Source organism: Topomyia yanbarensis, chromosome 3 (assembly GCF_030247195.1).
Source record: "Topomyia yanbarensis strain Yona2022 chromosome 3, ASM3024719v1, whole genome shotgun sequence".
NCBI lineage: Eukaryota > Metazoa > Arthropoda > Insecta > Diptera > Culicidae > Topomyia > Topomyia yanbarensis.
This window is the reverse complement of record NC_080672.1, coordinates 61,615,248-61,681,962: the sequence shown is the minus strand read 5'-3', so window position 1 is coordinate 61,681,962 and position 66,715 is coordinate 61,615,248. Positions and strand designations below refer to the sequence as shown.

Below are 66,715 nucleotides of genomic sequence, written 5' to 3'. Positions count from 1 at the left end.
TTTGTAAAACTATAATATTTAAAACCTACAATATGTATAAACGTACGCGAACCAAAACTTTAACAGTAAATACAGAAGCAAATCGGTTTTTGTTGTATCCTTACCGTCGCGGAAAGCTTCGCTCGCGAAGCTCATCCCGAGCGACTTGCGCGGAATTCTATGAAATCCTTTATTTCATTTTCATATTCGCACAGAACAATAAATAATTGGAAAATTATCCACCGTTTATTGAATAACCAATAATAATAGATTTTTGAAGTTTCCCACATCGAACAGCTGAGTTGCGAAAAACTACAGTGGATCCAATTCTTTGTAGGGCTTCCAAAAAGCTATCGGCAACGCGCTTTGTCAATAAAAAGACAGTAAAAAAAGGTAGGTAATGTCAGAGACAACCGAAGTGAAGTGAAATACACTTAGGCTGTTAATTCGAATACTGCAATTTTCGCTATCTTCTGCATTAAAATCAGCTATTTCGATATTTGTTATGATGTATTGTGCCTCGTTGTTGTGGTGAATTTTCCCCCCGAACAGGTGCGTTTTGCCCTGTCCATTTTTCAAAGAGCAATTTATAATAATTTTGAAAAATTGAATATTTTTCATGTTCCTGAATATTTTGCAAAGCGATTGTGTTTTTTAAGTACAATGTTGGCTAAATGATATCATTAATTAAATTCCCCCAATTGATGGTCTATAGCTAAGTTATGATTTTATTTTCTTAGGGGTGTATTTTACCCCATCTACCCCTACATACGCTTGCATTACATTCACATAAATCACTTATGACGTGTTTGTGCAAATGGAATCTTGGTCATACCTTGAAAATTCCAAACGTGCACCCGAGACACATGCGTGGCACAATTCAAATGTTAGGTTTGTTCCAAAGTTTCAAGTGGGTGATTACCAACTCGATTATTTTCAAGTGGTTAGTCCTACCTTTACCAGCCACAATACCCACCGGCCCTGATTATTAAATATTTAATTACCCATATATAGTGGGATCAAAATGCATTCGTCTTGCTGAATATGTTTGGAAATTAGCCTTTTAAAGTATGGCATGTACAAATAAAGTAAATTAAGGGCCAAATCTGATAACAAATAGTTGTTGGACTTACAGTAAATTAAACTCACTCTACAGTTAAGAGCCAGTAGAAGGGCATTTGCGCGTGGAATATCAGCATTGGAGAGTTAAGGCGAATGCCCTATACATAATATGTTCAAACCTTCACCAAGCAGGTTTGTTAGCGTGGAGTTTTCGCAATAACCCTGCAATTGCCACGTATGAGAATAACCAACAACGAATGCATTTCACTAGTTTAACTGCGAAATAACTAAAATCATTTAGCTGAACATAAAATAAACCGGTCTTAAAGTGGATGTACAAATTCCGTTATACATGCAGCAGTTATACAATTAAACTGTGTTTATAGCAACATATACACAGATGATATGTAAAAAGTTGTCCCAGTTTGCCCCGAGTATCAAATCAACGGCAGAAACATATTATATCAGTATCCAATAAGCCAACATCATCTCCTTCACACAACACAACAACCAATACTAATCAAATCGTCAATCGCACTACCGCTTACCAAAAGAAAATTACCCAAATGATGAATTTATCTGAGCCCGCCACGCATAATTTAAAGAGCAAGAGAGCGGGGTCTCTCGCACCCAACCACCCCTTCGCACACGCACACTTGCAATCCGTTCATTGAATTCCGAAAAAAGAGCGTTCTGCTTTTTTGCGATGTGTGCTGATCATTGTATGCATAAAACTGGCACGCCTGTGCATCATTGGATGGAATGATGCCTGGCGGCAGTCATTGAATATATTACAACTAGAGATGGTCGGGTTTCAATTTTTTTCGAACCCGAACCCGAAAGCTTGAAAATTTAAAAACCCGAACCCGACCAGAGCCCGATCATTTTAAAATTTAAAAACCCGAACCCGATCCGAGCCCGATCATTTTAAAATTTAAAAACCCGAACCCGACCCGTACCCGAGAATAAAAATTTTGTAAAACCCAGACCCGAACCCGACAATTTTAAAATTTGAAAACCCGAGCCCGACCCGAACCCGAAAATTTAAAATTTGAGAAACCCGATCCAAACCCACCTTACTACGACAGAGAATCAACCAATGACCCCTAAGATTTGGCACCCAAGCGGGATTCTGAGCTCATCTAAGAATAGTAGAGTCACTCGAACCTGAAGTAGCCACACGTCTTGAGTTATATCTGCCTATGGAATTGCTGGCGAATAGAATCCGCATTTATATTTACGATTAATGAATGTCAGATTTTTAATGTTCTGAGAAACATATAAACCGTCGATATCTTAACCGTAAAGTAGGATAAATCGGCGGCTATCTTATGGAGAAATAAAATGCTTAATGGTGACAGTTTCAAACAACCTTGCCCGTCCTATTTAACCAAAATTTCGAATTTTCTTTCAAAAAGTCATTCCTGCAAGGCAGATTTGTATAATTTATTACATGTATTAAATTAAACTATGGCAATTGGCAATTCGTATTCTTACTTGACCTCACCCGCTTTACTGGTTGGTACGGTCAAACTTGTCAAGATTCTCTGACGCATTCTTGATGTCACATCATTAGCGTTAGGACGTCCTGTGATGGGGTATCTAATTTATTTGATGCTTCAGATCATACGGTAAGCGCGCTAGCAGAGATGCTTCGACATCTCCGATTTCAAACATTTAAACATTTTTTAAACGCTTCAACAGAACACACAATATTTTTGCGATCAATTCCTTAAGATCGTGTAAATTCACTTATTTCCATGAAGAAATCCGAATCATGCAAAAGCCCAGCCAATGGACAAACTGACAGAAGGTGCTTGTTTCATATATGTACCACTGATTTGATAGTGGCGCTAGTATACCATCACTATGTTTTCTGTTTAACATCACTATGTTTTCTGTTTAAGACTTGATGAAACAAAAACAATCTATAAAATAAATTTTGCTTAAACTATCTGCTTTAAAAATAAATAATTAAAACAATGTTCTTTTTTAAAATTTGAGCCGCTATGATGCCATTAAAGTCACGCCAAATTTGTGAGTTCAATATATGGGATTTGTACAATTGTACCCGGGCTGCAATGGCCTTTGTAGTCAATGGTTGAAAAGCATCTCGTGGATCGCAACTAAGCCAAGAATATACAAATCGTGCTGCATTTAAATATAATTATCATTTTAATTCATGTTTCTGTTAAAAATATACATAGTTATATCCTAATGGACAATTATAATTCAATATTTAGCTAAAATACTATTCAGATTAAAACGACCAATCAGGTGCGAATTAATAGGTAGTTTCTTATTGTCTCTACTTCCTGTAGATTTCCACTCGCTTTGCTGTACGCTTTAGCCGAGTTTCACACGTTTACTCCGACCGCGGCCTATGTTTTGGTTTTAAAGTATGTCGAAATTTATATTCCATAATGGAAAGTTGAATTAATATTTTCCGATAAATTTCTGTTGATTTGGTTTATTAATGATTATCATGAAAAATAAATCGAAGAGAGATTTTAGATGTGAAACACGTATTGTTGAATGCTCTCTCATGAATGTTCGTTTAAAAAATCAAATAATTCGGGCAGTTTGCCAGTCTGAAGAGAAGAAAGTTTGTACAAGAATGAAAAAATACAATATTTCAGCACCAGAAAATATGACGAATTCTAGCGATTCAAAGGTGCTAACATATAGTATGATCATATGTGTCATCCATTCGTATTACGAAGTATAGTTCATTACTACAAAAAGAGACTGGGTTTTATGTACAGACACAAGCAGCGTTAAGAAATGGTTGGGTTGATTTGTTCAAAACCCGAACCCGACCCGACCTAGAAAATTCCAATTTTGAAAAACCCGAACCCGACCTGAACCCGAAAGTTTAAAATTTCAAAAACGCGGACCCGACCCGAACCCGAGAATTTTAAATTTGAAAACCCGAACCCGATAAGTTTCAATTTACAGAACCCGAACCCGACCCGAAATCCGTCAGAGCTTAAAAACCCGAACCCGACCATCTCTAATTCCAACCGAAGAGTTTGAGCTGATACAAAACGTAACAGCTACTACGGGGTCAGAAATCAAACTGACGATTTTTCTCTTATGTGCCGTTTTTATACCTGGCGAAGTTCATTGGATAACAAAGAGGCAGTCCAAGCCAGCGTTGCCAACATTTTTTTCAAAAAAACTAGAACCTTTCTTGAAAAAAACTGGAAAAAACTGGATGCTTGAAAAACAAATCTACTTTACCCTTGTAATGTTTAAGTCAACGATTCAATGAACGTAATTTTAAGTAAACACGTATGTTCCATATCCTTTACTTTTAAATTTGAGTCGGTTTTTTGATATTGTTGTACAAATTAAAAAATATTAAAGCATTCGAATTTGATGGTAATTGTAATAGTTAGTCGAATTTTACTGTTTTGAAGGTTTCAATGTACACATCCACAAAATCCTAAATTTAACACCAAACTTAAAGTTTTCTTTAGATACCACTATAGCAACTAACTGAGAATTCAACAAATGTTCACCAAAATATTTGACACAATGTACTGCCACCTTTATGTTTGAGTAAAATTCATTTGAAATCGAATCAAAATGTACATTCCCAAACCGTTTTATTCACATGTGGTATAAACAGAGTTCAGGTTACGGTGGATTAAAATCTTATTCTGGGGAACTCGGCATCATTCCATGGCTTCCTTGAAAATTCTATAAATCAAGTTACAATTTGTGACAAAAGAACTAAATAAATGAATGTTTAAAAAAACTGGATAAAACTGGCTCAAATTAAAAAAAAACTGGAAGATTTTTCCGATTTTCTGTTTGACTGGATGTTGATGTTGGAAGAATCCAGTTTAAACTGGACTCGCTGCTTGGTTGAATTGTAAGGAGTAATTACCACCTTTACAATATAAATTATTTTCGTTATCTATAGTAGACGCACATTTTACGACATCAAATACAATGTACGTGCGCATATTTCCGTTCAGATAGTGCAATAATATAGCGATTTCGATCAGTACAACGGAAGTTATTCGCATTTGAAAACTGGGAAAATATCTCGGCAGAAATTTTTGAAAAGGGACCCCCATATTGAAACGATAGAAGTATTCTACTTCAAAATACATTTAATATTTTTTTCATATCTCAAGAAAACCTTCATGAGCTTTGCGAAACTATGTGACAAACATTCACGAGTGAAGTTTCCACACTGCTGTCGGAAGTTCAAGCTGTTTCGTTCGTTTATAGTTTGCACATCTAGTGACCCGCTAAGAAGCTTTTCGAACCAATCAATTAACCTCCCTTTTCTTGACACTAGGTTACTAGTACTATTTACAGAACTTTGTGGACGACTAGAATCGCTCGAATTTTTGTCTAAGTCCAAGTAAACAGTACAAGCGATTGGCGATTTGCGGCAAAACCAAAATTAGTCATGCGACACCTATGATTCAGCTCATGAACTGGTAAAGTGATACAGTTTGCTTTTTTTCACCCGCAAGTGAGTCGTAGCTTACAACAAAAACTTCATTTTCTTCTCGGAAAAAGCTTACCACTGCCAAAATATGAATGAAACGAGTAAGAAATTTAGTTTTATTTGCAATTATTCTGAAATTACAGCCATTTGCAACTATTTGGCTCATACATTTCTTCGAAATGTATTCGGGGTATTATTGTGGTTATCAAAAATCGTTCCATAAATAAAGTTCCAACTTGAAACCGAGACCCAATCAGTACCAATGTCAAACTCCTTCATATTTTGGACTACGTAGGAGATTCAGTGAAGACTATCAGAGAGAAGGATCGGCTGTGTATGATACAAAGCTGACACTTTCCTATTAACCAGATATATTCTTTCCTCGCGTGATCCGGAGAGTTGCATGAATTTACACCATCTCATGAAGGTTTAGCTTAACTTAGGAGGAACTGGAAATGATGTTGCGGCGGCTACGATGCTCAACAAATTACATTTTGGAACAGCACACATATAGCTCTGAGATCAATATTAGAAACCACTATGTTTTACAACCTTTTCGCAAGATGTTTATTCATCATCTTATAAAATGATGGTTTTCCGTCATTTTCATAAACAATTATCAACAAATTGATCGGTGATTTGGTGTTTAAAAGTTATTTTTTACCAATGTTTACAGAAAATATATGCACTATGACAGAACAGAATCAAATCAGTAACACTTTGCTTCCAGCGCTATCTGTGAGCAGTTTCAACGTAGAATCGCCAATTGAATCACCCGTGTTCATTTGTGATCGTCACTGTATTCAATTGAGTTCTACAAGTTGACGACACGAATGAGCTCATGATGAATAAAGTTCATGTTTGACAATTCTCGGTGGTTTGTTTACTTTGTTAGTTGCGGAAGTGCGAGTGCAATGGGTGCTCTTCTGTTACATTCGAACTCACGTAACTCCCATGTAAACAAACCACCGAGACTTGTCAAACGAAGGTGTTTAGTGTGCTTCTAATGTTAATTACTTAATCAATTTCAAAAGTCAATTTTTTGGACAGAATATTCTTGAAATTGGCAAAATATAATACCTTCCGGCCATGACAATGGATCATCGCGATTCGTTTTCAATCTTTGTCCGCCGGCTTCTCATAGGTTGCAACGAATACGACATTCTCCTCTATTTGTTTCGATCCGGATTGGCATTCAGTCGCTTTTTGGGCCATATCGGGTCCACGGCCGTTTCGCAGATCGGAAAGATTCGATTGGAGGCCAACGCATGGTTATTGGTGTTCGTGTTGGCACAGGTAGATTCGATTTGAACATTTGTTTTAGTTCCGTCTGTAAACTGTTTATTGCATACGTGAGTGACGTCAGCGGCGATTTTTCATCAGCATTTTTCGTTAAAGATCGAAGACGCGAGTTCTCAATCAGCTCAGCACACTTATCGCACATCCAGAACAAGTTGTTTCTGTGTGTAGTGAAATAACCCAAACGAGCTCGCGAAACGCCCGCCACGACAAACCACAGAATCAATAGCCACGACAAATCACAGAATCAATAACGGAATTGCACAGTTCACACCAAATCGAACTGCACAGTTTGAAAGTGTGATGAGTCAAAAGTGTGATTAAAAGTGTCCTTTGACCTGACAGATTTTTGACATTGAAAAGTGTCAAAAACAGACTTCTTCTTACGTTTACTAGCTGTTAGGTTTGCATGGCTGCCAGTCTCGCGGTTTTCATAATATATTTGATCGAAAAAGTTAATTTTTTGTAGATTTCGTATCATTTCATTTGGCAACCGTGGAAAAACTGTGATAGCGAAGTGCATCAAAAATCCAACTTTCAAAGCAATTAACAATAATTGCCACGTTGCACTTTGCACAATTTTTTCGCCGATAACATCAAATCGCCTTCACGTAGGCAACACGCAACAAAACTTCAGAATAGCAGCGGAAGCGTTTTTGTACATATACGGTAGATATACGGTAGATGGTCTCACTATGTTTTTGAACAACTTTAAAACAAGCTATTTTACCTATAACTTTCTCAGAATAAAGTATCAGGGTACTGTTTCTTAAACATCTATATACTGCTCATTTAGCAGAATTGTCTCTATTTTCAGCATAAATGAAAATAAATGTTTTATTCTGTGCATCTATTCTCGCCTCAGCGATCCAACTATCGCCTCCTGGTCGTACCAATTTTCACCTCACCAAAAAACAATCTAATCTACACTTCATTTGCGTCGATTCTGACTAGGTATCCAGATGATGGACGCCAACGCGTGATTTGTAAAACGAATCATTCTGCTTTTTTCAGCCGATCAAAACAAACGTAAACATCACGCACATGAAACAACCTCACATCAGCTGTTAGTAGAAGAGCGCCCAGAATTGCGCTCGCAGGAAATAACCATGCAAAGGTTAACAACTAGCATGACAAGTTTCACATCACACATTGCTTTGTCCCGATCTGAACTGTATGCCATGATGAAAACAAAATCTCTGCAATCAACAATTAGTTGAAAAACTTGAAAAAATTGATTGCCTATACCTGAAATTGCGTTACAATATATTTTCAAGTTCGTGTTTTAGTTTGGCCGCACTGGCCATTCTTTTCTGTATGCTAGATGCAAAAAGTTTGTTTTGATTGTGGTAGTGGATCGGACAAAACATGGCGATAATGTGAACCCCCATATTTAATAGCAACCTATTGTAACACTAGGCCTATCCTAGTGTTTAAAAAGTGCTTTTAAAGTGAAATAACCGTGAAAAAGTTCTCCAGCTAAAATAAAGGCATGTATCAGTGCAATTTTTAATATATTTGTACCGAAATAACGAGATATGAGACGATAAATTCTGGCTCGTAGGAGTTTATTTTACTGAGCGCCGCACAGTGGAACGAAATCAAAAAAAGCCTGACATTGATATTTGAGACGAAACTTTTAGTTATAGCACTTCGTTATCTTCAGAAAGGTTTCTTTATTTTTTAAGCACTTTAATATAATGGTAGCAAATTTTTATATTTAAGGGGGTATATACTCGAATGAAAAAAATAAATCTTTGCATTTATTGTTTAATTGGTAAGGTGTCTATGGGAAGTTTGTAGAGTTCTCTTTAGAAAAATGTCAAGATTTGAGTTCGGAGTGATAACTCAGGGCCCCAAGAATCCTGTGCTGGAATGACCGTTCCTGAGTGCAATCATCATGAGATGCAGTGTTCTAAGGCAGTTCCAAGAGGATTTACACCCATGTTGCTAGTATTCCGCATTTAAATTCACAAATAGTGTGTCTCAGTACTCGAAAACGACTCTATAGTGTATCAGTACTGGAAAATGACTTCGCAAATCTGGATTCGCAAGAGCCAAATGAATTCATTCTGCATCTTTTCACAGAGTGTAAACGAGAAATACAAAACGTCCAAACGTGTCCAAGTCGAAAAAAAGATGCGTGGGTAATCTCATGGACATAACCGAAGTGAAGTAGAATACATTTTAGGCTGATAATAAGAATGCTGCAATTTTTACTACCGTCTGAAAGGTTGTATTAAAACCAGTTGTTTCGGTATTTCTAATGATCCGGTATTTTAATAATCTAATTATAATTGTCGGACTTTTGAGAAATTCGGAAAAATCAGTAACAAAACTAGCAATATCTGATCACGGACTATTTATTACGTTCCCGGATTCCTCACACATATAAACCGAAAGATGGGTTGATGAAAGTTTGCTGAGAAAATTTGTGGCTGCTGTATTTCAACCTATCAAAACGACTGCCAAGCTGTTCGGATTACCATTGATGACGGGTAAACGCTATGCAAGGAAAATGGAGTCATCGGATAAGTTGATCCTGTACGGACCCAACTACGGGTCGTCATCGAGAGCCTTCACTGACGAAGGGGAGAAAATGCTGGTGGATAGTAGGATTTCAAGGCAGTGGCAGTGTTAGAAAAAATAATGAATTTCTGCACTTGGATTGAACCATAAATTTTAAAATCGTTGACTATTTTTTGAAAACCCGTAGCTAGTTACCGTCTTCGACAAAGATGTTAACCAAGGTTTTAACTATAGTTTTATAAAACTGGTTTTTCATATTGTGTGAAATAGCGATATTTATTACGTAAATCCAAACTAACTGATTTCCCCATATAAAATCCCAGACAAACTTTGAATGCAATGCGCAAACCCGGAAAACAACCAACCGCTACCAAATTTTGCACAAGCGTTTGGGACCACAAAAGGAACTCAAATGTACAGCTATCGAAATTCGTCATTCCACCGTTTATTACCTTTGCGGTAATATGGAGTTCATACCGCAATGCGCAATTGCGTGATCTGTTACCGAGAAGACAATAGAATCTTACCCAAAAGTAATAGAAACGTACCCGTCGGATTGAGGGTGTACTCATTTTTTCAGCTTTCAAGTATTTTTAAACCGGTGTAACAGACTTTTGGCTTGTGATATTAAAAAAATGATTTAGTTGTTACAATACAAATGTTTTATTCATGGAAACGACAATACATATAATTTCAATAATTTTGTTATAAATTTTCCCAAATATTTTTATTGGATTGTGCAATATTCTTGCCGATCGAAATTTATAGTTATAGTTGTGAAGTAAATGAAAAATGTAAAATATATATATTAAGTGTTGAGCTTATTTGAAAGGCGTGTCAAAGTGTATCTGTCGACGATGCTAGGTGTTATAAAGAGGACAGATTAATACTACGTTCACACTACGAGTTAAAACGTGTTTTAACGCTATCTTGATGACGTTTTTCTTGTAGCCAATTATTATAACATGTTTAACTCTGTAGTGTGAACATAGTATAAGAAAGAGATTTGGTACTTGCAACACGAATAAAAACATGGATTATAAAGTTTGGCATACACATTTAGATATTAAAGGTCTGATATATGTAACAAGCAACATTCTCGATGTGTTAGGTATAGGGTAAACGGAAAAATAAAACAACCCACAGAATAAGTTATTTTAACTTAAATTTGGTAGTTTTGAGTTTTGCGTCGCTTTCGCACTTATTAGTGTTATCAAAAACAAAGAGAAAGATTCGACTCAGTCGAGATCTTTCATGGAATAAGGTACTTTTGAGTTGGTTACTCAAAATTAGGTAGATTAAACTTAAATTTAAGCATATAGCACTCAAGGTTGAGTATAAAAAATTTGTCAATGAGTTGTGATTTTTGCTGTAGCTAAAGGGAAACTACCTTCAACACGGTTTACCTAATTTTACGTTATTCCACGATACCCCGAGATTGAGTCAAAAGAGCTCAACTTTTGGTAATTTTTCGTATCCGTGTAGTTTATAATAAATCCCACGAATTCTCCTGTCATTAAGTGTTCGCCTAAGTAGAGTAATACCACAATAGATCTAAATACTGGTCGCAGTGGTTCGAGTCCTACAAAAAGTATAGTAAAGAGCATATTTTCACCCTATTTCTATTGTCACCTATTTTAAGCCGTTGGTTAGAGTACCGTCTGCCATATTTGTTCAACACCTTGATTCAAATGGTAGGTTAATCTTTCCTTCGTAGGCCACCTAACCAATAAAATAGTTGGGCCCGCCCCAATAAAGCGAAAATGGACTATCTTAAGTTACAACACTTTTAAACAATTGACATTTCGCAGGATTACTCAAATGTGTGGGCTCTTCCGTAAATGTGCACTCAAAACTAGACACAGATTCAGTTTCGACGAATTGGGGTCATTTATTATTCATAATACGTATGGTGACCGCCACGACCGTTACCGCGTCTCCTCAAATTAGTTGAAAATCTCAGATTGTTTAATCGAAGATTATTTTGCTGAAAACTGCGATTGTAATTATTATTGTAGGATCCACGACCATATCTATTTCGCTCAAAGTGATTTCTATTTTGACCAATTTGCCAATATCCCCCATTATCTCTGCCACCATGCCATCCAAAATAATTGTTCCTGTCGGCATTCCAATACATAGGTTCATTAGCAGAAGACGTTTGTTTGTACATTTCAATTTCTTGCATTTTCTGTATGGCATCGCTGACTGAAGCGAAAGTGTCGTTTTGCAGAATGTATCTTGTTTCGGAATTTTGTAGCCCGTTTATAAGTGCATTTATTCCACTACGTGTGGCCATTCGATATGCCACTGTCGCTGGAACCCCAATATTGACATAAGTCGCACTTAGCTGTCCCGTTAGCTTTTCGATCTCGATTCCAAAGGATTCGGAAGTATCGGTTTGCCGTGTACTATTTAACACAGCCAGGAAATAATCCGGCGTCCATTTGGTGTTACACTGTCTTTTAAGGGTATCCATTACTTGATCTAATGTATCTTCCGTTGTCAAAACATTTCTTGCCGTACCCCATAAACGGGTTTTCACAAAAAGCAATACGATTGCCTGTGCAGCTTGTTTCACTGCATCTGTAGCTTCTGCATTTTTGGCATCCACTGCTTCGGCGAATAAAGCGATTGATTCTAGAAACGGAACTAACTTTTCTGGTTCACCGCTGTAAGTTTTAATCAGCAAGTTCCCTAGTTCAAAATCAACTTTCGCCATTTTTTATACTTTTTAGCCTGTAAATTGTTTAGGGCTTTTAAATTATCGCTTCAAATAGTTTATAGCCTATGAAAAAATGATCTTGGCGCTTCGACCTAAAAAAATTGTTTTTGAAAACTCCCGTTACGATTAAATCAGTATGTCATTCTTAGAGCAGGTAAATTTGATGAACTAATGGACACATTTTACGAAAGGCACAGCCACATGTTTTGCACCTCACCACGTTTTCTGCTCGTATTTATCTCATACACAAATAACTTGTGGTAGACAGATAAATTTTCACTACATTAATCAGTTTCTAATGCACTTTTAATGAAAAAATCAGTTTTTTTATAAAACTCGTTACTCTGATAAAGTTTTATCAGCCATACCACCAACGCTGGGCTTTTTGATAAAGTTTAACGATCAAAGTCGTATCGTCTTCTGTACTGGTCACAGGGTGTTATATTGTGTTGGCTAATCAACGAGATAACAGGAAGAACCAACCGCTTGCTTCGTTTGTCACCATTTGAATGGTTTCTTTCATGGAGACATTCAGACCTCTAGCTCATAGTCGTTGAATATGGCTCCTCGATCGGGTCTTACGCATTCGTATGCGTAACCGGGTAATGACGCCATCGAATGAAACCTAGAACAATTTTTCTTAACATGCCATTTGTAAGAATGTATGTACTGCTGAATTCTTCCTAAAGCAAACATGTGAAGCCTGGGTAGAAGTGTACGCTGTATGTAGGCGAAAATAATGCATCGGGTGGCAGAATTGTTGGCTAGCAACATGTGCGCACCGATCGTCGATGACGATCGGCGAACTAATTTATGTAAGCCGCCTGAAAATGATGACGTGCTGGTACGTAACGTATGTTAGACCACCAGTCGAGTCTCTTGAAAAATCTGTTTATTGATGATGTTCACGCGAGGAGTCGAGGATTGCGCTACAGCACTTGAGAAACAAAGAAACATATTGTTCCACTTAGAATACAAATTCCATTAGCCTTTACTCCAGGCAAAGGGACTGGCAAACATTAATACATAATTTAATTATTTCTGTTTCGTTTATGTTGTTCAAACCTTGAAAATAATTCATTTTCTAGGGGCAAGTTGACGGTGTTACTTTGGGGGCAGAAAGCGACGAACGAACATTACAGCATTTGAATATTTGAATATCAATTATCAAATGGAAGGGCCTTATTCAAGACCAAAAAAAATAATCATGCACCTAACAAAATGTTCCAAATTTCACTCAGTGCTTCATAACATCAACATTTTTCATCCATTTTCTATGATTTTATGCTAAAAAATTAGGTTAATTCTTTAACTGTCACATGAGATTATTTCTGAAACATTTTAATTAACTAAAGTATTTTTTCAAAATGATCAGAAATTTTACTTTTGGACGTTGGACCCAGTTGGAGTTTACTAGGAGGTTGATAACAGTCTATTATCTTTCTCCGGACAAAACCAGCCTATAGGCCGTATGGCATCCGGTGGGTTGAAGTTTCTCAACCAAGAGTTGATCCACTGGGTTCCTGCTTCCATGTCGTAAGCAGGGCCGTCGGGAGCCGCGTCGGGCCCCAAGGCTTGTATTACTGCCGGGCCCTTTTAAACCTAAGCCCTCTAGTTCAGTATGAGTTAGTACCTCTTCTGCCATGAGAAACTCGTGAGTCCGTGGTTTCTATTAGTCTCCGGTTGACTCATATTGCCACATTCACAGATAGCGTGCCAGACAGGTGAATTTCGACAGCTTCCTATTCCTATTAGCTACGTTTTTAGCTAGTTTTTCAATTTTCGGGTACTCAAGAATCAGAAATCAGTAGCATCTAGCTCAAATGGCACGTTCCCCGTGTTGATCAGAGATTTTTGCCTTGCCATGAATCGTCTTTCCATGATTTTCCTGATGGGAAGGATTGGGGAAGAGGTAAAGTTAGGGGTAAGGAATATACCCAAGAGACCACGAAGCATTATTTAATGGCTTTAGATTTGTTCTATATTCGCATGCAAAACATATTCTTTACGGCTTCATAGTTCTATAGAGATCATTAAAGCACATTTAGTGTCGGAAAAGACGAATGTGTCAGAATAGAGCTAGTTCAGAAGCACTTTAATGGCTGTCAGCAATGTTAACATATAGCTGTGTTTTTTTAATAACTTCCCTTCTTTATCGACACAGCAAAAGAAAAAATTACCTTTCGATAACGTACCCACCCTTCGTCTCTTCTATTGTTTGACATGACTCTAAGTTAGCATTCCTATTGCTAACTAGCCGTATACAAGTATTTTTAATGTTTCAATGCACCAAAATTTGAAGCATTAAATCTAGCACTATATCGACATACAGAACAAACGCATCGTACTAAAAAGCTTTTAAAGATAAATGCTATGAAGCTTTTATAGAAGACTCTATGTGCAAGGGCCCTATTCTCACAGTCACGTCACCTAGTGACTAGAGTAAATTTTGTTCTAGTCACTAGGTGACGTGACTGTGAGAATAGGGCCCCAAATATATAATCTTCTTGTAGTGCTTTGTGACACCGAACAATAACAAATATACATATGTGTTCCAATAATCACCTAAACTCGTATGCCTTCCTGTAATCAATGATGATGGAATAAACGTAAAATCAAAATGTGGATTGAACCCCATTTCTAAATCGTCAATTTAAACAGTCGGAACGTCAAACGAAAAAAGAGCGAAAGGGTGAGTGTGTTATCGAAAGTTTATTTTTTTCTTTTGCTGTATCCATAAAGAAGAAAAAGTTATTTTTAAACGGCTCTATATTAACATTGCTGACAGCCATTAAGGTGCTTCTGAACTAGCTCTATTCTGGCACACTAAGTGTGCTTTAATGATCTCTATAGAACTATGAAGCCGTAAAGCATATGTTCTGTATGCAAATATAGAATATATCTAAAGCCATTAAATAATGCTTCGAGGTTACGGTTGGGCGAGGCCCAAAATCACCGTTCTTTCTCAATACAATGCACTTTTAGAAGAAAAATTACTTGAATGTGCTATAAAAATAAAAAAATACAAAAAAATCTATACTAATCACCGGTTAATTAAGGTCAGTCTACCTTCTCATCTCGCCAAGAGTAGAAAGTAAAAATCGTTCCGCTATATATACACGGCAAACACGACTGCAGACGAATAGTGTTGATATTGATTTTTGGAAATGTCCTGTAAGACAAGCTGCTCGGAAAGTGAACCAATTACTAAATGTGCAGATTGTGCTCAGTCCGGGAGAAGGTAATGCCCTGCAAATGCACCATTTCAAACATCAAGGGTCACAGTCGTATGTTTCGCGAAACAACGTACAGCACACCAACGAAAGCTACCACGTTACCAACATCATCCCCATATATATAGGCAAGGACTCTAAAAAGATGTGCTTAGACGAATTATCTCCACACGCGCCGGACATCGTGATTAACAAATTTATGTCAAGATACGGAGAAGTGGTTTCCATAAGAGCTGTAACTTTACATTTTCCCGGGTGTCCCTAATGTTGTTCTTGTGGTGAGAATACTCCCGGAAAATCCAACTTTTTCATACGTAACCATTTTATGCGGATCAACCGAAAAAGGGATGTTTCATCAGACAATACTGGTCAGGCAACCATTGTAGATTCCTATACGTGAATTCTACAAAATGACGTTGCACCACGGAAAACTTCGTGCAAAAGCAGCTAAGAACAACTCACTATAACGGCTATATGGATCAACCTGGTCTGTGCCAAAAAGAGAAAAAAACCCACTATAACCGTAAATGGCACACAGTTATCTTACGCCAAATCTACGGATCTGGCAGGAACAAATATTCACTCAAAAACAATCACGACCAGTCTCTCCAAGCCAACAACCGGCACCAGCAGCAAAGAAGCTAACGTAGAAAAGAACGGATGCGTTTGTCCTTGCGCTCGCATTTTTGTTTGACGCTCTATGCTTTCTTCGAGAATACTTTGAATTGACTTCTCTATATTTTGTAGTGTATTCCGTCGATTCAAGCAATAAAACTCGTTTTTTAACTTGTACACAAAGTAGGCAACTCCGTTAAGAAAGTTTGTTTTAACAAATTTCAACTATCAACTAAAGTTTGCAATTTTTTATACTTTTATCATGTAACAATTTAATAAAGCAAATGATTACAAAGAAATTGCTATTACTATTTTTATTGCTCTTCTGTGAATACCGGTCGTGTTCGTCCATCTTCCGGGTAAAAACGCGGGCCCCCAAATACGACCCTGGCCAGGGTAATTGCCCTGGCTGCCTCCCCCTCTCATCGGGCCTGCGTAAGAGGCGACTTAAAACAGGTGTCCTCAAGTCAAGGTTTCTCCGTGCCGAGTACTAAATATCTGGCCAGTCGCACACGGACTGTCGTAAGTCTTACCCTTACTGTGTTAAGCGAATCTCTGACCCAGTGGACGTTTGTTTCTTCACAAATCGTGGAATTCAAATGGTTGTCATGTCCCTAATACCCGTTTCGGGGTTCTCTATAGACGATTATAAGCCAACGTGTTTGGTATCTTCTAGCTGCCGTACAACAAGTGCTTGAGATGAAATGTGTAGTGCTGCGATCGAGTATGGTAAGGGTAGTACAAATTAATCTTCAGCATAAACGTACAGCAACTATGAATCTATCCCGCCTCGTGCAGGAAGGAAAAGCTTCTATAGCTTTAGTTCAAGAACCGTACATCCTTAAAGGAAACTTCTATGTTAGAAAGCTACTTAACCCAGTCTTCGTAGCTTTCAGCAAAAATGGCATGACAAATCCACGTGAAATGCCTCGTGCATGTATACTTGCGAATAGTGCTATTGACGCATGTCTTATTTCCGAACTCACAACTCGCGATATTTGTGTTCTCACATCAATATGACTGTCGATAACATAAACAAGAAAAACGTATATTGTTCGGCATATATGCCGCATAATGAACCATCACCTTCTGATCACTTCAATAGGGTTGTATCATACTGTGGCAGAAATGTGTTTCCCCTCATAATCGGCAGTGATGCAAATGCCAACCACAAAATTAAGCAGTACAAATCTGCACATACTTAATGTAGGATTTTTTTTTTCCTTTTTTATTTCGACTATGTTAGTCACATTTTCTTTTTTACATTAGCTAGAGATTACTGGGTAGGGAAAGTTATGAAAATTAGAACCATAGTACTCAAGTAAGAGCAAGTATGTAAAGTATACAGATCGGAAAACTAGAAGTGGCAGTGTCATTAGAACAGGCTTAATATCCTACGGGCTTAACGGCACGGTCATTAGAATGGGCTTAATATCACTCGAGTGATTCGTAGTTATGCTGCCTAAGCTCGACCCTCATCAGCAGAAGACAAAAGGTAAGCCCGTAGGATATTAAGCCTGTTCTAATGACCCTGCCACTTCTAGTTTTCCGATCTGTATACTTCACATCCTTGCTCTTACTTAAGTACTATGGCTCTAATTTTCATAACTTTCCCTACCCAGTAATCTCTAGCTAAGTGAATGTTGTTAAAACTTAATGTAGGAAATCGCCCAACAGTTGCATGAGCTGTCAGAGAAGAGGTGTTAGATGTAACGCTCTTGCCTGACAGTATTACACATGAGGTGGCAAACTGGATCGTACCAAACGAGCTCGACGCGTCGTTGTCTGATCATAAGCACATTGTTGACTAGGTTTCATGGGTATCTTCCGACGATTGAATCTCCAAGTGACTTGGATGAGTAGTAGCAGCGTACAAAGAGGCTTACCCGCTTTGAGTTATGCGTGCTTCTAGAGGAACACCTTGGTGGAATACGGAACTTGTTCGAATCAAAAAGTTATGTAGAAAAGCTTGGAATCGCAGATGCTGGAGCTGGTCGCAGGCATTTAAGTTGGCCCGCAAAGCATACAGAAATGCCCTTCGATTCTCTGAGCGAAGTGGTTGCAAAAGTTTCTGCACAAATGTCTCAAGTCTCAACGAGACTAGTAGATTAAATAAGTTACTTTCGACATCAAAAGACTTTCATGTCAGTTCAATTAGAACTAATTATGGCGAATACTGGTCTGACGAAGATGTAGTACTCAATTGTCTTTTTGACAACCATTTTCTAGGCTGTACGGAGCCATCACTAATGACTGCCCCTGGGTTCTTTTCAGGTAGTTCTGATTCTTGGGCATTTGCTCGTAGAATTGTGACAACCGAACTGATCAAATGGCCGATTTAAAGTTTTGCTCCGTATAAGTCTCCGGGAAAGGATGGAATCATTCCAGTTCTACTAGAAAAAGGATATGAACACTTCAAGCATATTGTGAAAAAGGTTATTACTTGTAATCTTGCAACAGGATACATTCCATTAGTGCGGCGGGAAATAACTGTCAAATTCATTCCCAAATGTGGCCGCGTCACTTATGAGGAGGAAACGAGCTTTGGACCGATCAGTCTGACCTGCTTCCTTCTCAAAAATCAGTGGAACGTTTAATCGGCCACTACATTCGAGATGTTAGCTTGGGCGAGCATCCGCTGCATGCAATGCAACATGCATATCAGCAGGGGAAGCCTACCACCCTGTTACATAACATTGAAAAACATTTTAGGATTTCTCCTCGATATTGAAGATACTTTTGACGCATCTTTCGAAGCCATTTTAAAAGCAGCATGAGTTCATAGAGTATCTTCATATATAATGATCCATGTACACGCAATGCTTAGCAACCGACATCTGTGCTCATCGTTAAAACAAGTAGAGATAAGGAAACTGAATGTCTGCGGATGTCCTCAAGGTGGTGTGCTGTCACCACCTGTCACCTTGTCGCCGATGGCTTGTTTAGGAAACTTAATGAACTTGGGTTTCCGACGAATGGTTTCGCCGATGATTATCATATAATGACTACTGGTGGTATCTGCATTAACACACTTTTAGATTTGATGCAACAAGTCATAAGTGTTGTGGAGAAATGATGTCTTCATGTCGGACTATCAGTTAATCCAAATGAAACAACAAAGGTGCTCTTCACGCAACGGTGAATTACAACCGGTGCCCGTCGATCGCTGTTTTTTGACTCTGTAATTACTGTCGCAGGTCAAGGTAAGTGCGTTGGGCTAAATCTTGACTCTTAACTTGATTGGAAAGCTCACATCGATTTCAGGATCCAGAAAATATGCATAGCCTTCGGCCAATGTAGACGAGCTTCCGGCAAATCTTGGGGATTCTAACCCAAGTACATTCACTGGATCTACACAACAATTTTTAGGCCAATACTGGCTTACGGGTGCCTTGTTTGGTGGTAGAAGAGAGAAATTATGACAATCCAATCAAAGCTAAACCGTCTTTAGAGGATGGTTTTGATGGTGCGTTCTCGACAACACCTACTGCTGCTCTAGAGGCACTCTTGAACATACAACTACATAAACACACCGTCTAAAGGTTACTGGGCTCTGGACAAGACTGTGGCCCCAAATGCTTACTTGGGATGAGCATACACTTGCTCCCACCCCACCTTGACCCTACACTCACATACTGTTTCCCGTTTAAACCCCCAATGTGAGAATTCCTCCTCGCGAGAAATGGTTGTCTGGCTGAATGGAGTGACAACTTGTAGAATACGTAGTGTGTTATAGGTACTGATTGTTCTTTGTTGGAGAGCCGGTACTGGTGTCTATTGTCGTGAAATGAGATTAAACCAATCTCATTCGCTTGGTAGACACTGTACCGCATTCGAAGCAGAAATCTTCGCGATTCTGTATAGCGTACAATCGACATTTCAACAGTGAATTTGCGGTAAAAGAATCTATTTTTGCACTGACAGTCAGGCTGCCCTGAAAGCACTTAGTTCAGCAGATTCGAGATCGAAATTAGTAATTTCATGTCGAACTAAAATCAAAGAGCTTAGCATTTCAAATACTATCTACCTTCTATGGATACTAGGTCATTCCGGTATTACTGGAAATGAATGGGCGGACGAATTGGCCAGAGCGGGCGCTGCGACTGACTTGGATGGTCCAAAACCTGTTCTACCATTTTCGATAAGTTGGATAAAGTAGAAGATTCGCTCTTGGGCTACATCCGAACATGCCAACCATTGGTGTAGCTTGCAAACTTGCATTCAAACAAAGAATTTTCTGCCGGATGTGAGTCCGAAAATGTCAAAAAATTTGTTGCATTTTTCTAAACACAACTGCAGTATTCTAGTCAGGGCACTGACTGGACATTGCAAACTCAATTATCACATGACTACTATTCAGTGCGCTGAGTATTATTCGTGTGATCTTTGTGAATCCGATAAGGGAGCATACTATTACCGCACGTGAAAGAAGGCGATTTAGATTTGGCGAAGTTCTTTTTGATAATTATTGAAAGTGTGTGAATTACTAATTAAAACTAATTGAATAATAAAACTATTCTCGCTGGGCGTATAAGTTCGGTATAGGATATCGAACGGCAAGAGGGATAGTTCGAGAACCGTTATATACTGGCGTCTAACCTCAAATACTTACCTCTAGATAAGCGAGGCCTCATTCGGACAAATTGGCAGAAACGGGGTCTACTTGCGTAGGGAATACAAATGTAAGATATTTGAACTATGTACGAGGGTTATTATACTGAATTTAATTATATTCTAGCTTTGAGCTGTCGCTACAATTTGCGCTGCTGTCTTGATTTACCCCCCATCCGAACAATATCATTTGGTATGCAATTGCCCTGTAGTAATGGAATTGCGCGTCCGGATTTTTGGTTCTCCGTACATAAATGAACCTATGTACAGAAAGCTAAAACTCAAGGATATGCTATTGTCTCTAACCCAGTGTGGTAAAGAGCAATAGTTTAAGCCGTATTTGAATTACAATATCTCATCGGGGGTGTTTTCGTTCTGTTATCTCAATATCCCTTCGAGTGTGTTGATATATCCGCTCACTGCTTAAATAAAAATTTTAAATACCTGCGGGGGTTGGAAGTTTTATTCCGGCTATTGCTATTGTAAAGCGTTCTGCATCCAGAATGCTCTGTTTTAATTGTTCTGTGTCGTTACTTTCATTACCTTACCTTAGCTTACCACGTCCCCAATCCTTCCCATCAGGGAAATGATGAAAAGACGATTCGTGGCACGGCACAAATCTCCGATCCACAGGAAGAACGTGCCATTTGAGGCAGACGCTACTGATTCCTGATCCTAGAAAATGCTAACACGCCATATTTATATTTTGGAACCATCATTGTAGTATGCAATGGGTGATTTATGGTATAAATCAATCATTTTGTTTTCAAGGGACCTTACTATGGTATATTAATTAAATTTGATGGTGCATTATGGGGTTGATTAACTGTAGCGAACCTTAGTGTGGTCTCTATATGGTCCCATATGGTGTCTCGGACCATGCGCAATTGTTTGGGCTTATATTTATTCCCGTTTACGACAGTAAAATCAAATGGGCTTACTATTCGTTCAAATCGCTTTCGAACAAATCTCGCATTCATCGTAAACAAGAATAAGGCTGTAATGCTGAAAATCGTATGATTTTCGAAGATGCCGTATCTTCAGAGCGAACAAAACCAAGCTATCAGATTACTGGCGCACTCTTCCAGAATCATTTCAAGACAATATCTAAAAACCTAAAAATGTAAAAACCTATAATTTGACTTATTAATTCATTCTTCGTTTGTCTTTAATCTGATCACCTATTCTGGGTATCGGAGGAAGGGTGATTCGTTGAAAGACAGCACTTTTTTGTCGTAGAGGTTCAGTTCAAAATCGCTATATATTTGTTCGAAAACATGGTGCCTTGTACACATTACAGCGAACCTTAAACAATCTTAATTTAACCCAAAGACGACGTAAAATTTTATACCCACGCACTTGCCATGTATGATTTTCCACATCAGTGATTATTTGGTCATTAGAAAGTATACGACAATGTAATTCTATATAAAATGAATGATATGTAGAAAACCCTACTAAGTCAATCGTAGGAAGTTACAGTGCAAAGTGCTACTTCATTCATCATTCTCTATGTGATCATAATTACACAGCATGCTTCACTCTACATCGAAAAGACACAATACCTCGATAGTGCTTGCGCTAAGTATAATGGCTATTTTGAACAGCTTGTTCGATCCAGCAACCGCACAAGGGCAGCGGTTCTGCGGAAAATTTTTGGTAAGCACACTGTCAATGTTGTGCGAGGAATTTCCTACACTGCCTCCGCCCGACTACAATAAGCGGAATAGCAGAAGCAAGTCCTATGAACATAAAACAACAAAGCAGACCAATCAAGTATTTGAATTTTTACAGATATCTTCGAGGCACCCAATTTCGATGCGGCTTGGACGTATATAGTTGATGGCCTGGCAATGAACAGAATTGACAAAATTGAGCAACTAAAGCGAATCATATTTACAAATTATCTAATCAATGTTGTAAAAAGCGAGGCAATCCCGCTACGTTTTCAAATGGCGAAACGAGGTATTATCGAGGAATGCTGTCTGAGGCCATGTACAGAAAATCAACTAAGAACATTTTGTTCTAAATACTGAGTGCTGAAAAAACTAGTACAAATACATTACACAACTTTCTAATGAGCACTATAAGTACAATGATTTCATTAAGCGTCGAACGCAGACACGTTTTATGATTACCTATTAACAATAATCAAACAATAGAAATGAATAATATATGCAAAACCAGATGTTTGCTTCTATCATTTATTTAAGTTTAACACGAACACCTAAATCCTATATAACGGCGAATGCAATATTTGGCCCGAATCTCCCCTACCAAACGAATCTACTCACATCCCCGACTGCCCTTTCTGAATCGTCTGTGCAAATCGGTTTGCAATTAACAGCGAGGTATCAATAAACCGGTTGACGCAGTTATTCAAACAGGATTCTGTTCGGCTATCCAACTTGCTTCCCGGCTTTTCAACGCATTTGTCCCAGCAAATGTCGTTGAACTCGTGAATCTGTTTAATGAAAATTTATCGTGTTACTACCGTATGCGATGCAGCCAAGATAAGTGAACCAACCTGAGCACTCAGCTGAGCCTTCTGCTTCTCCGCCATCAGGAAGTCCTGCAGCTCGGGATCAACAGAACTCTTGGAAGTATCGAAGTCGGCCATTCTCAGGGATGTTTTTGTAATGTATTAGCTACAGCTGCACAAGAAACGCGAGCGTTTTTTTCTTAAAATTTCGTCTGATGCAATGCAGAACTTACCGAAACCGAAATTCACAACTGAGAATCATTCAACACAAACACGCGTGTGTGACGGTTGCGTAACAGAGCTGTCAAAACTTATCGTTTTTACTGGGTGGAACGAGGGAAATATACACCAAAAATAGAATTACCATTTTCATGATTCGATTTCAATGGTGTAAGATTATGGTAAAAACGTCGACTGATTACTATCCGCACTGGCGGGTAAGTATGAGTGTCTACTACAATGTCTACTACAATTGAGATATCTGACGTTTAAAATACTCACACTGATATCTCGTATTTTTTATACTACCGCCCTCCCCGTAAACCCAGAAACGGCTTATTTTCCTCCCAATTCACCGTGCAATCGATTTGTTTTCCTCCCAATTCAAACGTCAAAACGGCACAATACCAACGCAGCTGGATAAGTCTATAACACTAAACGATAACATTATATTTAGACACTTTCGCAGCGGTCGTTTGTAAAATACATAATTAATATTTTCTGGCAGAATCAAGTCAAAAATATTCATTTCATAGGAAGAGGTATGCGGAGACGCCATGGCCATTTTGATCCCAGTAAACAAAATGGCGGACAGGCAGGTTAAACTAGATGCTGGCGATTGGTAGGCTATTGAAACGTTGTTCTAGGCTATCCGCCGTAACTTGCCGTTTACTGTAAGGGGCCGTACACAAATGACGTAGCTTTTTTTCAGCTATTTTTGACCCCTCCCTCCCCCCTCGTAGCATTTGGTCACAAAATTCTAACCTCCCCCTCGTAAATAACGTAGCATTTACCTACCCCCTCCCTCTCGTCCCATGCACAGCACCCGGGTGATGAAAAAAAAATTATATGCTTTTCAATTATTTTAAATACATGTCCTTTCGAAATGTTTGACGACTTTTATCAACAATTTCATTATAATAGCAAATTACGTGCAAAATGAGCCCATTTCATCATAAATATAGTGTTGATAGTTTTGTTTTGAATTTTATATGTCAAGGGGAGCATGAAGAGAAGTTTTCTCAATCCTGTAGCTGCCAATGATTCTAAGAAGCATACGTTCATCTAAATCACTAAATTTAGTTTGGTTGATTCCGAAGTGAAAATTTAATCCAGCTTCCAAACTAAGTCTACTAGTTAGCAACATTACCTAACTAATGTAGCAAGTTAAATCCGCATACAAAATCTTTTCGTATTTTTGCGAACTTGAAATTGAAATTCTGCGAATCGTAAAATTTACCTCGTGAAAAACCGCATCAAAAGTAACTTGTTTGAATTTAAATTCATTTCTCTTGGGAATGGAGGATCATCAAATTGTTTTCTCTAAACAATGGGTTTTAAACATAATGCTACGTCGCACAACTTCTGACCATACCCTCCCCCTCGTCACACTTCGTCACAAATTTGGTATACCCTCCCTACCCCCCAAAATGCTACGTCATTTATGCATGGCCCCTAAAAGTAATGTGGGATCCAGCGAAACTGTTAAATTTTTGAGCCACCCAATACAAACCAGCCTTTATTTGGTAGCACTGCTAGCTTTTAACAATTGACCTTTCTATTCCCGTTAAAAAAGAAACGGTACCGAATTATTTCGTGTTGAAAACAAAACATTTTGCACTGCAAAAACCGGCAAACAAACCATAATCTTTTGGCGGTACGTTACATCTTTGGTTGTAAATCAGCTGTCAGAAACGTTAATGCAATGAAAGGTTCCCAATTTGTCTGATTTTTCCTCCGCCACCTATGACTATGAGGATGACTAGTCAAACACAAGTATGGTTTACAGTCGTGATTCACTTTTTAGTTGGACCATTGTCAATTAAAAGGCATCTGAACGCCAAAATTTACTATTACAGTCCATCTGACACTATTTAGAGATGTGAACAGATGCGTTTAGACCTCGGCCCAACTAGCAAAACCAGCTCGTTAGTTCGACAAAGGGTATGTCCCAACCAGCGAATCACGACTGCATAATATTTGTTATTGAAGACGAATTTCGCGCCAACTCGAACAAATGTTGGCAGCACCCTCTCAAATTTTAGTGAAACTTTCTGTACATGAGAACTTTGTCACAAAAAGCCACTTTGCATACTTTGTTTTTCCAAAAATGATCTAGACTGTCTTTTGAAAAGGGCCAAACTTTTTTTTACCATTTTTTTTTCAAATCGCTCTAGTCTATAAATGACAAGTCCTACAAAAAATGTTGTGGGAGTGATTTTCACAAAATTAGTCAAATTTTGGAATAAAAATATTGAAAAAATTCTTCATTAACTCCTACACTGAAAAAAATCGATTTTTTTTATTTAGATGAAATTTTGCTCCAAGATAGGTAATTATGATCCCTACCTACCGTCAAAATTTAAGTTGGGCACTTTCAAGGAAAAAGAGTTAAATGAAAAAAACTTTTCCTTGTCCAAACTGAACTTTTTTCTCAGTGTATTTTTATCGAAAACTAAACCAATGAAAGTCATAAGCGGCACTTCCACGTTCAATATTTTTGTCAATACTATAGTATTGTTGAAAGTATTGTACGTGTAATGGAAAAAAGTTGTATTGACGATGTGGATTTCAAATGGGACTGAAATATTGCAACAATATCATCAATACTGGTATTGACAAAAATATTGAACGTGTAAGGGCCGCTATAATCATCTCAGGATCCATTTTCCCAGTTGCTAGTTGCCTGATACACGCATAAAGTATCAGTAAAGAATTTGGTGTATATTCATAACAAACTTGAATGAAGACTGGAAGATCGGAAGATTGGAAGACTGGAAAACCGGAAGACTAAAAGACTGCAGTTCATTTCTTCCTCTCAAAACTGATAATTTTTATGAAACAATTGACAAACTTTTCTAAAATTTGTCTTATGTCTTATGGAGCAGCAGCACAATACAAAAATAAGCAAAACTTCGCAAGCTTGTGTAGATTCCAGTCAAAGTATGAGTTTAGCGCAGGAAGGTACATAGTTCTAAATGCAAATGTTCTCAAAGTACTTATGATTTCAATAGTATAACAAATTGCCGAGAAAAAGTACGTTCCGGGAAATGGTATTCTGGGAAATGGTATTCCGGGAATTGGCACATTCCGGGAAATATTTTCCTTTTTTATTAACGACTTATAGTGAGTCAATCTTTTTCCTGTTTGTTTGTTTATTTGGGCTTTAACCCCAAGGGTCATTCGCCTTAATATCTTTTTCCTTTTTTATATTGTAACGACATATAATTAGCAAGGGACTGGAAGGTGAAGTATTTTTCAAATATTAAGAGCCATAGTACTCAAGGGAGAGCAAGGATTTGAAGTAAGAAAGTTTAGAAAAGCGTGGAGTAGGGTCAATGAACAAGCTTAGAGTTTCCCGGTTACTTAGCTTTTTGTATTCTGCAGCGCAGGAGTCAGGATCTTTTGGCATTAAATGTAAAATAGTATTCCGGGAAATGGTACATTCCGGGAAACGATATTCCGGGAAATGGGACGTTCCGGGAAATGATATTCCGGGAAATAGTACATTCCGGGAAATGGCATTCCGGAAAATGGTATTCCGGGAAACGACATGCAATCTCCGTAATCATATGTTTGTCGAGAATTGATCAATAAAATGGTGACAAGGTCGGGCGATTGTGCCGACGCAAACCGATGTAGTCGATGGGAAAATCGGAAGGATTTTCTCTTGGGTTTGTTTTGAAATACACTCATTTTGATTCTGTCCACTCTTCCCCGGTCAAACCATTCGGAATTTGATTCGGAATCCTTAATGGAGTCAGCATGGATTCCAAATCAAATGCAACAACCGATTCTGAGTCGGAATCGGTTGTTGCATTTGATTTGGAATCCATAATGATTCCATTCAGAAATCCGAACCGGTTCCGGAATGAGTTTAACTGGGTCCCAGAGCACTCTAGCCCATGTTAACCCATTCCGGAACCGGTTCGGATTTCTGAATGAAGTCAGTATGGATTCCAAATCAAATGCAATAACCGATTCCGACTCAGAATCGTTTGTTACATTTGATTTGGAAACCATACTGACTCCATTCAGGATTCCGAATCAAATTCCGAATGGTTTGGCCGGGAGATTTCAATACATCGTCTCAGAACGTTATTTTTCAATGTTCCCTACATGGCAGCGATGCCACATGTTTTTATGAAATGTCTGTAGAAGAATAACTAAAATGTCTGTAAAAGTCTGTAGATGGTTGTGTAAATTCTAGTTACACTAAAAATTTACTTTAAAAATAGATTGAAAGTAGAATTCTATTGTGAAGGAATCACTCGTATTCGAAAACAGTTATTCTAGTTCAATTTTACTAAACACTATTACCCTTTTAAAAGTCTGTAGATCTCTGGCTACGTCTGTAGGAGGCATCAAAAGTCTGTAAAATGCAGACATGTCTGTAAATCTGGCATCGCTGCTACATGGACAAACGATAAAAAATTGAGTTCTACAAGATGACGACACGAATGAACTCATAATGAATGAAGTTCATGTTTGACAATTCTCGGTGGTTTGTTTACTTTGTCAGATGCGTGAGTGCGAGCGCAACGGGTGCTCATCTGTTTCATTCGAACTCACGTAACTTCCATGTAAACAAACCACTGAGAATTGCCAAAAGAAGTTCATCCGGCTCGTTTTGTGGGGTTATGTCGGTTGGTGTAAAACCTAATTAAATTAGGTTTTACACCAACCGACATAACCCCACAAAACGAGCCGGATGAACTCAAATTTTCAAATCAAATTTTGATCGTCTTTGTCATTTTTTTCCCTTTCAGTCAGGGATGCCAGATTTGCAGACGATATGTCTGCAAATTCGCAGACTTAATTTCAGCTACAGATTTTTTCGATGACGCAGATATTTGCAGATTTTTTAATTTGGTTGCAGATATTTGCAGTATTTTAGTTTGATTGCAGATATTTACAGATTTTTGAAAATAAAGGCTTTTGGTTACACTAGTTTCAAATTACAGCTTTATCTATTTTAGGCATCTTTGGTACTACCCAGGCTTTAATATTATTTGCAAACATTTGAAAAAAGTAACTAGCATCTCTTCCGTGCATAACAACAGATTTTGTTTACAAACATTCGCTACAACTCAGCCGATCCGTTCAGTTCCTTGAAAATATTGATCCAAACTGAAGTGGTATGGCCTTTTACTAGTGAAAAATAATCAAGTGACCATTTGTAGCTTCTCCAGCACAATCTAATCATGTCCAATAGCATTATTATTAGCAGATTAAAAAAGCAACCTTCATCACTGTATAATACGTGAGTATTTTTGGTATGAATGACTTCTGCATTGGTCTACGTGACATTTCCCCTTTGCTGCGTAGGTGCGTTCGTTATGTGGCCCGTAACCTGAAGCGATACAAACACGAATATCTAGGCATGTTACCGCCGATGATTAAAAATGCAATTATAGTCAATGTGACCCGTGTCCAGCGGGGATTTCACAACGATGAATTGCTGGAGATGCTAACGAATCGGGCTCTTACTCGGATTAACCTATCCAGTTCGACCATTACGAACCGGACGCTGATTTCGCTGGCGGAAAAGTGTCCCAAACTTAATAGCCTTACGCTTTCCAAGGGCGAGTATCGTTTCACTCTAGTCGGACTGGAAGCGGTGGCCCGAAATCTACTTCAGCTGCAGCAGATTTCGGTGAAAAACTGCCCTTTCGTAAATGACGCCTTAATTGAACTGCTGGCTCAAAACTGTCCCAGGCTGGACCTAATGGACTTTGAAGCTTGCCCGAACGTAACGGACCGCTCGGCGGAATCGATTAAAAGACTAAAGCTGACCAAGCTAAATCTCTCCCGGACGAATATTTCCGACGTGTTTCTGAAGGCAATAGCCGAGGAGCAGTGCGGTCGCACACTGGAAGATCTGAACGTTGGGCACTGCAAGGTTACCGGTTCCGGACTGGTTCGGTTGCCCTGGGATACCATCAAGTACATCGGATTCGAGGGCTGCGATATTGAAGGTGAGTTTTATGCGGTTGTGTTTGTTGCGAAATTCAAGTAACATTACTAGTAATATGGTAAGAGGTGGAATTTTTTGGTAAGACCTTGGAATAGTTCTTGCGCTCAGTTGTATTCCAATCCTTTATTTATCATCTGCTCTTCGGGAATGAAGGTTTTTAGCTAGTGTACAATAATGCATCCGGTATTGGATTTTTACGATCCCTGCAACAACCAATAATTTAGTTAACTAATGCTATGTTGCATTTTCCCATCCTCTAGATCTCGAGTTCATCGAAATGAGCAAAAACCTCAAATACATCCAGTGGACCATATCCAACTGATGGTTATTCCGCCATGCAGAGTGGTCATGCAATATTTAACCAACTGCAGCTAAGGCGCGTACTAAATAGATTTTATTTACAATATGTAGCAACCGTCTGAGACGATTCTGACATACGGTACTTTTATAGATAATCGTATTTTTTAGAAGTAACTTCCTACTACACCAACGATACACGAGCAAATTTCTAAGCAATTACTATAATACTATTTTTTAGTAAAGAGTATTTGTGTGACAGGATTTAATCGTGGTTTTGTTAGCTTTTGCAAATTACGCGACCAGTGAATTTACTTAATGCTTAGCAATATTTACATATATTTTTTTGTATCGAAATTGACCATCGAAAAATGTTAACGGAACTCTAAACGACGAAACAAAGCAGTGGCTTTTGCGAGGACCAAAACTTAAGCTTGACCATGTTTGCCAACAAGTTTTAGGTAGCTCCAAATATCTAATTTTCTTTCCAGTATGCTTTGTCCGTTCTAATTTTGAAAAAAAATGAATGCATGTTTTAAAAATTTGAACATAACGAGAGCAAGTCACAGAACCTAGTATCACATGTTGCCCTTTTTTATACAATGTAATAAATATGTTACAGAATAATGCCACAGTTAAAAGCAAACTGAAGAGGTGCGGCCAGTTTTTTACCCAAACCAACCAGTATAATGTCTAAATAACAGTTTAAAACTATACGGACCAGTTTCGAGGCGCATTAGCGTCCTAACACTAGCTAACTAATTCACCACTTAGCCGATAAGCAAAAAGAAACACATACCTTAGGCGTACAAAAGTGATAAATTCAGTAAAACGTTTAACTAAAGTTTTAATTCACTATATTTGTATACTCTATAGAATGTGAATGATTAACCATTCAAGATACCGCACAAGCAAATTTGAATTAGATTACTTCTATAAAGCATTATAGTGAAACCCATATACTAAATTTTCCGTTGTAGATGTTTGCTCATACTCTCTGGTAGATAGTTAAGCAACCAATAATACATTGTGATGTTTAAGCTAGAACTTTGGAACAACTCTGTACTATTACCCTTTTACTGCTAAGTACTAAAAATTATAAACAAAGTAAAATGAAACACCATAAGAGTTAGAAGTGAACTACAACATTTCTTGAGTGTATTTTGGATGGTAGTATTCGAGTATTTGCAGTAACAGTTGTACTCATAGATTTTTGATTATATTCATTCTCTTTCGGTTGGTAAGGAAGGGAAGGATAAAAAAACAATCCATCCATCCTACCAGCAATGCTCACTTCCAACACGAGATGAGATGCGATAACAAGAAGGAAGCAGCTAGAGCGGCCGGTTCCAACGGACAACAATGTTGCTATGAACAGACTGAAGAATGAATGGTAGACTGAAGAACTCTTTATCAGTTGAACAATGGACAAAAACAATATCGATCACATTTTGATCGATGGAAAATTCTTCAGAAATTACAAACGTGCGCTAAAAATATTGACGCTATGCAATAGGCGCATTCGTTCCAGGCATTACAACTATAACAAAAAACCTGTGTGATGTGACTTGTCTTGTAGATTATCGGAAGAACCAGAAGAACGACCTGTGTCCTACTGAGGTCTGGGTCAGTTGGCATTAGGTCATTTAGCGTAACGGACATTTGGCAAAATTTTGGAAGATGATCACACTGAAGGTCATTCGGCATAAAATAACATTTCGCATAATATATTTTATCTCTAGGATGACGGTCATTCGGCATAATTTCTAATTCTGCGTAAAGTGAGGGTCATTTGGCATAATTTTGAGAAGTGATCCAACTGGAGCTCATTTGCCATTTTTTTATCTACAGGGAAACAGACATTACTTTAGGCTGTTCGAGAAGTAAATTAATTCGGCATACTTTTGAGTCGTGCTACTGCTGAAAGTCCAAAATTAGTTTATTCTTTACAAATCAATTAATAACATTAGCACCTAATGTGAGCGTAGTCACATAGCTTCTCGCGTGCTGTCCGACATCGCTGTCCCTATGTTTGAGTAATTCGGGTAAACGAGTGGATTAGAGATGGGCAATCCGATTCAGTTTAGTGAGCCAATCGTGTCCGGTTCACTCGAAAAAAAAAAGAATCGACATTTGATGGATTCAGTGATTTATTTGGGAAAATTAAAGAAATATCTGTTTGATTTTGATCTGAAGTAGATATTTTGATAATATATATATACAAATAAGTGTGCATGTACATTGCGTGTATTTATGTATTTTTATGTGATTCATGTCCACAGCCAACTCAATCCATTTGCTAGTATCTTTTTAGGATCATCATGCTTCATTAGTTCGATGTAGCGTATTCATTCAGTTATTTTCGGTTCAAATTAAATTTCAGTTTCAAACTGTATTTTGTTTCTGTTCTGGCTCTGAGTGGGATTTTCGAGCAAAAATGCATCAGACAATGATTACGTAGTTCACTTATGTGTGTATGTGTACAATCCATTTCCCACTGTCCGGCAGTGCTTTTATGGAAGAAACTTGTCTGCATCCATGTAATGATATATTTGTTTTCATCGATAGATGTACACATGTTTGGCCCTGGAAATGAAAAGCGATAGTTCTATTGTACATCCAACGACCCATTTCAAGAATGCCTGTTCCTACACGTACATTCTGAGGCCGCCTTCATATACAATAAACCCCGCGCGAATACATCCAATACATCAATTCTCGACAAACATATGACTACTAGGGTGGGACAAAAAATAGATTCCAGCTCCGAGCAACTTTTTGGGTACCATTTGGGTCCTAGAACATCTGTGCAAATTCTTAGCTTGATCCCTGAAACTATATTTTCGCGCCCACTATTTAAAGTTTACATGGGATTTTATATGGGAAAATTCACTTTCACAAAATAATTCCTCCAGGAGTCGCCCATTGCTTTTTAAAAATAAACCGTTATGTGGCTTTTGTAGGAAATTTAACACAGAAACAAAGTCTCGAAAACTACGAAACGATCTGACGCTTGAGAAAAAAGTTATTAAGCTGAAACCAATTGATGCTCTGACGATTGATAAACTATTCATTGTTTCTAGCATCACTGTTGTTGGTTGTCCAATTATATGCAATTTTGTTTTGATCTTCTCTTAATGTCTCCAAATCATTTTTCTATACCGTCTGGCCACTTCGCAAGAGTTTTCAGGGATAAATTGAGTCTTCTTTTGTACATAATAAGAGAAAATTAAAGATTTTGTATATAATTCGACCGTCAGCAGCAGTGATGCTATGAAAAGTAAAATTTTCATTAACCTTCAGGGCATCAATCGGTTTTTGCTTAATAACTTTTTCCACAAGCATCAGATCGTTTCGTGGTCTTCTAGACTTTGTTTCCTTGACAAATTTCCTATAAAAATCATACATCTATTTATTTTTAGGAGGTAACGGGTGACTCTTGGAAGAATTAATTTGCAAAAGACGTTTTACCCATACGAAATCCCATGTAAACTTTAAACAGTGGGCAGAGTTGTTCTGGGAGCTAAATGGGACCCAAAAAGTTACTCGGAGCGAAATTTTATTTTTTTTTTTCATATAACCATGTCCCACTCTAATGACTACGGTCTAAAAGCCAACTGTCAAAATCCACTTTGAATGGAAATGCCGGACAAACCGTTACATGCCAATCACAGATGGTGGTAGTAAACGAAAGAGAAAAGTTTTCTCTTTCATAAACTGTTGTGAACTGTGTTCAGCTAGTAACGGTTTGTTCGGAATTTCCGTTAAAAGTAGATTTTGACAGTTGGCTTTTAGGCCGTAATCATATGTTTGTCGAGAATAGGATATTTGCAATATATTCGCACTTCCAGAATGAAAAATATGTTTGATTCTGGCACGTATTTACAAAAAGAAAAATATTTATGAAGGTAGACAAGCATTGAAAAATGACATGAAACGATCTCACCAGCTCTGAATAAATAAATTCATCAGATTTCTGTGAAGAATTCTCCTCCATCCGTGAAATTGTTGCATCAGCTACTCAGGTCCAGGCGGCGCTGCAGGCGCTAAGCGGAACGGACGGGCGTATTTTTTCGTGTCTGCTTCACATACTTCAATGTCGAAGCTGTGACGACAATTTTTATGCAAACTCACGCATTTCTCGCGATATTTCAACCTACTAACACGTAACTCAGCAGGAAAAACTATCTACTAAACGATTGACTTCATTTTCCTGTTGAATATATTGTATATCACTGAAAAACTTTGAAAAATATTGGACGCTAACGACAACACGTCCGGGCGATTCGCCAGTGCTGCCACTTCCCATGATTACGTACACTGAAAAAAATCCAAACGTTAATTCTATTTGCTTCAAACCGCTTAAAATTCATATGAAGAAGAAATGCTATTGTTATCACGCGCACACATAGCTTCAATGTGTCAACTGTATAAACTATGTATGCACACACATAAGTTATATGTGCATATTGTTATAGAGTGGGGTTTTATGTGTCTAATAGTTATGAAATGTGAATGTAAGATTAATATTTCTTGTAAATACACACATTAGGTTTATGTGCCAGCAAATAGTGTCTATATGCCTCCGTTAATTGCAAAAATCTATGTGTAAAATCAATAGGCATAACGTTTACTTTTTTTTGAGTGTAGTTCACTCATGCTCTAAAATTGAAAGGATGTCACATTCTGCCTTTACATATAACAAATGAATGCTTTTGCTTGTGAACTAATTTATCTTTCCTCTGAACTGAGGGCATACTTTTACAAAAATTATTCCGTTCCAAATGTTGTAATTTTACATATCCCTAAGTCGCTCAAAAGCAGATTTTTTTAAACAATCGCAATTTTTTAACTTTTTCAATGGCGCACTCATTCTTTTCGAGAGTAAATTCCTTTTATCCATTCGCGATTCCCTCGTCCATCTCTAGAGTGGATCACAGGTTTGCTTGCGGCCAATTACACTGGCTTCGCCCCTAGTACTAGAGCAGTGTATTTATTTATTTATCACGCACATCAACAGGCCGTACTCGGCCCCAATGATGGAAACATAAACTAATTACATCTAAAAAACTACAGGAATCGATTTCTTAATGATATCCGAGACAAATGAAAGTCGAACAGGTGCGACACACGATTGAAGAGGCGTTGTAGTCCCGTGATAGCGGCATTAGCTGTTTGAATAGTTCGTCGAAACGGCACTCTCAGAAGAACGTTTCCGCGTAACGTTCTGGACCTTGCTTGGATGTTAACTCGCTCTAGTAAATCTGGAGAATCGATGCGTCCTGACAGAAGATCAGAGATGAATAAGGCTCTTGCAGTTTCTCTACGACGCTGGAGAGTATCGAGCTGGATGAGTTGACACCGACTCTCGTAGCTTGGTAGACGAACAGGATCGCGCCAAGGCAGGCGTTGAAGAGCATACCGTATAAATTTTCGTTGAACGCCTTCAATTCGATCGCTGCTGTTCATGAAATTCGGGTTCCAGACCGCCGAACAATACTCCAGCGTGGAGCGCACTAAAGAGCAGTATAGGCTTTTGAGACAATAAATGTCTGTAAAGGATTTAGCCGTACGGAAAATGAAGCCCAGGCTTCGCGATGCTTTACCAACAACATACGAAATGTGATTCTTAAATGTAAGTTTCGAATCTAACAGCACTCCAAGATCCTTAACGCAGCTCAACCGGGAAACAAGAGCTCCAGACAAGTTATATTCAAACTCAATGGGATCTTTTTTTCTGGAGAACGATATCACAGAACATTTCGCCGGATTCAGAATCATTCGGTTGATTTCACACCATCTGCTGAAAGTGTCGAATTGTTGCTGCAAATATTGTGCGTCCGTTCGGCTCCTAATTCTGTTCAAAATTTTTAGATCATCTGCATACGACAACCGTGGTCCTTTCAGCTGATAGTTTACATCGTTGAAATAGAGAGTGAATATAAATGGTCCGAGATGACTTCCTTGCGGAATACCAGACGTTGCGGAGAACAGTTTGGAGTATGCATCACCTATGTTCACACTGAGTTGACGGCCAACGAGATAGGATTGAAATCATCGCAGGAGTGATCCACTGAAGCCAAGATTTTCCAATTTAGCGACTGCGATTAATTTTGTCGAAAGCTGCAGATAAGTCAGTATATATAACATCAGTTTGTATATTCGCATCGAACCCTTCGGACACAAAAGAGGTTAGAGGTAGTAGATTCGTCGACGTAGATCGATTCGGCATGAATCCGTGTTGGTCTTTAGAAATATATTCCTTACAGTGAAAAAACACTGACTCCACCACGACTAACTCAAAGAGCTTGGAAATGGCACAGAGCGCAAAAATTCCTCGATAATTGTCAATGTTTCTCTTATCACCTTTTTTGTGGGCAGGAAAGATGAAAGCTGCTTTCTACAATTGAGGAAAAAATCGCGGTTGTCAGTGACATTTTGAATAGTTGAACAGAGTGGTTCCACCAAACCAGATATACACTTTTTCAAAAACACAGCAGGGACACCATCTGGCCCAGGAGATGACGATGCTTTAAGCTTGGATGCTGCTGAAACAATATCCGAGTGCTCAACACGAATCTCACTCACTTACCGTTCGAGTTGGGCCACGCATCTAGCTGCAACGTCAATCTGCTGCGAGGACAGAGTCTCACTGACGAACACACTCGCAAATTTAGAGGCGATCAGTTTGCATATGGCTTGTGAATCATGCCCAACTTCACCATTCAAAAACATTGTAGAAGGTAAGCCGGTTTCTTTCCACTGCTCATTGACGTATCTCCAAAACGATTTAGGATCCGACCTAAGCTTACGTTGCATTTTTCGTTGATAGTTTGAAAACCAACCGATGTAACAACCGATGGTTCAATATATGTAAATTCATTCAATAAATCATCGTTTGCAAAACTTGGCAATATCCCGAAATGATAAAGTTAACTCGTCTGGATCGAACGAAGCTTAAACTCACTGACGACCATAATAATGATAACCAAAACAAAATATTGCAGTTCTAATGCGCTGCATCACCAAAATCATGTAAAATCTACATACATTATGCTACAACGTAATCCATAGACAAACAATCTATAATTGCAAAAATGAACAACCACAAGAAAAGCGAAACTCAAAAGATCTGCTCATATTCAAAATCAGATATAAAGTGTATTCACTCGAAATATAATCAATATCAGGTAATGGAAACAACACATTATTATTAATGCTTAGTGCAGCTTTAACCTTATGCGTGCGCTGATAAACTATACACATTCGTCTGTTAGTCCTAAACACCTTCAGTGAGATCACTTAGCAAAATTATGCCAAATGTCCGTTATGACAAATGACCGTTTTCCAGAAGTTCACAATAATTATGCCAAATGACCTACAGGTTGCTCACTTCTCAAAATTATGCCAAATATTCGTTATACTAAACGTCCATTATGCCAAATGGTCCGCTCCCGTATTACTAAGGGTGCTTTCAGAGTGGCGGCGAGAAGCTGAGCTGGGGCTGGTACTGACATTAGAGTGCGAGATGCGAGAAACCTGCTTGGGTTCGGGCAAAATACTGTGAGGTGCGCTCTGGTGCCCCACAGGCTCTGTGCGTGCTTGTTATTTGTCATCACTTTGAATCCCAATCCTACGTAGTTTTACATAGGGCTGGGCTTCGAAATGTTCAACCAACCCCTCACCATTCACCCCCCTGCACGGGTTACGTCACACCTTGGATTGGGGTATAAATTTCACGTTACGGGTTTTGGGCCCCGCCCGATGGCATCCTCTCATTCCGCTGCTAAAGCAGAAGGCTAATAGTACCCAGTCGACGCCGGTCTAACAACTAAATGTCACCAATAGGACTCACGTGGAGGCATGAGATAGGAAACTTGTGAGTACTATGTTTGCTCACCATTTGACAGCACAGCTGTTGTAAGTCGCCTCTTACGACATGGGAACAGAAACCCTGTGGGTCAATTCACAGCTGAAATACTGCGAGAGATTTCAGTTGCGGGATACCGAAACCAAGAAAGGGCTAGATATAAAATTTAGCATAGAAAAAATAAAATAGGTGAAGGTGCTATGTTCCATTAAACTGCACATCCTCAAATACTACCATCAAGCAAACGACGGGAAATTTAAAAGTAGATATCACTTCTATTTTAAGACACATATTCTAGGAAACTAAAATTGGTACTCGAAAATAAATCGCAAACTAAACTCTAGAAAAGGTACTAGTTCCGGCTTTTGAACTTAGAGAAGCAATACAATATATTAAAATTGATGACTATAACAAGCTATAACTTATGAAAAATCATCTTAACACTAACACCTCCGGTATCAATTTCTCACCAATTTAAAATTTCAATAATATATGTGAATAGCACTGTTCAGGTTTATAAATCAACACCAGTTTATCGTTAATATTTACATTTTTTCTTTGTCATCACAGTGTGTTTCCAATTACCACCCACCAAGTAGTTTAGAAATATACCTATCGTCACAGTTTTACGTTAATGTTTTTGCACTTTGTTGGAATCTGCAATCTCTTTTCGGAGTTTTGAAATAAAAACTAATACCTCCGATAGGTCAAAGATTTATACTGAAAAAAAAACAAAATAAAACAATAAAACACCATTTTATATGTAGCGTAGTTCAGTATTATCAAACATCATTCGAAATTAATACAATGAAAGCGAAGAGCGGTTTAAGACATGTAAAATTTTACTCGAATAAATGTCATTTTTAGATTTTGAACTTATTAGCTGAAACATCTAGTACCAGTGCATTAATAAAATTTTAGGTGGTCGACTTTTTCATAATCGTACACATAAATTAGATAGTAAGGCAAGCAAGGATGGGTTAGGATTGCATTAAAATCTACTAGACACAGATCGTGATATTTTTCAAAGTAGATTCACCAGATTAATATTTCTCAACACTAAAGTTTATTTTGTTTTCTCTGTCGCATATAGAGTTTTTTCATATACACTTTATTAGCATTTAGTTACAACTAGCGATGCGTCTACCGGTATTTATTACGCTTACGTCAGCAATTAGGGTACCTACTTTCAAACATTTTGCTTTATTTAAATAACTCCTCCGAACAGTTTTCCTCTCACAGAAGAAAAAACAAGTCCAAACTTATTGAGCCAGTAAATACACCCGGTCCAATGAAATTATGAATAAACAAATCCACTGATGGTATAGAATAAATTTCATAGGTACAAGTATTTTTTAATCGAATGACGAAAATAAGGAATGCTGAAGTGTGTTATGAATACAGAAGCCGAGAAAATGCAGCATGATATTTATCTACCTTCATACTCTAGTGATTCATAGGAGCAATTTTATTGAGTAACGTAAAATAAAATCGATATTGCAGCAAAAATATATAATGTACATTATATTCGATCCAAATAATCAAAACAATTGAAACCGTTCTCGAGCAAAAATTTAGTGTTTTAGCAGGTACTAATCGAAAACTGATACTACAATAATCAATAATAAAGTTTTCAAGTAGAGCAAAGCAAACATCATCCGAGTTTTAGACTATTTATATCATTCGCCTATATCTTATAACTTCTACCGTCTTCCAGAGCGATAAACTTTCTAGTTGATGTTGTTGTATAACTGTATACGATTCCGTCGAGGTCACCCGAAGTTCCTAATTAAACCTTCTTGTTGGTAGAGATCGGATTTTGCTTCAGCTGTAGAATAATCGATCGCATCCGCGAGATGTCCTTGCTGGATTTGTTCGTCTTCGGGTTAAAATCGCACAGCTTGGCGATGCGTTCCCACTCGGTGCCCGGTTCGATTTCGTCCGTTTCGGCCACAAACTGCTTCTCGGCGTTTCTGCGATGATCGTCGATCCGGTGGTTAGTGGGCGAGGAAAGAAAAATGGAAAATCGTTAGAAAACATTTGACACATACACGAAATACATGAGCACCGGTCGGTCTGTCCGCGAGCTATCAAACTTTCAACTACATACAGCTGATATTAAGGCGCCGACGTTTATTTGGAAAACGTAAGAAGGTCTATCCAATCGCTACAGAAGCTTTCATGCAGTAGAAAAAAAATGAAATGGAATATTTGGTAATGACTAGACTACAACCGATAAGACGAAAACGTTTAAATGCTTCCTAAAAATAACTTATATTTCAAAGTTCTGAGGTAAAATACAGGATTGGGTACAGCATCTAAGGGGCACTATATAAGACGAAAAATCTTCGTACGAAGTTTGAATTCTCATTTCCTGAAAGTTTTGTGATGATTTAGTAAGCTATTTGCAGTTATGTCCTACATCGATCTACAACAAATATCGAAAGAAACAAATCCTACCATTCATGCATAAGAACAACTCTAGTGTGAAAGATACGTACACACATCACTTCTCAGCGATCATTGACAAAGCAAATCGTCTACTGAGTATGTTCAAAATTTCCTACAAATTTCTGTATACCCTCCCCTAGGTTAGCGGGTTTGACGGTATGTTGCAGACACCGTCAAGCATATTCAGTTTTAACACTTATTTTTGGAAAAACTTCTATGCAGCTAATTGTGTTTTAGATTTTACCTACTTTAGAATATGAAAAGTTGTTTGAAAATATTTTTAAATTTTTTTATCTTTGGTTGTTATAGTGTTAAAAAAACAACAGCGACAAGATTGAAAAACTGTCATTTTAAAGATTTAATCTTCTCGATTCCGCGATGTTAGGAACATTTATTTAAATTGATCGTTATATCTTGCCAATTTGTGTTTGGCGTATTTAAATTGTTAGGCCAAATACAAATTATTTGTATTTGGTTAGGCTTAGTCATCTGAGTTGATGACCAAGACAAAGTACATGGACGCAGGTAAAGACAGGGGCAGGTCTAGTGGTGTTGGTTCCGTGGTAGTGGTGACGTGTTTGAAGTGGTCGAAGAATTCGTTTATCTTGGTACACCTGTGACTTGCGACAACGATGTTTCCAGTGAGGTAAAAAGAAGGCATATTGCAGCTGACAGCAGGACCTATTACGTAACGTCTACGTAACCAGCTTAAATCTCGCAACCTGCAAACGTCAACAAAATTCGCCTTATACAAGACACTGATCCTCCCTGTCGCTCTTTATGACCACGAAGCGTGGACGTTGAGCGAGGCAGATAGGACAGCATTTGGAGTCTTCGAGCGTAAAGTGCTGCGGACAATACTCGGCGGGATATGCGAAAATGGAGTGTGGCGCAGACGCATGAATCATGAGTTGTACCAGGTTTATAAAACTGCACATATTGTTAAACAGATCATATACGGTACGTGGTACGAATGCCGGAAAAAAGAATTGCAAAGACAATATTCAGCAGGGAGTCAGAAAGAGGACGCCGACTTCGTGGGAGAATGTTGGCTATACGCAGTGTAAAAGGACCTGAGATCTCTGAACGTGCGGGGGAATTGGAAGGAAGCCGCCCAAAATCGGCAAAGATTGAACTCTACGATACGCTCGGCATTGGCGAGATGGCGCTGTAGCTAACAAGGTATCAAGGTAAGGTGGGTAAATGTAGCAGCTTGTTAGTAGTTGGGATGCATGAATTCCATATTAACTTTTGAAAAGGATCTGTAAGATCTGTAAACAAACTTTTATTTTGCAGATTTCTCTAATTCCAACGCAGAAAACATTTGAAATTGCTTCTACGGAAGGTAAAGAGTGGATTAATGTGCATTTCTCATGAAATTCAACTCGGCATCGGAATAATGAGCGAAACGTGTTTGTTTACAAAAAGCTATTTAACGTTTTTAAATAATTTATAATGAATTGTATTATTTATTACTAGTGTGCACTTGATATATTCTAGTTGTATGTGTATCTGTGTATGTGCGACCCCTCGCGAGCAAACCTGTAATCCACTCGTTTTCCCGGATTACTCAAACATAGGGGCTATGAATTCGTTTAAGTCCGACGGAGCCATAATTTGTAAAGAAGAATAAACTAGACCTTACTTCTCGCAGTCTGAAATTATATCTGTTTCCCCGAGGGGAACGACACTCCTTGATTTGTTGATTAAATGAACATAAAATTTATATTTCTGAACGGATTAATAAAGATTAACATTAGTTAGTTCGAAATGGATTCGCATTTTCAACATTGCCAAAAAAAGTTTCAAATGGCCGAAGATGATTTAAAATGTGTCATGAAAAACAAAATGAAATGCTCGAAATTCACGTTTTGACAGCTTCAGTGCTCGATGAAACCAAAACAAAACATTACCAGCAGCATAACTGCATGACCAAATCAAAACAAAAACATAAATTTTGTTGCCAGAATTGTTGAAAGATTCAAACATTGAGTATACAGAATTGCCAGTTCCATCAAAATCGTCTAAATTCGAGCAAAATTTGCTTGAGATTGGATAGATTTTTTGTAATTCCTTCGATTTTTCTTACCAATGCTCGATTTGTTAGAACATTGTCGAAATTTTCTAAAATTACCGGAAAAAGTACGAATTCGTGTAAAACTTAACGGAATAAAACAATCATTCTGAAGTGACGTTCCCCTCGTGTTTCCCTGTAGATAAAAAATGACAAGGAAGGCAATGGAGGTTTCCAATCCGATCGCTTCACAAAATTATGCCAAATGACCCTCACTTTTTGCATAATTATAAATTATGCCAAATAACCGTTATGTCAAATGACCTTATGCCACATGACGTTACGCAATGCGACCCAAACCCTCAATTTATATCGTTCTACATAATTCCTTTTTTCCTTATTCGACATGTTATTGTTCCTTTTATTACTATATCTTATATAAGATTGATACTAACACTCACCAACACATTAAAGTGTATATTTTCTCATATACACTCACAATTTCTCCCATTCCAAACGTACAAATCCTCGTGGCCTTCGCGATAACACAAACCTGCTCACAAACGTGAACATGCAATTGCAATCATCCACACGTACTTACGCCCGCGATTTCGCCAACACCACAGCACCCCAGTAATTAACCCTCCGCTGCTCAAATTTTTGTTTTGCTTAAAAAAGGTATTGTAGATTATTTTTGTAATGAGAAAGCCGAACAATATATTGCCAGCTCACGAAAGCTACGGATTTTTAATTTAACCTTCAAAATGTTCAACATGACTATTATTCAAGTCAAGATTTTATTGCTAATAACTTTTATTTCATAACGTTCACAACATAATTTCACAGCTACAGAGCAATACAGTCGTGATTCGCTGGTTGGACACTTTTTAACTGGACGGCTTTTTAGTTGGACCTGCGCTAGTTGGACCACTGTCCAACTAAAAAGCATCTGAACGCCAAAACCTCATGTCTATTTTACTTTGACAATCAAACTGACAATATTAAGAGATGTGAACAGATGCATTTACACTGCCAACATCTTCTTTGGAGTTTTTGACATTTTGTCAGTCGGTCCAACTAGCGAATCAAATTCGTTAGTTGGACAAGGCTGTGGCCCAACCAGCGAATCACAGCTGTACTGGAAGCTAGCAACTTAGTTTTTAATATTTTCTCCAAAAATTTAAAAAGGCATAAACATTTTTAACTAAATTACACTGCCATACACAAAATAGTTTTTTTCTAGATTTTTTTCAAATTTCCCACTTTCAACGTTGAATGTATTCAACATAGTGCTTTCAAAATGCAAACAATGTATTTTTATGATTAATGGGAATGTTGTGAAGAAGTTTTCATAGTGGTGACAACATAAATCGTGTTTTGGCGGTAAGTTGGCTAGTAGAGGGTTAAGTGAAGCATTAACCCACCACTCGCGTAATCATGAATCAGTCACGTCCGGAAGTCTCTACCCTCGATTCTAGCAGACTAGACTCGTACCGTCAGTTGGATAAATTAAAAAAAAATGACGCTCGTATTCACTAGACAACACGTTTAATGACGACATAACCGGGAACACTAGTGAAATGAGAGAACTCGCTCTTTTCTAGCGCGCGATCATTCAAGAACATGCGAATGGCCACACGATTATAGAAAATAATTTATATATGCAAAGTTACATATACGCCAGCACACGCGACAATAACGTTAACATACAAACGCTCGAGTCCTTCGCGATAATCCACGCACACCTACTCCCGCGATCTCACAAGCAGGATAACACACCAGTGACTTAGTGAAGGTTTTAGTAATCATAAATTCACGAACGCGGTCTTAGGGGTGAATCTATAAAGACATGTGTTCGCGCGATCATGAACCGGTTACACCCGGAAGTCCCTATCTTCGGCCCTAGTAGCATAGGTCCAATGCCTTCAGGTGGACCAAACAAAAAAATGACGCTCATATAAACTAAACACCACGTTCCGTGGAGACATGACCGGAAACTCTAGTGATATGGAAGAACTCATTTCTAGCATCTAAAACGTACACCGAAATTGAGTATCAGATTCACGTTTCGCGCGATCATCCAAGAACACACGCGAATTTTCGAAAGGCGTTTGCCTTGGGTAGTATAGGTGGGTAAAATAGAATTTATACACGCGAAGATACATACATGTTCGCACACGCGTTCGAACACGTTAACGTACAAACGCTCGAGACCTTCGCGATGATACACACGATCGTGAAGTCCTTATACCCGCACATATCTGAACTGAACATTGAATATCACTTTCAGAATCACGGTTCGCTGCAATTGTGACGTAGAGACCTTCCGAGAACCTAGCTCTAAAGCTGCAGTAGAACTCTCGAAAAAAATCCAACAAATTCCGAGATACTTTGTCTTTCAAGTTGGAATTCACAAACATCGTCCGGTGCCTTTACTATGCAACTTGGGAGTCAAATAATTGAAGCTGTCCAATGCAGATTCACGCGACAGTTCTGCACGGTTTGAAATCGTTTATGGCCACTTTAAGTTAATCACGTTTAGCTTAGTTCATTAGACATTAGACTCAATGTCGGTTAGACTTCAATTGTTTAAATAAAAATACATTCCTCGCAATCCTGGCAGTTCCATGAAACGTTACACACATCATCTGTAGGTTCTACAATATTCACCCGAATGGCATTCGCCCGAACGCCATTTAGCCGAATGGACGATTTACCCGAATGTCATTAACCAGAATGAATCCTTTACCTGAATGCCATGAATCCGAGTGAACCACTTGGCCGAATGTCATTAATTCGAATACTGCATTCATACACAAACATAATATAAAAGCAAACGCAACGGATGCTTATAAGGCCATTTACTATTGTTTCAATTCCAACAAAACTAGTAGCTTGCAAACAAGCATGATTCTACAGCCATTATCTCAGTTTTCTGTTGCTTCGATCAGTTCATTCGGATAGTGAATTGATTTTTTGGGGTTCTACAAGCGATGCATTGCATATCGAACCGTCCGGCATATATCAGAGCCATCAAAAACCAAACATGTTCACCTTGAGTAATATCAATGCCATCGTTGCGAGTTCAGAAACACGTCATCATCATCATCTCCTTCGTTAAACCATCGCCAGTTTGTTGTCCAGAAAACAGTGTTGAGTTTTGAGCATTCCTTCGTCATAATCATTGATGCATCATTCCCATCAACACACATCATCATCATAACCGGAGTCTGCTGTGACTTCCTGGTTGTTGTCGACTGAGAGTAAAAGTGGAAACCACCGGCTCTGTCGTCTATGGAACAACATTTGTCCACACCATCGACATCAACAACCGTTTGCCATAAACATAAGGGTTGATTTCTTCTTTCTATCATGAGATGTTTTTTGAATTTGTATACTAAACAACCCACGCAAGTAAACTGGTGATCCACTAGTTTGCTCAGTTTACTCAAACTTGGTGGTTGATTCCTTCTTTCAAACATGAGCAGCTCTTTGAATCTGGATGCCAAATAAGTTCACGAGCAAAGTGTAGATCCACTCGTTTCCCCGATCTACTCCAACATAAAAATTTGTGGGAAGCGTCCATATGAAATTAAATGACCGAACAGTATTCGAAGCGCAAAACGAATGGCAATTTATATTTTCTACTTGTCCTTACATGTTTCGCGCCTCCACATAACCCCTCTACAATTACACCAGAATTTGTAGCGTAATTCGTTTTTTGAATCCGGAATAGGGTGTACAGTAGACTGCCCAGAAAAATAATGAATTTTCGGAAACTCAATCGGCCCATGGGATTTTTCGACAATTTACACAGAGAAAACCAACTAGCACGCATTTTCGCCGTCAGGTGGCACTGTATGCATCGTATTGTCAATGTAAGTGAAACTAAGAAAGATAATTTAATTGTCCACAAATTTGTCGAAGACTGCTAGTCAATCCGGCTTTGTTAAAAGAAGTTATTAAACTTTTAACGAAGTAATGTCTGAGTCTGCTTTGCATGGGGCCTAGCAGTGCATGGTTATGTATCCTTCGATTTAACTAAATAGTATGTTCAGAAGTACAGTAAGATTCCGTTTTTGGTACGTTCCGTTTTTGGCATGCTCCATTTTTGGCAACAAAAAAGTTCCGTTTTTGGCAACATTATTTTTGTTCATAGTAAATCTTTTGAAAAATGCTCAATAATCATTTTGTTGCAATAATGGATATCGCTTTTGACTTTATTTCCAAACGCGAATAAAGTTAAATTTCTTGATTTTTTCTATTATTTCATTCCATTTCGCATATTCTTATATAATTAATGTTCTTGTAACATTTATGATGTCACAAACTGAAAATAAAAGCTTTTAAGGTAAGGTTCCATTTTTGGCACGGTTCCAGTTTTGGCAACTGAAAAAAATATATTGTTGCCAAAAACGGAATCCTACTGTTTTGATGTGAGTTATGTTACCTGTGACCGCATAGAGGGCGCCAACACTAACTTTTCATAGAAGAAAGCTAGAATATCGAGATGTTTGGAAGAATTACTGAAAAATGCCTGTTCTACAACTTTGTAGAAGACATCCACTTCCTATCTCTCCGATGCACACAGTGTCACCTAGCGGCGAAAATGCGCGCTAATGGGTTTTCTCCGTGTAAATTGTCGAAAAATCCCATACAAACTTCCGGTAGTCAGACTTGTCCGATTTGCTTCAAATTTGGACGAAGTACTCCTGGTGGGACTAGGAATCGACTCAGGGGTGGGCCGATAGGGCTCATTTTTTTTCTTGTCACTCTAGTGTACAGCTGTATCCTCTTCACATACGAAAGCAGGTTTGATGCGGTCGATGGAAATCGTCCGACTCTTTCCGCTAATCAGAATATCAAATCACTTGTTGTGTCGCTCGACAATTTTTTATGGTCCATCATACGGTTGCACTAACGATCGTGACTGGCGAAAACATGAGTGCACTTTGCCAGGTTTTGATTGATGAAAATTTTTGGTTTATCGTGATGATGAGTTTCAGTTGGTTTTAGTTTACCCAATGTATCTCGTAGTTGCTTAGTGAACTCAGAACGATCAAGGTTGTTTGATGCAGCGTGCTCGAGGTATCCTCCAGGTAGACGAAATATTTTCCCGTACACTAATTCAGCGACCGAGCGGCGAAAATCTTCACGGAAGTGACAACAATATCAACGGGAAACCATCGCTCCAATGTTTTGAGTCTACCGACATGATAGTTGCTTTTAAAATTCGATGGAAACGTTCCATCAAACCGTTGGCATGGGGATGATACACAGTCGGTCGAATGCGTTTGGATCCAAAAGCTTTCGACATCCCACGAAATAGTTCTCCCTTTGGCTTCCTTAATCAGAAGTAATGGTTTCAGGTACGCCAAAGCAGGAAATCCAATTTGCACAAAGGGTTGTGACGATGCTTTCCGCCGTCATATCCGGTAGAGGTACCGTTTCGGGATAACATGTGAATCGATCAACTATTGTCAAAAGGTAACGATGCCCACCAGACGGTGGACGGAGGTCCCACTAAATCTAAACGCACACCAGGAATGGAAAACTTTTCAAATGATGCCCTATGCCGGTGAACTTTGTATTATTGGCACTGGATACAATTTCGCACATATTTGTTAATATCCTTGTTCATGTTTGTCCACGCAAAGCGACTTGCTATTTAACGTCGCCTGGAACGTGTGCCGGGATGTGCTAATCCGTGCATGTGGTTGAGAATAGGTCAGTAAATTAAGTTGCGGTCCAATGGGGTTTGGCGGAGCTCCAACTTCAATGAGGTAGGGTATTTCAATAAGCGCTGCAGATCGTCGTCACTTACCTGATCCGAGACGATTTTGTCGAAATCTATCGGCGAAGGAATGGTTGCTGCATCTCGACAAGGCGTCCGCAACGATATTTTGCTGTTCGCTGATGTGTCGTATGTCGTTGGTAAATTGCGAAATATATTGTAGGTGCCGTTCCTCATGTAGTAATCTGCTGTTTGGGTTCGACGTAAGGGCGTGTGTGAGTGGCTTGTGATCGGTGAAAATAACTAACTGCCTTCCCTTAAAGCATATGTCCAAAATACTGAACAGACATCTTCATTGCAGTAAGCTCCCTTCCGAATGTTGAACATATCGCTTGGATTGGTGAAAATTTCTCGGAATAAAAACCGAGCGGTATCCAGTGTTCGTTGTCGAATTGCTGAAGTACTACTCTCATCGCAGTGTTCGATACATCTATGAGCAAAGCCAGCGGCTTCTTTGGATCAGGATGATGTAGTAGTGCTGATTTTGCTAATAATTGCTTACACCATTCAAATGCTGCAGTGGATTGACTTGACCAGACTAGCTACCTCACATCGTTTTTTCGGTTGTCGGGAACTTATCGCCGCAGTTCAGCTTGGATACCGACAGCTTGAGGGATAATGCTTTGGAGCAATTTACAAGAACTAAAAAAACGACGCAATTCTTTATAGGTTGAAGGCAACGGGAATTTTGTTACTGCTCGGATACGCTTGGGTAGAAGTATACGAATACCATCTTTGTTTACTGAATAGCCCAGAAACTCGACGGTAGATTGTAAAGCTACGGAAATCACTCAAAAGATCTCGAAAAGGATGAACGGAAGCGACAATCCTGATGCTATGTACGGGAGTATCAATTAAAACTACCTCTAGATGACAACTAAGTCGTATAATCTACTAACCTCCGGTGTTTAACGTCTACTAGAATGCCGAACGCTGCTAGAAAATTGGCACCTATTATAGCCGCACCACACCAGTATGATCGTCGTCGTAGCTCTAAATCAGTTGACAGGTAACGTTTACCGTAAACTTTTATTTTAGTTCCGTTTGCAGCTTGGAGATCAAATGAAGTAGCCCCTTTTGATCTATCATTATTTGCAGCTGGTACGATGGAAACGTCAGAACCGGTGTCAATCAGAAATTTTAAATTGCAGGATTTGCGATATTTTAGTACGCTTCCGCCATACTTACGATGTTGTTTCACCATCTCTTGACGATCTAGACGCAGTGCGTTGTGAATCCCTCCGTGATGCTCGCGTATGCCGTATCTCGGCCGTGAAATCCGCAATTTGGTTCCGCATATCGTTGTACTTGTCCACGTTGTTGACATCCGGACCTTTCGACTTAGCCACAGTATGACTGGTTGGGGAATCTAACATTTTATCCGGCATCTCCGATAGTTTCCCGACTGTACCGTCGCCGATAGAAAGGATTGCTTCACGTTTCGTAACATGCGTTGAGGAAAAACATCTTCAATAAGTCGTCTGTTACGTTTAATCATGCGGCCAGCTCTTGCTTCTTCGCGAGTAAGTGTGTTGGCCGCATTTCACCTAAGTCACAGGAACCTAGCAACCACTCGAGTCTGCCTTGCGCAGACACTTGCAATTAGACGATTTTTTACTGCGTCGTAATTGGTCTCGTTTGGCCGGTTGCTAACCAAATCGGTTACGTGACAGATTACCAAATGGTCGATCTTGGCGATGACGTGGTAAAACGACGACGTTGGCAAGAGCGAACTGTGGGAACCACATAATCGGATATTTTTTCCAAAAATCCAGAAATTTGACCGCGACACTTGCCGCTGCCGCCTTATTTGCGTTTTCTAATTCACTAATAATTCAATTATTTTTGTCGGGGCCACCAATGTGGGAAGCGTCGAGATCAACCGAACAGTACTCCCCAGTTAAACTCATTCCGGAACCGGTTCGGATTTCTGAATGGAGTCAGTATGGATTCCAAATCAAATGCAACAACCGATTCCGATTCAAACGGTTTCAGAATCGGTTGTTGGATTTGATTTGGAATCCATACTAACTCCATTCAGGATTCCGAATGGTTTGACCGGGTCGAAGCGCGAAACGAATGACGATTTATATTTTCTACTTGTCCTTACATGGTTTTGCATAACACTTCGAAGCCATAGACTAAACCTACGAATTCAAAACAACGAAAATTACGTATTCAAATTTGCAACTGAGTATTAACATAAATAAATCTTTCCCGCACAGGATACAACAAAACTAACTGAATCGACAAACAAACCACTCAATCAATCTGATAACGCATTTCTCGACATTGGGACAAAATTATTGAAAAATTAAAATGAAATGATATTGCAAAGGGGGGGGGGGGGTGGGTTCTACCAAATGCAAAGTGCAACGTTTACAAAACTCGACTACTGAGTGTTTGATCGACCAGTGGAACTTAATATGGTTACTTACTTGGCCGATTCCCTGATTCAGTTCAATCAATTCGAGAGGGAAAATTAGCAGCAACGACGAAGAGAAACGATACAAGGAAGTTGGTTACATGGTCAAACACAGTTCGTTGCAAAATTAAATTTGGTGTAAATCAAAATAAATAAATTCAGCCAATTTAGATAGCAGTAATAAAAAAAAAAAAATAACAGCTCAAACGCCACCAATAGAGACCGATATAAAATGAGATGAAAATGTCCACAACAGATTAAAAAATTGATCAAAATTAGAAATGGATCGTTCAATAGAGAAAAAAAGAGGAAACAATACACACCTATTGGCAGCCTTGGTCTTGGAGATCGCTTCCTCGTGATGTTTGTACCAGTCCTCCAGCTCCTTGCGGGCCTGTTCGCGCAATTCTTCCTTCTTGCGTTCTTCTTCGCGATCCTTCTCCTCCAAGCGCGTCTTCTGCTCCTCACGCCACTTACGGATCCTTTCCGGTTCTTCCGTCACTTGCTTGGGTACTGAAATAGTGTATATACGGGAATTTTTTTTTATTGAATTCAGGTTTTTCTATCTGCGATCAGTGTGAGGCAGTGTATGTATAAGTGATAGATGGATATTTGTTTGGGCGTTGTATTCTTCTATTAGTTTAATGAGGTATGAATATCAAGTATGAGTAAGGAAAGGAAAGAAGCTCATTTAAAAGCGCAGAGCGACTGATAACAATAGGAGGAAGGAAAAAGATAAACAACGAAAATTTTCTTACCTGTGTACCCTGAAAAATCATCATTACCATCTTCTAGAGAAATTAGAAAGAAATCATGTTTATACATTTATCAAAATAAGTTCGTATAACTCAGTAAAGCGATTGGTTAATTATGTGCTCAATGGAACAATTGGATGAACGAAACTAATGTGCCAAAGTCTAGTTGAATAGTCTAATAATAAGCTATATTTATCTATCTATCCATCTATCTATCTATCTTCTATACAGGGTGTTTGGTTCATGGTTAAGAATCTCTCGGGGGGTGATAGACTGCCATATTTGGAGAAAAAAATTGTTCTACACATACCATCAAATCTCAACCGTTACAGAGTTATTGAACTTTTTGTGTAAAAAACTTATTTGTCTTAAAATACCTCTAACTTTAAAAGTATACTTTGTATTTTAAATGTTTTAGTTCCATTCGAAAGGTGAGAAAATTTTCTATTGAATGGTGTTCTCATATCTTTTAAGTAATTAGTTTTAATTACCTTTTAACTGTAAAGTAGTTAAAAGTTAGTGTTTTTGAGGAGGTTTTTGCTAATTTTCTCGAAATAATGCAGTATGATTATAGCAATATCCAGTATCCAAAAGTTGAGTTTTAGGACGATTCATAATTTGTTCTTGGACGTCATATTTCTATCTCTTCTCATTTCTTAGTAATTTAATTACTATACTTTTCCCGTAACCGACTTGCAAGTGCTTAAAAGACTCTAATCTAAAAAATATGCTTTATATAATTATTTACAAGATTTCATTGGAAAGCTGAGAAAATTTCCTATCAATGTATGTACAAATGTCTTTTAGTTAAGTGTACTAAATGATTTTTTACTAACGAAATATCTCAAAATTTGTGTTTTTTGGAGAATTTTTTAATTATTCTAATTATTAATCAACAAAATTTATCGTTACTATTGTTCATTTGATGCCCCTTAATGTTCTCTATAACTTTTAATTTGACACTTTATCTACATCTCTTTTCATTTTGCTGCTATTTAATAGTTAACACAGCATGAGCTCGCCACAAATGTAGTGGGTTCGAAATCGTTATTTTTGCATATGAAACGATGTGATAAAAACGATTTTGCGTCGAAACCAAAAGAGATAATTGAATGGAGTCAAAAAAAGAACTGTAGAGCTTGCTGAGATGCATTATTTCCATGATAATAATGGTGATGTTTATAATTTACTATTTTAAGAAAATTAACGAAAATGCTAATAATAGCACTAACTTTAAACTAATTTACTTTTAAAAGAATACTAAATTCACTTAACTGAAAGGTATTAATACATTTTTCACTGTAAAATTTTCCTGGCTTTCGAATAAAAAGAAAAAAAGTACAATAAGTGCCGTAATTTTTCAATTAGAGCTGGTACTAGTGAAAATAACATAAAAATATCCAAGTTGAATAACCCAAAATCATGAAAATAAGAAAAAGTAAGTGTATCATGTCAAAGAACAAATTAAGCAGCTCATCAAGACTAACAATCTGAATTATTAAAAAGATGAGGTTAACTATTATGATTTTCAAGAAATGAACGAAAAATCGTCTGAAATTGTTTAATTTTCAATAAATTACTTTGAAAAGACTATTTAAACTCATTAGCTGAAACATGTGAGGGCATCACTCAATGCGAAATTTTCTCACCTTTCGAATGGAACTAAAACATTTAAAATACAAAGTATACTTTTAAAGTTAGAGTTATTTTAAGACAAATAAGTTTTTTACACTAAATGTTTAATAACTCTGTAACGGTTGAGATTTGATGGTATGTGTAGAACAATTTTTTTCTCCAAATATGGCAGTCTATCACCCCCCGAGAGATTCTTAACCATGAACCAAACACCCTGTATATATAAAAGTCAATGTTTGTATGTATATGATTTATTGACTCCCAAACGGCTTAGCCGATTGCCGTAAAAATTTATACATAGTAAGCATTTGTTTGGAGCGTGTGTGTGCTATTGGTTGGGAATTATGGCGCTTCAGAACAAATTGTGTTTTCCTCCTCTTTCTATGAAAGTCGCAGCAACGCGCGATTTGTACAAACCATTTGACGATGTAAGCACATGTTCTAAACAAGAGATTCTCAACCCGAGATTCGCGGACCCCTAGGAGGTAGGGTGAAGTAGTTACTGGGATCCGCGAAAAATCTACTTTAGAAGCATATTGAAATTTCGAGCTTTTTTCGTAATTCATTCAAGTACCTGGCGAAAGTACCACTGATCAAACGGAGAAAATGGCACTGTGTACAAATTTAATTTAATGCAAGCAAACAAAATCGAATAATTTTAAGGTTGAGAAATACTGTCCCGAACAGTACAGTGGTATATAACCTTACGGGGGGGGCTAACCTTTTTAAAATGAAACGAAACAAAACAAGCAAACGTTAAATAGATGGAGGCGTATTTTGTGTTAGCATGAAGACAGTGCTAGTACATCGTACTAAGCATCTAGCTGCCCAAATTTTAGTTTTCTTTTTCAAATTTAGAGTAGAACTAGTGACGTTTGTTGGTTACAATCCATTCAAAAGTTACCTTCTTCCTGGTTGAAACCGACGCCAGTGTCCAACGCAGCGGCATAATCTGGCAATCCGCCGACATCAACGTCGTTGTTAATCATTTCAAAGCTTCCGGTCAATTCTGACATTTTTATTCGACGGTCGGAAATGTGTTGTGGTTGTTCGGGTTGTGGGTCGTTTGTTTTGTTGTTTGTTGACCGGTTGTTAGTGTTTGTTGGCAAACCAAATTAAACCAAAGGAATATACGAAAACAGAAGGAAGCAAATTAACATTATACACGATTCAACATGCTTGAAGAGGAAGCTGAATTCGATTAAACACTCTTCATATAACAAAATATTTACAAGTCGTTGTAGCAACGATTAGGCCATTCAGCTATGGTACAATGTGGCAGAGGGCGTTTATGCAGAAGTGATAAGCATACGAACAAAAAACATCTAGGTATGTAAATACGCTTAAAGCAAATTATGTAGGCGAAAAAATCAATAGTTCCACAAATTGAACTAAAAGATGATTGTCGTATCATAACGAAAACATTTCGTCTTTATCGGTAGGGACAAGACTTAATCGTCAAATCGAAGAAAAATGCTGATGAAGATGTTTGTTACCTGCTTTTGGTTGAGTCACGTCATCGTCCACAGGTCCAGTGGGCAGCGGCGGGATTTCGTCTTCCAACCCAGCCAGAGCGTTCTGTTCCCGGGCCAAAAACTCGGCAGCCGGATCGATCTCAGACTGTTCGAAGTTTCCATCGCCGAATGCGTCCATGTTGTAGATGTTTTACGCTAGAATTCACGATATTTTACGCAAGAATTCACAAATTCAAATTGAGTTTGTACTTCAAGACCAAACTTCTGGAGAAAATTGTTGCTGTCAATTCGGATGACAGCTGGCTCTATAACGAAAACATCGCAGAGATGGATTCAACAAATGAGCACCGATAAACATACAAGGTGGATCAAAAGTATTGCGACATATTCGAAGCGAGACAAAGTACAAAAATTTCCTTGAAAATTTTACTCGCATTATATTTCCATTGTAACTTTTCCAGAATAACATTGTTTTTCGTTGTAATGTAACAATAAAAAAATGCTGTAATACTGTTGTGCATTTCTATTCGGGTTGATGCATTTGAGCTGGAATTCATACTGGATCCACTCAGAAGTCCGAACCGCCCTCTAAGAACGGTTGGTTTCAAAATCGTCCAATGAAGGACATTCGTTGGACCAATTTGGACAACGTCCAAATAACCGTTCAACAAACGTCCATCGTTGCACCCGTGTTGAACGATTTTGAAGCAATTTTTTGGACGTCTCAGCTGACGGTTCCGGACTAGTTTGACTTAGAGGTCTCTATAGGTAGAGTCTGGACAAGAGAACATTAGATCGGCATCGTTTGAAAATGTTTAGGTTCTTAAGTGTATTCTTTAAAACGAAAAAAAATGCCTTGAAATGTTTTCGTTCTTTTATCGGAGCTGGTGAAAACAGTAAGTATCAAACCAGAATATACATATTTGACTGATACGGCTGATCTTGACCATGTTGTTCCTGTCTGATAGAATGTTCCATGTGAAATACTTAATAGTATTTTGATCTGAGAACAACAATGTGATTAGTGATCAAAATTGCTAGCGGAAATTTCAAAACAAGAAGCTCTGCTCGGATGTTTTCTTTGAGCAAGATTCCATACAGGATTTCGAACCGGTCCCGGAATGGATTTGACGGATACTTGGGATGGTGTGGTGGCGCTAGTGTTTATCGTATATTAATTCTAATGTTTACACACGTTTTTTAAATATTTTTGTTCGATCATGGATGTCTAAGCTCTGTGCTATAGTCGTTATTCGCTGGTTGGGCCACAGCCTCTGCCCAACTAACGAACTTCAATTTGATTCGCTGGTTGGACCGACTGACAAATGTCAAAAACTCTCCGAAGAAGACGTTAGTAGTGTAAAAGATTGATAGATATTGTCAAAGCAGATTTGACGTGAGATTATGGCATTCAGATGCTTTTTAGTTGGACAATGATCCAACTAGTGGAGGTCCAACTAAAAAGCGCTCCGATACGCTCCGTGTAGCCTTTTCTCAGCAGACGGTGAATTCGACAGACAGAAAATTGGAGACCGGCACGAAACGAGCGGGTTTTTTTTGTTTTCCTTTCCCTTGCATCCTTTACTACTTTGAGACGTAGCGAACGGTTGTGTGGTGTAGCCAGCGCGAACGTATCACACAAATGATGGCACACTCGCGTGCGACCCCCGATTTTGTACTCTGTTAACGTTCGAAGCCAAATTTGCTGGTCATCGTATGAAATCATCTCAAGCAACCAGAAGTTCGAATAATACCAAGAAAGTACACTTTAAAGTTCGCATAAAGTTCTTAGTGAGCTTTCAAGCTGCTTAAGCTTTAATGGAACTTTAAAGTTGCTTAAGCCGCTATTAGAATATAAAACGCATCGCAAAATTACTTAAAAAGAGAAGTTTTTGCAGCTCTCTTATACGAAATTTTGGTTGTTTGGGTTCCATCGTCAAAGAGGTGATGTTTAGAACGAAAACTGTTCAAGATTTGCGGCTCAGTGCATGTATAATTAGCGGAAACCAATCAGGAATGAGCTTGTCGAATGATTTAAAAATGTTTTTTTTTGCGTGTGTGTGTGTGTGTGTGTGCTAATTTCGACTCGTCGTAGAAAAAATAATTGTTGGTAAAGGAAAATGTCCAAATTTATTTCTCGATCGATGGTTTGATAGCCCTGATTAGGGTTAATTTCAAGTTACTGTCGAGATGAATTCGAAACACAAAAATTTAAAAACAAAAAAATTGAATTAAGTTAGCTCTTGTCCTCTTTTGCGCTAATTGGTTTAGTCCAATTTTTCCCTTTTGGGAATTTAATATTACATGGCTGACATGGTAAGACGAACTGAAAAAAATCCAAAGTACACAGCAAAGGGGCGCAAAGCTAAGATTCCGCTAAGAGCACCAGAAGACCCAGGCACCATATATTAAAACTCGATAACAAAGAAATTCGCGCTCTCGGTCGTTCAGATCCGTTTAGATAAAAAATGAAGCTGGTGGAAGATGGCATTTGTGAAATCTGTGATTCTATCACAACGCTTCCTCTGTGTAAAGTACACCGTGACGAGAATCAAGTTTCGACTGGATCGCTACGGTAATATGTACCAAGTAGTACTGTGCCATCCCTAGTGATCAAACGCTTGAACAGAGCAGCCAGAATGAAAAAGACAGAGGCCAGCGAATCCCGACTAGACTAGTTTCAGGGTGCCATAGCCGGAGACACACTCAACTTTAAACATTAAAATCGTTGTCCGCTCTACGAATGCATCCTGGTAAAGTAACATACACGCGTCATATAAATCTCCACGCGATAAAACATTAATATGAAATCGGTCGAGATCTTCGCGATAATACTAGTCACTAAGACGAACATACAATCACTGACCTACAATCGCGATCATCCACGCACACGTACGCCTGCTATCTCGCAAACATCAAAACGCCCCGTTGATCAACTCAAAGTGTTAGCATTTAGGAATGTATAAATTCGGCGTCATGTGCTTATATACAAAATGTCCGTTCTCACTCGATCGTGAAGTGTCTATGTCCGCACTTCTGAACCGTATACACAAAATTAAACATCAGAATCATGGCTAGGATGAAATTAACCTTAAACAGCGCTTTATTGGGTGAAATTTCCCGTCCCGCTAGTTGGACTACCCTAAAAACAAAAACAAAAAACATGCTTTTCAAGTTATAAATTTTGAAGTTTATAAACATTCATAAAACAATAGTAAAAATTTCCTTGAAAATCTAGGTGAACCTACACTTACTCATAAAATAAAATGATTCACCAGGCGAAATCATTCATGAAATAGTATCAAAAGGTCTATCTTGAAAAAGGCTGTTCCAGTTGAAGAAAACTTAATAGATCAGGAGCTAATCTGCATCGGAATTATAAAACGTAAACTATTTTCAACCAAGTCTAATTGTTATTGTTATTGTTATTGTTATTTATCAGTGTGCAATCGGGCTGTCTCAACAACCTATTTCTGCAACCTATGTGCATTAACTGTACACCTATCGTCTATCCGTTGCACTTGACAGTGTGTGCAGTGCTTTATGGTCACACCTATGACCGCGCACCCGGCTTCCCATGAGCGTTTTGGCGGCTCAGAGGTGTCCTTCCATGTTGCTCAGGGATACATTGGTCCTATACACATCCATGCATACAGGCATACATACGGGCTTACATTCATACATACATACAAACTATTTGGCGCAAGTTTAGAGCGTGTAACGTCGTGTCATCTAGTCTGTCATCCTATGGAAAATCATCCTACCATCGCCTTGAGGTCAACGTCATATTGGCAAATTTCGCATTGAATCCGCTTCTGTCTCTTCCTTATCTCCTTTTTGTCTCCTAGGTCCGAAGCGGATCAATCGACTATTAATTGAAACGGTAAACATACTATCAGTAGTATTACTCCTTACTCGCGAATACTTTTCCTACAACTGTGCTGCTTCTTCTCTATCTTATAACATAACTCGATTATCCCTGTTCTAGTCAATATACATATTCATTACATTATGGACCAGGCAAACCCTTACTTTTTCTATTATTATTATCCTGAGTAGCTATACCAGTGAAGGTATTTTAGGATTTCGTTAAAAAGAATCTCTGCCAATAAAGGCGTAAGCAATATTTATCCACATAAAGTTTGCTCGAAACGAGTGTCCGCCTGGTTCGATTCGAACAGACCACACCAACCCGAAAGGGTTGCTTATCATTTCTGAGAGCCGGTGTGCTTGATCGAGTTTAATAATCATAAGAACAAGTTCTGAATAATTAACTATCTCTTAGGTACCAGTCCTGTACTCCTTTCCTGAACTAGCCTCATACGATCAAAAGAGTCGACAACTAGTAGGATCCACATGTCCCCCACCCAAGCGAATTGATCAACTTGCAAGTAGGAGCACATATCTACCAACCAGCCAAGAAGACTTCCGAATCAATGAGAATGGACCATGCCAGTCGAAGGCCACAGGCCCAGCGCCCTTTCGTACAGTGTCATTGTCATTTCTCAGCCCACCCCCTGGCAGACGTTCATCCGCCCATCTAGACTATGTCAAGATGAGAACCTACAAAGCCTAACTGTTCGTATGTGCTAGTCCGTATAGATTTTGGTTTGCTGAAACGAAACAAGAAAAGCAAAATAATTGTGATTAGTATCGTAGTTATAATAAATAGGTAAACGATTTCTTCTCTGTTGTCCGTTCCCTTGTTCGTAGTCCTCCCTCCTGTTCCTGGTCTGTTTGGGCTACTGGCTTTCCGTTTCCTTGGCCGTCACGCTCGATCGATTTAGACATCATAGCAGGATAAACAAATGAAAAGACAAAACAAAACAAAATGAAAATAAATGGACGTCTGCTATCTGTGCCTAAATTGATGTTGCTTCTCAGTTTTGCACGACCCAGGGGGGACTTGGCCTTGATCCCAATGCTCTGTCACCGATGTTACGTGATATTCGTTATGGAATATTCCTTGTGTGGGGGCCATTCATAAGCAATGTTGTTCGTTTTTTTATCCCTGATCCGCTGATACGTCTAAAATTCATTTTTAGTTTTTATCTCGTTACGTGACGCTCTTCCCCTATTGTCAATATCCAACATCATTTATGAATGGTCCCCTGGTGATATATTTAGAGCAGACAATCCAATGAAAAATAGGATTGACAGGATTTTAGTGCGCTGTTGGCGCCTTGTGTCACATCTTCATGTTTGTTATTCATACTAACAATACCAAAGCATGCGATGTGATGACCGGAAGATTAGAGAAGCAACTCATCCCCTTCCCCCCCCCCCCCCCCCCCCAACTATTTTCAACCAAGTCTAATCGATATAAATCTAAAACATAGGGACGTTCATCTGAACATTTATGCTTCCGATTGGTTATTCAAATTTATTTATTGTTCGTTAATACAAAACCAAAGCAGCGATAACATGTGTAAAATGTTGTTTTCCATCTATATAAACTGAAAAGTTAGGTACATTCTGCGAAATGTTAGTGATTAATAAACCGATAGTCAAAACAGTGAAACAAAAAATAATCTCCCAGTTATGTTGAAATGCATGTTCGCATAGTTTATACATGCTAAAATGTTCGCTTTTCAGGCTGGTTCGCACATTACACCCAGTAGGCTGTATTCTATTCCCTCGAAACCAGTACACTACGTCGGCCGATCTGTACCATTAGGCTGCCTTTGATGACAGTGGCTCCTGTAACATCATGAACAAAGTTGAGACCCACTGCGAACTCCTTCGGAAAGCACACGTCTTTGGCGCAGAGATTTAACCGAAAGTTCACAGTTCCCTGAACCGGTTTCTGCTGTTCGCTACCCTTAGGAATAACAATTGTGAAGCCTAATCCGTCATTTAGGGAGCCAATGGTGCCGCTCATCGTATCGCAGCGCCACTTATCCGACGGCAGTGACAGGGACCATTTTTGAGGGGCTCCATCGGTTAGTTTAATATTCGACTCCAGGTATCCGAACTCAAGTTTAAGTTGCACTTTGCCGCCTTCCGGTAGAACTTTGAAGGTTCCTTCGTAAGCGTGAATTTCTCCAGGAGTATCCATTTGGTCCGATTCCTGTCCCGATGCGAATCGGATCTTCAGCGGACGAATGCTCATATCAGACAAATCGGCAACCATGATCTGATGGTTGTTGGTGTCTGCAATATACAGGTAGCGTCCCGTAGGATCCAGACAAAGTCCAGCAGGTTCGTTGAACTGTTTCGTTGAGCCATCGTCCTCGTAAAAACTGCAGGTCGTTGCTACATTCGTTGTTGCGTTGATCTTTTTAATTTTATGATTGTAAGTGTCGGTTAGGTAAATGCAGTTATCCTTCGAATTGTAGGCAACCCCAAGTGGGTGCTGGAACTTAGCTGAGTACTGCTTGCCGTCCACGTCTCCAAAGGAGAAAAGATCCTGAAAATAGAAGATATTAATTTTACAAACAAACAGATTGGGTAATATACCTGTTTCAAACCCGTTTATTATTAAAAATCAACTCACCAAAGGATTACGATCTCCACCAGCCACGGAGACTACCTTTCCATCGCTCAGCGACACCTTTCGAATCGAGGAACTTTCACTATCCGCTAGATATAGCTCCTTCGCTTCTTTATTAATCGCCAATCCGGACGGTTGCGCAAAGGCCGCATTGTTTGGATATGTATTATTGCGGTTCTCCTCCCTACCATTTCCAGCAATAGCCAAGCAGCTATTGGCCGCGTACTTTTTGAACTTCCACCAAATAGTATCCTCCAGGAATAGTGCCCAAATCTGATGGATTCCAGCCATTGCAATAAACACCACATCCTTGAGCTGAGCTTTTGTTTCATCCGAGTGGAATGACATATCCAAATCTCGCGTCCGATAGACAGCCACATCCCAAGGCGATGATATTACCTGATCGCGGCCGGTTTTTCCTCCAATCCGGTCGCATCCCTGCTTGCCAGTTCCTACAACAGTGGTAACATGCCTGGCATTCAAATCGATCATTCGAATAGCATGGTTTTCATTATCTGCCACAAACAGAATCGAGTCACTTTGAAATGCAACTCCCTGAGGGGCATTGAAGCGAGCCCTACGAAAATCGCCATCAACGAATCCAGGTTTTTTACCACCCACGCGATGCAACACGGTTCCTTCACTGTTAACAACCAAAATCCGATGGTTACCCGAATCGGAAATTGCATACAACGGATTATCGTTGTTGTCACAACCACGGTAGGAACAAGCTATTTTCCCCGGGAACTGGAGATGACTGCTTTCGGTCAGGCTCGTTGTTAGATTGATTGAAAGCGAGTGGTTCAAAATAGAACCTTTGTCCTTGTAGAACTTGAGTGCTGAACTAACATACAGCTTCAAATCGTCAAAATGACCTTCGCCCATAATAACAAACAGTGGATTTGCTCTAGGTCCCAGAATCAACAGCGACGGCCAGCACTGGATACGTAAATTCCTCCACATTGAGGAAACGTTGTCATTCACCACCGGATGACTAATCTCGTAGCGCTGTACTGCGGATCGGATATTCGCCGAGTCCTTTTCGTTCGCAAACTTGGCGCTGTGAACGCCTATCACCACCAAACCGTCTTCGATCGAATACAGATGCTCCAGTCGTTTCAAATCCGGTAAAATGTGCATACAGTTGATGCAGCAGTAGGTAAAAAAGTCAAGTACAACAATCTTTCCCCGGAGGGACTTTTCGAACGACAGTGGCTCGGTGACATTGAACCAGTCCAAATCCTCTTTGAAATCCTTGATGCTTTTACCGTCCCGATCTGCACTCTTCAGATATTCAGCCACTAGCTTACGTTTCTCGTTCAGATTCGAAGCTTCCCAAAGATCGTTGGAAAGTTTACTGCAGTTATACGCCAACACGTCCAGCATGTCTTGACTATCCGGCGACGACGAACTCATTCTGGAACCTATTTTGAAAGATTTACGAAAACCGTGAGTCAATACAGGGATCGGATGTTGCAGCGGATGCAACTGGGATAAATCGTGATGGAATTTCGTGAAAGTTTTGTTTTGAAGATGATCTGTCGTGACGTCTTTTGCTGTCAAACGATACGAGCAAGAAGTAAACAATCGACGCAGCGAGGGTCGCAGAAAAAATAGCACCATGTGTTGCAGGTAAAACTACACAACCAAAGGACATTTATGACTATTTGTTCGAATCTTCAATTGTCGATCTTTGTATTACCGTGAGTAGTTATAATTAATTTACAGTTAGTTGTATAAAATTAATAATTCACTTTCCTTCTCGTTCGATAACACGCTGCAATTGAAGAGAGTTAAAACATCGCAAATTCGCCCACTGAGTACAATCATGTCACGGTCACCACAAGCAGAATCCATCTCGCAACAAGCATCGTCAACGGAAATGTCGCACTACCAGGTGCTTCAAGTTGCACCGAATGCGTCACTCGAAGAAATTCGCAAAGCGTACCAGTCTTTAGCGCTTCGATTGCATCCAGATAAGGCACGGCACGCCGACGACACCATCGATGAGGAAGGAGTCATCGTTGATTTCGTCCGCATCGACGAAGCGTGGAAGGTGCTTAGAGATGTTGAATCCAGACGGGTTTACGATGCCGAACTTATGCAGCACACATGCCGGGAGGAATATTTCGTCAACGAAATTCTTACCGAAAAAGATTTTACGTATGATCCTACAGAAGGCTATCGCTATCATACGTGCCGGTGTGGCGGTCTGTATATACTGCCAGAGGAGGAACTCGCCAGTGAGGAAAGTTGTTACCTTTCCTGTGACGAGTGCTCACTGGTGGTGCAGGTGGATGTTGTTTGAGTGGGAGTTATAAAATTGTTGGTTGAACCATTGGTCAATGGTTATACAACAAAGAATGACAAAATAATTTTATTTACTATGGTACCTATAAAAGCATAACGGCCAATTAATGTTTTATCAAAAACGAGACATCTATTGGATTATATTGTGAACCATCCCTAATTTACAAGGCAGATGATCCCCAATCTGCAACGGATAAGGCAACTAATGCTTCATCGCCAAAAAAAGATCTCAACGCGCAGCAGCAAACTGCATCAACAAGATCTGACAAACAGAATTCATAGTATTTCTTTTTATTTTAAAAACTTAAAAGATGGTCGGCACAGTTATTAATGCTATTGCATTGAGCTGTGTCAAATAAGGTGAGGTTAGCCGTCTTCCGCCGCCCAGAAAAAGTGTATGCACGGAAACGAAATTATCATAACAAAATCTCACTTGCCCTAAGCTTTGCACGACGACATCGCTATCAGGGCAGTGAAAGAGGTCCTTTTTAGGAAAAAGTTCGACTTGAATTGGACTACCAAGACAAACAACCTACTTCTGCTTATCGACGGATCGTTTAATTCTGCATTACAAAAATTTGTTTTTTTTTCGAACAATAGTGTTTAAATTTTCATTAACGACACTACATTGTTATTATTTGTTTTTGTTATTTATCAGTGTGCAATTGGGCTGTCTCAACAACCTATTTCTGCAACCTATGTGCATTAACTACACCTGCCGTTGCACTTGACAGTGTGTGTAGTGCTTTATGGTCACACCTATGACCGCGCACCCGACTTGCCATGAGCGTTTTGGCGGCTCAGAGGCTGTCCTTCCATGTTGCTCAAGGATATATTGCTCCCATACACATCCATGCATACAGGCATACATAGGAGCTTACATTCATACATTTACTATTTTGCACAAGTTTAGAGCGTGTAACGTCGTGTCATCGAGTCTGTCATCCTATGGAAAATCATCCTACCATCGCCTTGGGGTCAACCTAAGATCTCCGGCTTCACTGCATTGAATGCATTAGAGAGATCCACAAATATTGCACCGACAATCAATCCTTTGCGTTTTGATGACAGCACCCTGTTGACGATGTACAACTCACCGTTAATGATCCTTTTCGAAAGCCGAACGAGAGGTTAGGTAGGATGTGACTCTACTCGAGATGTAGATGGATCTTTTCCAAAATAGCTGCATTAAGGATTTTTAGACAGCAATTAATCATGGACACTGGTCTCGTACCTTCTAAATGTTCTGGATTTTCGCCTGGTTTTGGAATAACTACTATTTTGATAGATTTCAGATCGAGTGGTATTCTGTTGGTCTTCCATATCCGATACAGATCACCTATTATGATTCCCTTGATGCCATTGTTTAGTAGGCGCAGCATGCTATAAGATATTAAAGGGCGAACACGAAATTATTGCGACACATTCAACAGGGCATAACTTATTTACCATTGGGTAAAAATCAACTAAATTTTGCACACTTTCTCATTGATGTGTATTGTTTACATGCTGTCAAACTCTATGTCGTGTTTTTCGATTCAACGAAAATGGAGGCGAACCAACGCGAGTCGAGAGAACAAATTCTTTCCAAACACCTGGAATTTCCTGACCTGTCACATCCGGCAGTTGGGAAAAATGTGAAACATTCACCATTCAACCGTCTCCAGAGTGTTGAAGCGGTTCCAGGAGCGGTTGACGTTGGACCACGGCAAAGGAGCTGGAAGAAAACCGGGACCGGAGAACAAAAAGACGGAGGGAAAGGTGAAGCGGATGATTAAAGCAAATCCCAATGTCTCAAGCCGTGATTTGGCTAAAAAGATCGGCATGTCGCAGAGCTACGTCCAGAATGCAAAGAGAGCTGGACTACATACATACAAGGTACAGAACTTCCCAAACCACGATGAGTGGCAACAATCGACGGCTAAAACTCGGACACGGAAGCTCTACGAGAAGATGCTGACAAAATATGGCTGCTGTGCGATGGACGACGAAACGTATATAAAAGCCGATTTTAAGCAAATTCCGGGGTTGGAGTTTTTCACCGGCAAGAGCAAGTTCTATGTGGACGACAAATTTAAGAAGAAGAAAATGTCGAAGTTCGCCTCCAAATATCTCATTTGGCAGGCCATCTGCTCTTGCGGACTGAGGAGTGAGCCTTTCGTGACAAAGGGCACAGTAAATGGCGAGATCTACAAATCTGAGTGCCTCGAGAAGCGCCTTTTGCCGTTCTTGCAGCAGCACGACGAAGCTCCGCTATTTTGGCCAGATTTGGCATCATGCCACTATTCTAAAAGTATCCTGGAGTGGTACGAGGCCAATTCTGTCCGGAGCTGCGCCCGGTGGAGTAGTACTGGGCAATGATGAAGCGGGAACTTCGGCAGAGCAAGAAGACAGTCAAAGACGAGAAGGACATGTTAAGAAAATGGAAAAAAAACTGAGAAACTGGTACCGGATGACACTGTAAAGACTGATGGAGGGCATCTAGCGAAAATGCGTTCAATTTTACACTCAAGGCTCCATCGATTAACTTTTCGTTTGATTTTTGAAGTAAATATATGTATAAAACTACCCTAAAATTTTGGTTTGATTTTAAACATTATAAGAAAATTGGCATGACATTTTCGGTGTCGCAATAATTTCGTATTCGCCCTTTTCATCCGGGCCCGGCGGCGTAGGTATTGTTTTCTTTGCCAGAAATTGGTTCCACGATCCAGAATTCAAGAGTGATTATGTCGTAGTTGGGCAAATAGCTTGGAGTTATATTTCTCTGTGGTTATATCTAGTAGCTCCTCACAGGGAAAGTATTTATCCAGAAAGTTCTGTGCCATCTTCGTATCGGCGTGCACAAGCACGTTTCCAGCGGAACGCTTTTTTCCAATTAAGTTTCGAAGTTTCTCCCAGATTATTTTTGATGGGGTACGGGGATCGATACTCGCGACGAACTCCTTGTAGCGGTTTCGTTGTGATTCTTTCTTCAAACGAATAAAGATTTCTTCCTTCCGTTTTAGGTCGATCAGTTCGTTCATGCTACCTGTTCGGTTGAAACGTATGCGGGCTTCACGTTTTTCCTGCCAGGTGTTTTCCACCTCCGTAGACCACCAACATTTACGTACGTATTTGTCCTTTTGTCTGGAATTCTTCATGAGGCGCTTCGTTTCGGATTGTAAATCTTCGATACACGTAATGCTGTCGCTGTTTATTTGACTGAGTGCAGCTTTTACTTTAGCAGTGTTAATGAAGTAGCGTTCTGGTTTGCCTTCAGATGCTTGAATGACGAGATGACAGCTTCCGATTCCAAAGTTCAGAGTCTGCATTTTTGTACGGTTGACCAACTGTGGTGTTATTATAACTAGATCGATAACAGAGGGAGTTTTTCCTAACTCCGCTGGAACAAGCGTGGCCTGTTCGTTGTTGAGAAGTATGAGGTTTTCGTCGTTGATTAATTCGAAAAGAGCTGCAGCTTGTTGTCAGTGATTCGGATCCCATGAACTATGATGAGAATTGAAATCTCCACCGATGACTGCTCTCTTGTACTTCTGAACCTGTTTAAAGATGGAAGCAATATTTTGTCTCTCAATTCAAAGTGTGATATTTTAGAAGTTACATATATTGAGAGTAGCAAGATATCAGCAGCAACCATGTGTCTGGGAACTACTTGTATTTCATTGGAACTTGTCAATGTTACTTCTCGGGACTTGATTTTATTACTAACTATCTAACCGGCTCCACCGCATCCATCGTCTCTTGATTTAAGAAAAGAAGAATACCCTGGCACCTTATATTTCGTACTCTCTAGTTCTTGTTTGCTCCATGTTTCACTTAACAATGCTACATCGTACTGATCCTGAATAAGTACCATTTTCAATTCATCTTTATTCTTGTCTTTGCTTTGTATGTTTATTTGTATAATTCGTATGTTCTGTTGTCATTTCTACTTACGTTTCCATTCCTTGATATTGTGCTGCTTGAGACCAGTCTACCGAACTGACACGAG

General features: G+C 38.9%; 6 protein-coding genes across 10 annotated transcripts; 3 read left to right on the top strand and 3 right to left on the bottom strand.

The window, feature by feature from the left end:
* Window positions 1-21,484: 21,484 nt before the first annotated feature.
* LOC131692424 (uncharacterized) lies at window positions 21,485-22,561 on the top strand. The gene is made up of 2 exons (XM_058979464.1): window positions 21,485-22,259; window positions 22,319-22,561. The coding sequence occupies exons 1-2, from the start codon at window positions 22,058-22,060 to the stop codon at window positions 22,558-22,560; spliced, it is 444 nt and encodes a 147-aa protein (XP_058835447.1). The 5' UTR covers window positions 21,485-22,057; the 3' UTR covers window position 22,561.
* Window positions 22,562-22,689: 128 nt separating this feature from the next.
* Window positions 22,690-23,330, bottom strand: LOC131692423 (mitochondrial import inner membrane translocase subunit Tim8). Its single transcript, XM_058979462.1, has 3 exons — window positions 23,240-23,330; window positions 23,052-23,178; window positions 22,690-22,988 (listed from the first exon to the last, which is right to left on the bottom strand). Exons 2-3 carry the CDS (start codon window positions 23,142-23,144, stop codon window positions 22,815-22,817), a joined length of 267 nt encoding a protein of 88 aa, XP_058835445.1. The 5' UTR covers window positions 23,145-23,178; window positions 23,240-23,330; the 3' UTR covers window positions 22,690-22,814.
* A 4,918-nt stretch (window positions 23,331-28,248) lies between these two features.
* LOC131693592 (F-box/LRR-repeat protein 2-like) lies at window positions 28,249-37,816 on the top strand. Its single transcript, XM_058981514.1, has 3 exons — window positions 28,249-28,488; window positions 28,554-29,203; window positions 29,463-37,816. The coding sequence occupies exons 1-3, from the start codon at window positions 28,430-28,432 to the stop codon at window positions 29,522-29,524; spliced, it is 771 nt and encodes a 256-aa protein (XP_058837497.1). The 5' UTR covers window positions 28,249-28,429; the 3' UTR covers window positions 29,525-37,816.
* A 596-nt stretch (window positions 37,817-38,412) lies between these two features.
* Window positions 38,413-54,263, bottom strand: LOC131693594 (clathrin light chain). Of its 3 annotated transcripts, XM_058981515.1 has the most exons (7): window positions 54,168-54,263; window positions 53,940-54,113; window positions 53,348-53,452; window positions 50,812-50,844; window positions 50,377-50,566; window positions 50,067-50,078; window positions 38,413-39,342 (listed from the first exon to the last, which is right to left on the bottom strand). In XM_058981515.1, the coding sequence occupies exons 2-7, from the start codon at window positions 54,094-54,096 to the stop codon at window positions 39,159-39,161; spliced, it is 681 nt and encodes a 226-aa protein (XP_058837498.1). In that variant the 5' UTR covers window positions 54,097-54,113; window positions 54,168-54,263; the 3' UTR covers window positions 38,413-39,158. The 3 variants fall into 3 exon arrangements, with proteins under 3 accessions (XP_058837498.1, XP_058837500.1, XP_058837499.1); XM_058981517.1 differs by lacking the exon at window positions 53,348-53,452 and having other exon boundaries at window positions 53,940-54,211; XM_058981516.1 differs by lacking the exon at window positions 50,067-50,078 and having other exon boundaries at window positions 53,940-54,210.
* A 5,025-nt stretch (window positions 54,264-59,288) lies between these two features.
* On the bottom strand, window positions 59,289-62,205 carry LOC131690408 (NHL repeat-containing protein 2). Of its 2 annotated transcripts, XM_058976141.1 has the most exons (3): window positions 62,114-62,205; window positions 60,415-61,835; window positions 59,289-60,327 (listed from the first exon to the last, which is right to left on the bottom strand). In XM_058976141.1, the coding sequence occupies exons 2-3, from the start codon at window positions 61,825-61,827 to the stop codon at window positions 59,548-59,550; spliced, it is 2,193 nt and encodes a 730-aa protein (XP_058832124.1). In that variant the 5' UTR covers window positions 61,828-61,835; window positions 62,114-62,205; the 3' UTR covers window positions 59,289-59,547. The 2 variants fall into 2 exon arrangements, with proteins under 2 accessions (XP_058832124.1, XP_058832123.1); XM_058976140.1 differs by having other exon boundaries at window positions 60,415-62,198.
* LOC131690409 (dnaJ homolog subfamily C member 24-like) lies at window positions 61,974-62,817 on the top strand. Of its 2 annotated transcripts, none has more exons than XM_058976143.1 (2): window positions 61,974-62,043; window positions 62,201-62,817. In XM_058976143.1, exon 2 carries the CDS (start codon window positions 62,240-62,242, stop codon window positions 62,717-62,719), a length of 480 nt encoding a protein of 159 aa, XP_058832126.1. In that variant the 5' UTR covers window positions 61,974-62,043; window positions 62,201-62,239; the 3' UTR covers window positions 62,720-62,817. The 2 variants fall into 2 exon arrangements, with proteins under 2 accessions (XP_058832126.1, XP_058832125.1); XM_058976142.1 differs by having other exon boundaries at window positions 61,977-62,114.
* Window positions 62,818-66,715: the final 3,898 nt, after the last annotated feature.

What these genes read in the sequence shown, in the direction of transcription:
- LOC131692424 (XM_058979464.1), top strand. Translation starts at nt 22,058, where the DNA reads ATGCTTCACTCTACATCGAAAAGACACAATACCTCGATAGTGCTTGCG. An exon ending in CAATAAGCGGAATAGCAGAA is followed by an intron (nt 22,260 to 22,318) that starts GCAAGTCCTATG and finishes GAATTTTTACAG; the next exon opens with ATATCTTCGAGGCACCCAAT.
- LOC131692423 (XM_058979462.1), bottom strand. Translation starts at nt 23,144, where the DNA reads ATGGCCGACTTCGATACTTCCAAGAGTTCTGTTGATCCCGAGCTGCAG. An exon ending in AGGCTCAGCTGAGTGCTCAG is followed by an intron (nt 22,989 to 23,051) that starts GTTGGTTCACTT and finishes TTCATTAAACAG; the next exon opens with ATTCACGAGTTCAACGACAT.
- LOC131693592 (XM_058981514.1), top strand. Translation starts at nt 28,430, where the DNA reads ATGTCCAATAGCATTATTATTAGCAGATTAAAAAAGCAACCTTCATCA. An exon ending in CCTTCATCACTGTATAATAC is followed by an intron (nt 28,489 to 28,553) that starts GTGAGTATTTTT and finishes TTTGCTGCGTAG; the next exon opens with GTGCGTTCGTTATGTGGCCC. An exon ending in CGAGGGCTGCGATATTGAAG is followed by an intron (nt 29,204 to 29,462) that starts GTGAGTTTTATG and finishes CCCATCCTCTAG; the next exon opens with ATCTCGAGTTCATCGAAATG.
- LOC131693594 (XM_058981515.1), bottom strand. Translation starts at nt 54,096, where the DNA reads ATGGACGCATTCGGCGATGGAAACTTCGAACAGTCTGAGATCGATCCG. An exon ending in CGGTTTCAACCAGGAAGAAG is followed by an intron (nt 50,845 to 53,347) that starts GTAACTTTTGAA and finishes TAATTTCTCTAG; the next exon opens with AAGATGGTAATGATGATTTT. An exon ending in TGATTTTTCAGGGTACACAG is followed by an intron (nt 50,567 to 50,811) that starts GTAAGAAAATTT and finishes ACACTATTTCAG; the next exon opens with TACCCAAGCAAGTGACGGAA.
- LOC131690408 (XM_058976140.1), bottom strand. Translation starts at nt 62,034, where the DNA reads ATGGTGCTATTTTTTCTGCGACCCTCGCTGCGTCGATTGTTTACTTCT. An exon ending in GTGGAGATCGTAATCCTTTG is followed by an intron (nt 60,328 to 60,414) that starts GTGAGTTGATTT and finishes TTCTATTTTCAG; the next exon opens with GATCTTTTCTCCTTTGGAGA.
- LOC131690409 (XM_058976143.1), top strand. Translation starts at nt 62,240, where the DNA reads ATGTCACGGTCACCACAAGCAGAATCCATCTCGCAACAAGCATCGTCA.